We start from the raw sequence: 72089 nt of genomic DNA on the forward strand, positions 1-72089 counted from the left end.
GTTATAATTTTTGCAAGAGATATATTAAAAAAAAAAAAAAAGCCCTAATGGGCCAACTCAAGAGTTTATTCTTAGTACATATCTTACAGGACAAGAAAAAGAATAGGTAACCTCATTGGATTATCTATTAAATACAGATAATCATATTAGATACAGGAAGAGAAGAAAATCTTCTTAAAGGTCATTGAATTCTTGACTGACAATTAGCTAACAGTCAACTGGGTGAGTAAAGTTCCCAGAATAAGGCTTAATCCTGTTAAAGTTCAATGGAAATCACTTAGCATTTGTCAGGAATACTAATTTCTCCCCAGACGGAAGGTTCTGTGAATTACACCACTCACAAAGGTTCTTTCTCTTCACCAAGGATGGCGTTCTTCCTCTTCTAGAGAAACGGTGTCATGACACGTTTCTGTAGTTGTTTCTATTCCCGATAAAGTTGGGACAATTCTTATTTTTATTTATTTATTTATTTATTTATTTATTTATTTATTTTTGCACATAGGTCTACTGAAAATGCTCACAGTGTAAACACGAAGTATGGGTAAAACGTAGGTGGACCCACAGGTCTCAAATACCATGCTTAGAAATTTGTGATTTAATTGTAGCCTATGGAGATCCAAGCCCGCACTCAAAGAAGTATAGGAAACTGAACAAAATATTTTAATAAAGCCAGAGTGGAGATACTGAGATTGCTATCTTGTGTCATCACCCTGGATATCTCCATGACTTCAAGACTTTGGGTTTATACTGAACGAGGACTTTTAAATAAAAATGAATTGAGAAGCACTTGGGTGGCACAGTCTATTAAGTGCCCAACTCTTGATTTTTGGCTTAAGTCATGATCTCAGGGTCATATTCTCTCTCTCCTTCTCCCTCTGCCCCTCCCTAGATCCCTCTACCCTGGTTCAAGGTGCTCATTCTCTCTCTCAAAAAAAAAAAAAAAGTAAATAAAAATTAAATCTGCATATACAAATACAAATTGTGGGCAACTACATTATTTACCAACTTCCCAATATTTTGGGATCTCCTGATAAGAGTTTGCATTTCTCTTAATTCCTTCTTAATCTAACCTGTTGGTTCCACTAATTCTGAACATTTCTCCTATCATTTTTCCTGGGGCTGTTCCCTTTTCTGTACCAAATATTAATCAAAATATAAAACAAACAATACCAACATTTTGACCTTAATTTCCTCAAGGCAGTGCTCGAATAGGGTCATCTTTCCAAGTAGAATTTAACTGAATTTGGGGATTAATGCCATCTAGGTAACAGCAAAGAGCTAATCAACAAATAACTTATAATAATTATTAGGTAGGTTCAAAGAATCCAGCCCAAAGATCTACTTCATCGATGCCTCATCTTACAGAATCTAGGCCTCTTAGCTACCACTTGGCTATTTATCCTTATCACAAACTCTTTCATCTTTTTATTTCTGAGAATCCTTACCTCTTTCTTCTTGGACCACCTGTAGAAAATCTATGTCTTCATGCAAAGCAGTCAAGTTCTTCTTATCTTAAGCCCAGGCCATCTGGATGTTAGCCTGAAGACTCTTTCCACACCAAATGTTCATCAATGAGGTTTGCTCACCAGAGCTATATTCTCCCTGAGGAATTGTGCAGTTGCCTCTTAAAATTATCTCTTTCTCCCAAAATTCCACCCCAAGCAATCTTCTCAACTGTCTCAGAAATAACCCTAGGAAATGTAATGCACAACGTCAACTAAGATAAAGGGATAGACACCCCCCCCAAAAAAAAAAAGATGTAGGACAAATGTAACAGCTGGACACAGCAGGCACTCTTCTTACACCTAAAACCAAAGATACAGAATGAAAAGTCAAAGGTCTTTTCTGCCGGAGCCTGGTGAAATCATTCTAAGTTCTCCCCATACATGCAAATTGTAATGTAAAGTCGCTGCATTTGCTAAAGAATTCTCTGAATGCTTTCTATGTAATGACAGGTTCTGGTTTACTTTCCCTAAAAGACATCTCAAAACCACACCTCCCACTTGAAAACAAATATACTGTATAATTGAATGATTCATTCAAGGGAGTTGCATCTCCAGAGGAGAGGTGTTCTCTGTTATCTGCAGAATAGTCTGGTTGAAGAATTTTTCCGTGGCTATGATGGACCCGGTGGGAGAAAATGCAATTCAGACTGGCAGGTTCATCCAAATGCCATCATTCTGCTTTTGTGTTCACAGTGTGTAGCCACTTCACGATGTGGAGTGAGTCCGCATTGCCTCCACATGGAGGACTGTGGGAGTAAGGGGCTCCTTGGGGCTGTAACCTCTGCTCAGTCACGTGCTCAGTTTAACTTGGCGTGATTAGCATTACAGCACCTTCCCTTTGCAGCTGAGCTTGCTGGGAGCCAAAAAAAAAAATATTGTTTGAACAGCGTTGCATACATTTTGGTTAGCAGTCTTCTTTGTATTTCCTAAAATTAAAAAGAAGGGGAAGAAGAAGAAGGAGGAGGAGGAGGAGAAAACAAGTAAGATCTTCTTTCAACCAATCAATCCACAACATGTCTTTGTAAATTTACACATGCCTAAAATGCTCCTACCCTATTTTATCGTCACCTACAAATATGTAAAATGATGAAAATGTTACAAAAATGTTTTACTTCAAGTTGAGATGTTTTGTTGGAATTAATCAGACAAGGCTAAAGAGTTTTCTGTATTGGAACAAAAGAATGACATGTGTGGAATGTGAATATCACTGAAATGTTTAGCATTTCTGCTTTAAGATGGGTGGCAACTGGCTGCAATGTTTTTGTTTGTTTGTTTGTTTGTTTTGTGATTTTAGAGCACTTACCATTTGTTGAATTAACAAATATTTCATTAGTTAGATGATTCCAAACATTTATTAGTTAGGAAGAGGGCAGAAGGGCAGGGAAAAGATAATTAACATGTGTTATACGTGTATTTTGCCCAGATACTGTAGTAGGCCCTTTACAAGGTTTATCATTTAATTCTCACCAAAAACTCATAATGTAGGGGCTATGTGCCCATTTCACAGATAAGGCAAATAAAGTCTTAAGCTTGCAATTCCACGGAAGTGGTATAGGGAATTTAAACTACATTTTGCCAAGGTGAGGAGTTACTGTGTTCCACTGGCCTTAAATAAGGAGCTTCCACGAGAGAAATAAAAGTAAAAAAGAAGCGTGAACGTGCTGGCCATATTTATATATTATTTTGTGTAGCCAAATTAGTTAATTAAGAAGAGATTTCATGTGCATTTGCTCCAAGCACGTTGTGAACGCTGCGTCTGGCCCTGACTTCAGACACAGGTTAGAAGCCACAGAGAACGATAAAGCTTCATTATGTTATAGTCACACTGAGTCACTGATTCCGAGCGGTGTCCCCAGCTTCTCTGCAAGCCATCTTCATTAGTCTTGGTTCCAAATGCTTTTGGCAGTTTTGAGATGTTCAGTCAACTCTCAAAGGACCAAGATTTTGCCAAGAGTTGTCACTGGTTAGTATAGGGAAGAGTTAGCACCAAAGGCAGCTCTCAAAAAGAACAGTTTCCGAAATATTTTCAGCAACGACACTCCTGTTCATAGGACTGCACAGCCCCCAATAGGGACGGTTAAGGAAGGGATTGCACTCATTCCCATGCAGATGCTAAAAATAGCATATATATTGCTTTCTTAAGTCATACCTGCCTATGTATGAATAAGTGTATCTATATATGTTTATTTCTGGAATTTACTTTTATGTCACTAAAAACAAAATTTAAATATCAGGTAATCATATTCAGTGATAGATAAATACAGGTGTTTCAGATCATATAAAAGTATCTTATGATTTACCATGTGTTAGGCTGAAAACCTGAGGGTGTGTGTGTGTGTGTGTGTGTGTGTGTGTGTGAACCTAGAAACCAAATGGCTGTAATTCATATAATTCCAGCAACGGAGATATATTGTACCTCATATTGATTAATTTGCACCATAGCCCAAGGGACGAGATAAATAGAAGCCACTGAGGAAAAAAAAAATTTTTTTTTTAAGTTCTGTTTAAAAGAGAAAAGTAAGATGATTGGTTTAGGTGCCAGAAGTTCGAGAAGTTAATTGAGATGCAGTCTACGAAGAGCTTTCAATGTCAAAGTAATATATTAATTATAAACCTAATGCGACTTTCACCTGTTTGATATCTGCTGCCAAGGACAAGCCCTGTATAGTTGCGTCCCGTTACACCATACCAGTTCAGGAATCCGAGGAGTGTGGTATAGCTTAAAGAAGACAACTGTCTATGGACAGCACAAAATTTGGCTATTTGGTTTGTTTCTGAATAGCAATTTTACTGGTCACATACTCTGGTCATTGTTTCATTTCTTAATTCTAATTACTACAAATAGGAACTCAGTATCAATGAAAGAACAGCGAGTCACAGGGCAAAAACATGGAATTAACAAGGGTGAAGATTTGGATGCAGCTGAACAATCAACAGCTATCATCTCATGGGTTCTTTGTGCCTGGTTTGAATGACTAGTATTTAGGTTATATTCACATTCCAACGAAATAAATTGATTTTTTAAAAATTAACTTTATTGAGTAAAATTTACATAAAATCAAATTCACTCATTCTAGTATTCCATAAGTTTGACAGGTGTATATACCTGTGTGATCACTACAGTAACACACACACTACATATATTTAAATACAGACATTACACACATTCAAGTAGACATTATATTATAGACATTATATTATATTATAATATAATATATATTATATTGCCATTATATACATATACATTATATACATATTGTTTATATAATAATGGTTTATATATGTATACGTAAGATTGTTTTGTGTTCAGTTATATAATACGTAATAGAACCTTAGTTTCCAAGTCATGTTGTGATGTCATGTGAAGCGCATTTAACTGGAAGCCTGAATATTAGTGTTTCAGAGATCCTTGTAATTAGACCCTTCCTGTATAACCAGGTTCTGCAGCCATTGAGAAATGAGGTAGAAGTAAGGTGAAAAAGGGATAGTGCCAAGCTGCTTCCATCTGGTGCCAGTTTACGAGGGTCGATTACGTATCTATTCCCAACTCCTCAGTGATGTCCATGGTGGTAGCTTAAAATAATCCCAGGTGGGGTTATTTATGCCATGGGACTCTGCAGAAGCTGCAGATCTCTTCCTTTGTTTGTTTGTTTGTTTGTTTGTTTGTTTGTTTTCCTTGGAGGATTAGTTGGTGACCATTTACCAACACTGTTAACTGTTTGATGTCTGTGGAGAAACAAAAGCATTGCTGTTATTACAAATGCAGACAGTACTGGGAAATGGACTTCCTAATACTTAACTTTACATGTGGACTTCCCATTGCTAGCTAGGAGCACTGGAAGACGGAGTCCATCCCCATGGTGGCTGGGCCTTCTAATGAGCTCACTGTGTAGTCAAGTGCTGTTGAAACTCATACTTTACAAAGCTTAACCTTCTCCAAGGAAGAAAAAATGTGTCTTGGCTATCTATGCTCTGTTCTCGCTTTTACATGCAGCAATCAGATACGCAATCTATCTCCCAAGGATGGAAGGTGAGGGATCAAGGAAGGGACAGAGATTTATGCTAATGGAGCCCGTCCACTTGCCAGAAAATATCACAGGTGGGGAAGATTCCTCCTACCCCGTTGGTGCACCCAATACTGGATCTTGGCCAATTTTGTTTCTTGGTAGTTTTGGGGCCCAGCATCAATGCTTCTAGAAGAGTAGTTTCCACTACTTTAATAATTTTTTAAAAATTGCCTCAGATAATTTCAGAGGACCCTCTGAGCTCTGCATTTCTATTATTTACAAGTCTAGGTTTTGATAGCTATAGTTTGCTGCAACAAAAGCTTGTGTTTCAGGGTCTTTATAAATTCTGAAGATCTGATCTTTTACACTCTGCAACCCCACCTTCCATCAGGTCACTTTTGAAAGCTTTTAACAGAGGGCAAGTGGGAAGAGTGCCTTGACCTTCTTCTATATGGGACTGAAGTCAGAATGAACAAATAAGCAGTTATGCTAATACATATATAAATATATATATATATTAATAACCTGTTGTACCTTCCCTTTAACAGGAAGTAAAGTTCTTTTTTCTCTCCCGAGTTGATGGTTGTATAATTGCCTTTTTCCCAGAAGGAATCTCTAGGTGCAGATTCTTGTTGATCTGATATTATCCAGTAATTGTTAAGGAGGTCAGAGGCCCTCAGGCACATGATCATTCATCTTCTGTGCTTCTACTACTTTCATAACCCTTTTCATTCTCTGATGTACCTTGTTTCTCCTCAACTCACAATTTCCTTGGGGCAGGGGTTGTGTCTTTCATCTATGTCCCTGATGTCTATTTGAGTGGTTGGCATGCAACATTACTAGATGACTCAGGAAATGCATGATGAGTAAAGACTGCTCTGAAGTGTTTGCTTATCCCCTGGTCTATAACACATGTACATACCGAGACTAAGACACCCAGTTTCCATGCCTAGATATCCAGTGGTTTGGGGAGAAAGCCTAACATGAAACCAAACAACAAAGCAATCATTGTGTTTTAACTAAAGGTAACTCTTCGATCTCGACTCAGTTCCCCATTCTAATATACCACCTTGTGTCCTATGAATGGAATTACCTCAAACATCCAGAAAAATCAAGACTCAGATGGGCATGAGTGCAATGACTAATGTGGTAATCATTTTGTTTGATCTTCTAAAGTGTGGGAATTCCCTGCGGCAGGAGGCAGGACCTCATTGCAAGTACGAACTGCTCGTGTTTATAGCTGCTACCAAGTGAGAGAAACTGGAGGCAGCATAATGATTTTCAAAACCAAATTTTAATTATCAAGAGAAACCCACGTTGGAAGAAAAGGCAAACTTACAATTTTGCTACTACTTAACTAGAAGGAGTGTTAAATAATAGCGTAAAAATTGATTTATAAAATTACACAACAAATATTTGTGGATTCCCCCTGTTTATGCTCTTATTATTTAAATCAGAGGGGGAGAAGTACTATACAGATGGCTGGTGTGAAAGAAAAGTTTTGCACCAGTTACATGTTAAAAACAGCAAGACATATTTTATTCAGATTACTGCATAAGACAGAGACCACTTCAGATAAACTGAGCTCAACTCTGATGAAACAAAATCAGGAGGCCTTTTACGTGCTGGGGTGTGCTAATGGAGAAGTACTGAGGGAGGAGGTTGGTCAATGTGATTAGACCACCTGTGTTTGCTAACTGGTGCTTATGAAGTTAAGCTCCTACCTTCCCACAGAGAATGGGAAACAGGGACACCACTTTCCAGATGATTACATTTTAAAAGATGATTGCTAGGACCCTGAGCTTTTTTGATACATTCTAGGAATATTAGATGGATTGGGTGTCTGCTCTGGAGTATTTGGTAAATATTACTTGCATGAAGAGACGAGACAGAAAATAAACGAATTTCAGTGACGTTAGGGAATACTAGAATTATAAATATGACTCAATAAGAAGCTCTACTGTAAAGAACTCATTTGTTATTGAAGTTCTTATGTAATCGGTATGTGCTATTATACAGATTAGTAGAAAGTGTTGTTTTTCTGTTCAGGAGAGTGCTAATTTAAAATAGAAAATCAGGTTAAGCTGCCCTCCAATGCCTCTGATTTTGTGCATGACCTGGTTTTCCTCCTTCCAGAGTTTTCTCTTTTATTCTCAAAGGAAACAGATGTGGACTTTGGATTCACATTCACCCCAGATAACCAAGGGTGGACCTTACTTACCAGGGTGGAAGAAGCATAACAAACTCCTGATTATTTAAAAATATTTATTACTATCTGGCTGGGGTAAAGGTGTGGTGACTTTATCATCCTATTACAGGTTTCCTATGACTAAAGGAGGAAGCATTCTCTACTAAAATTACTGTCAACATTAACTTTTCCCTGTTTTTTTTTTTCCACCCCTTTTAGAAAAAGCTGACCAGACAAATTACTTCTAGTTGGGAGAGGGCACTGTTTGAATTACTATATATTGAGGTCACCACAGTACAAAACCCAGAATCATTGAATAAATATTTACTGAGTATCTTCTATGTTCCAAACACAACATTGTGTTTGAAACAGTAAACTTTGGTGCAATATTTCTTATAATCAAGAAATAGTCAACCTTATGGAATAGACACTACCCATTTATAGAAAACTATAATCAGATTTGACATATGATCCATGTCCAAGAAAGAATAGATAACACAATCTTTAGAAATTTAGAAGAAGCTTTGGTCACTGGGGTTGTGCTCTTCATTGATTAAAGGACAAGATAATGTAGTTGAATGTTAAGCATTAACTTGCAATCTAATGGAGTCAGGGGGTGCCGCATATGATTTTCGTGGAATTGAAATTAAAAGAAAACAATACAAAGATCAATTTAAGCTTAAAGAAACTGTAAAAAAAGAAATAAAAAAGCAAAAATCAATGGAATTGAAACCAGGAAAACAACAGAGAAAAATCAACATAATCAAAAGCTGTTTCTTTCAAAACATCAATAAAATTTATAAACTTCTAGCAAGGCTAACCAAGGAGAGAGGGGAGAAGAGAGAGAAAACACTAATTGCCAATATTAGAAGTGAAAGAAAGGATCATTGCTATTGAGCTCATTAACATAAAAAAAAACCCAGAAAGCTGTGCACAATTCTATATCCACACAAAGTGATAACATGAAATGGATGGATTCCTTGGCATACACGAGCTACTAAAATTCACACAAGAAGAAACAGATCATCTATATGGGACTAAATATCTTAATGGAGTTGAATCAATAATTAATTAACTTCCCAAAAAATGAGAGTGCACCAAAGCCAGATATTTTTATTTCCTAACTCTTTCTCTGAGGCTGGTATTACATTAATATCAAAACCACATAAAGACATTAAAAGAAAGGGAAATTATAGACCGATATTTCTCATGAACATAGATACAAAAATCCACCCCCCCAAATGTTAGCAACTAGAGTCCAAGAATGTTTAACAATAATTATATGATATGACCAAGTAAGCTTTATTCCGGAAATGTGAGGTTGTTTTGACATTTGGAAATCAATTAATGTAATTAATCACATCAATAGACTAAAGAAGAAAAATCAGATGATTATATCAATTGATGCATCAAAAACATTTGACAAGATGAAATACTCATTCATGATCTAAAAAAAAAAAGAAAAACTGTCAGAAACTAATAGACGCGAACATCTTCAACTTAACAAAGAATATCTACAAAAAGTCTACAGATAACATCTTATTTAAGGACAAGAAACTAGATGCTTTCCAAAATCAGAAACAAGGCAAGGATGACTTCTTTCATCATATCTACTCAACATTTTGCCGGAAGTCCTACACAGTACAATACAATTAGAAAACATAAGAAAAAATATAGATTTCAAGGGCAGAAACAAACAAAATATTTATTCACATATATGGTTGTCTATGTAAGAAATTTAAAAAATTGATAAAAATGCTCCTGGAGCTACTAGGTGAATGTAGCAGGTTTATAGGTTATAGAGTTAATATAGACAATTCTGTCGATTGCTTATACATCAGGAAAGAATGATTTTGAAATTAAATTAAATTTGAACTTGAAATCAAAAGAAACTAACACCAATGCCCCAAACTAGAATAATTTGAGCAACAAAATAAAGTAATATTGAATTATTGTCCAAAGTATAAAATAAACGTCTGTGAGTCAACACTGATATAAAAAAATGACTGAATAAATGTACAGGGGAGGAGAGAAAAATTTCCCAAGCAGAATTCCAAGTAACTTATGCAGATAGTCCATGCTTAGGAGGTAGAGCATAACTCCCAGGTCAAGTGTGGGCTGCTCTCTTTCTTCCAAAGAACACAGTGTAGAAAGAGGGTAGAAATAACCTTACAGTAGAGAAATCGAAAAATTCTACCTCAGGCAGATGATGAAGGAACATCAACAGTGATAAATCATGTTGAAGCCTAAGAAAGTATCATAGTCAAGAGGAGTCTTATAAGACTAAATATAATATGGCATCCTGGAACAGAAAAATCACATTAAGTAAGAAGTAAGGAGGGGCGCCTGGGTGGCTCAGTTGGGTAAGCATCTGCCCTCGGCTCAGGTCATGATCTCAGGGTCCTGGGATGGAGCTCTGAGTCAGGCTCCCTGTTCAGCAGAGAGCCTGCTTCTCCTTCTCCCTTTGCCCCTCCCCCTGCTCGCTCTCTCTCAAATAAATAAATAAAATCTTAAAAAAAAAAAAAAAGTAGGAAGGAAGGAATTCTGAATAAAGTACGGACTTCAGTTAATCATAACATATCAACATTCGTCCATTAGTTGCAACAAATTTCCACCCTAATGTAAGAAGTTAATAATAGGAAAAACTGTGCTGGGTTTGCATAGGAACGTTTTGTATTATCTTCCCAGTTTTTCTGCAAATTTAAAGCTGGTCTAAATATAAAGTAAAGCTTATCTGATGGTTCCAAGACAGTCATGACTTAATGCTATGAATGAAGCTCAAAAACAGAATCCTGCATTTTGCAATCAAAGTATTTAGCTTCTTTTTTCCTTTTCTGTTCCTTAGAAGCCTGATGACCTTGGAAAAGTTACTTAATATTTTCAAGCATCACTTTCCTCCTCTCAGGAATAATAACTACTGTATTTTCCCACGTTGCAGGACTGTCGCAAGGATTAATTTATATACTGAATAGGAAAAGTCAGACGTGGTCATGTGGAGACAGAGAGCTCCAACAGAATACAAAGCTCTTGAGGAGAATTGACACAGAAGAATGTAACACTAGCACAGACAGTGAGAGTGAGTTAAGTAGAAAGGACCCCTAGCCTAAAAAAAGAAACCTAAAGAAAGTTCCAGGCTATTGGTGATGTTTTAAAATAATTGAACTGCTGTGTGAGTGAACTTGTTCTAATTTAATAGAATAGAATAGTTTTATGAACTTCAGCAAATCAATTACCTTCTTTTGCTTTTCTTTTCTCATCTGTAAACTGAACATGGAAATATTTTCTTTCTTTTTTTTTTTTTTTAAAGATTTTATTTATTCATTCGACAGAGATAGAGACAGCCAGTGAGAGAGGGAACACAAGCAGGGGGAGTGGGAGAGGAAGAAGCAGGCTCATAGCGGAGGAGCCTGATGTGGGGTTCGATCCCAGAATGCCGGGATCACGCCCTGAGCCGAAGGCAGACGCTTAACCGCTGTGCCACCCAGGCGCCCCATGGAAATATTTTCTCCTTCTTTGTCGTCAAAGGGCTGATCACTTAGTGTTTAAGTAGCAATGGTGTATCTTCTCTGGATGGTAAGATCTGCCCCCACTCTTCAAATGAAAACCTTATCAACTCAATTCCCTTAATTTCTGAGAAATCATGCTCATTTCCTTACGGTATCCCAGCTGTCCTTCAGTCAGTGGGCTTTGTTTATGACCAGAGTTTGATAACGAATAGTTTTTTTGACCCATAAATTTTTTTAAAAATTATGTCTTTATTTCATTCAGTTGAGCAATCTGCTTTTTAAAAAATGAATTATTAAATTTAAAACCTTAAAAAAAAGATGATTTTACAACCCATTGCCTAGCGTGTAAGATCATTAGCCTAGAATACTCTCCTATTTCTCCAGTGAATGAAATTCAACTTATTCTTCTATGTTAAGCTTAAATTTTAGCTTGTTCAGGAAACGTTTCTCATCTATCCCAGTATATTAAGATCTTATTCAGCACCTGTTGTAACCACACTTAATTTTCTAAACTCTTGCCATAAACTGCCATGTATTGTGTCTATTCTCCCCACTAGGGGGCAATTCTGTAACAGTGGGTTACAATGGTTCTATACTCTCCCTAACCTTTTTTTCTCACAAGAAAAATGCCTAGCACCTAGCGTGCTTTCTACATGCTGGTGTTGCATTCCCGGCCTAAGTGCTTGTTGAGTTTTGTAATCTCTTGCTAGTAGACTTCTGGCTCCCCAACATGCTCACAATGATAGGAATCATGCTTTCATTTATTTGTTTGTTTGTTTGTTTGTATTTATCCAGTGCCCTTTAGGGTACTTGGCATGCAGCAATCATTCACTATACATCTAAGGGATAGATGGCGATAAAAGGAAGTAAGGGAGTGAGGAAGAGAAAGTTAAAAGCCAGGAAAGGAAATTGCACTGGAAATGACCCATCTTGTTAAACGTGATTCTGCAGCACCAAGAATCCAGTGAAGAGGACTGCTTGGCTGAAGGCTGGGAAACACTTTCTAAATGGGAAGCTGGAGTGAAGAGGTGAATGTAAGAGGGAACAATTGGGAAACAAATTAAATAAGCAGGGCTGACCGTCAAAACAACCACACAAGAAAAACCGACATAGAAAGAGCTACACATAAAACCAAGCTGGAAGCTAGGGAAGCCAGAAAAGACTGAAAATTCTGAACAGACCATGTGCTGGGGCCAGTGACAACCCTGAGCTGGCCTACACAGCCCTGCAGGGACACTTATCCCAGAAACCTGGGACGAGCTACCTTAAATTTAGTGATACTAGTTGAGAAACAACAGGGACATGGACAAGAAAGAATATCAAGAAATGAATGAGCATGAAATGGACAGAGTAGTGGTTCAGTTAATTAGGGATGGGCAACGAGCCTCCAGAGCAGGGTGGAGGACCCCACAAACCTACATGGAGCCACTAAGGATTAGAATGAAAGGAACCATCCAACAAATGATAAGAAAATGTTCAGGAGATAGATCCTTTCATACTTCGGGAAACAGAGCCTGAGGACATACGCAGCCTATTGAAAACTGAAATAATTGTCCTTTCTATCAGTTCTGGAAAGTTGGGCAAACTGTACCTTTCAGAGGGGTCCAAAATCGAATCAGCACTCTTCTCTAAAGCAGGAGGGAGGAAAGTGTGAAGAAGCCAGAGAACTTCCAGGGTCCAGCGGTTGGGTGTGGGTGCCCTCCCCTGTACTCTTTAAGGGTGGGTGGGGGTTGGTGTAGTGCCTGGATGGACCTGGTGAAGCTCCCCCACAGCCATGGACACATCTCACTACGGAAGACAGAAGCCAATAGATGGAAGCTGAGCTTTGAGTCCTTAGTGGTTTTGAGACAAATCGTTTCTTCATAAAACACTTACAGAACTTGCCATGGAAAGCAGAGAAAACAGGAATGGTCTTGGGCCAGAAGAGTTACCATCTGAGCATATTCATTCTGCTAATTAAATACTCATCACCAAAGTCTATGGAGATTCTACTTGGCAAGGCCATTCAAATATGCAAATCATCATTCATCCATAGTTAAAATGTTTACCCCATCCCAGCTGCAGCCGTGGGACCCTGGAAAAAGAGATCTAGGACACTCTCCTATCCTTTTCTCTATTTTTACCATGCAACAAATGAACAAAGTATTTTGAAACATAATCCATCGTTCTTGTCAGATGTCTGAAATGTGAGTCTTGGCTTTTCTACAGGTGCTAAGAAAAGCTTTATTTTACCCTTTTAATTTTTTTTTTCTCAAAATTTCAGCTTGAGGAACACCTGTTCCCTGAGTCCTGAATCAGTAAATCATGAGTCAGTCCCATTCGCTTCTAAAGTTTAAGCTTCACATTCAAACCAGAAGAGAAACATTGACAAATAGACCCTTAGACCCAAGGTACAGAAAGATTATTAATTATTTTTCTATGTCTCAAGTGAATTACCATGCACAGTTTTAACCATTAAGAAAAATGTTATTTATTGCAAGACAACTGTGAAATGAAGTATTTTTGTAAGAACTTAAATATTATGGCTATTTTTCTTCTTTACTAATAGCCTTACATTCCCGAGAAATCTTTTGGTGCTGCAAGAATACTAGGAACATATAAAACTAACAGGAAAAATACAAATGATTTTTTTTTTTCCACCGGGCTCAGTTTAAATAACAAATCAGTCACAGAATAAGAGCAGCATGTTGTAACTCTCCTATTGTTATATGTGCCGCTGTGAAATCTTGCTTGTATAATTCAGAACACATGACACATAATTGACAGAGAGACATAAAACAGGCTCATAACAGGGGGAATCACTAACAATAACAGGAAATATGGAATTCTCTCTCTCAAGCCTGTCAAGGCACTTCTTGACTTAGTATTAAGAGCCTCCCTCAGAGCTAACACCAAAGACTTTTGAAGAAAACAAGCTTCAAATCATCAAGTACTAGGTGGTGGGTGAACTAGTGAAGTGTGCAGGCTCATGAAAGAGAGAGAAAAATGTATTTTAAGTCAATCCTAGAAATTGTTTTTCTGGATATACTCATGTTCTTTTCAATTAAAAATAATTATTTGGGAAATATTTATTGACTGCTATATTATAAGCACCAGGCACCAAAAGGAAGCACGTAACGTTTATTCCAAGAATATTTGCAGAACACCTGCTATATGCCAGGGGTCTCTCTAGACTCTGACAATGCAATGTTGAAAAGTTAAATAAAAACACAAGTAAAATAAGGAGCATATGAAAGTACATTCAACCCAAACCTTCTAGTAACTTCTTCCTCAATCCCTCACCATCTTTTTTTTAATCCTGTGGAACATTTCACTGAATTGAAAACAGATACTCAAACGAGTACTTGTACACAATTGTTCATAGTAGTCCTGTTCAAAATATTCAAAGGGTAGAAGCAACTCAGATGTCCATTGACAAATAGAGAAATAAAATGTATATCTAGACAATGCATGCTATTCATCTGTAATAAGGAATGAAATACTGGCACATGGTACAACAGAGATGAAGGTTTACAACATTAGAAGTGAAAGAAACCATGCACACAAAAAAATCATATAAATATGAATTCGTTTATATGAAGCATCCAGAATACGTAAATTCCCAGAGACAGAATGTGTATTTGGGGGCTGCCAAGGGCGGGAGGTGGAAATGAGAGGGACGGAGAGTGACTGCCTAGTGAATAGGTAGTTTTTTTGAGGGAACAAAATGTTCTACAGTTTGATAGCTTTGTGAATATACAAAATGCTGCTAAGTTGTACACTTTAAAATGGTTAGTGTTGGGGCGCCTGGGTGGCTCAGTCGTTAAGCGTCTGCCTTCGGCTCAGGTCATGATCCCAGCGTTCTGGGATCGAGCCCCGTGTTGGCAGAAAGCCTGCTTCTCCCTCTCCCACTCCCCCTGCTTGTGTTCCCTCTCTCAATGCCTCTCTCGAAATAAAATCTTTAAAAAATAAATAAATAAAATAAAATAAAATAAAAATGGTTAGTGTTGTTATGTCAATTTTACCTCAATAAAAACCTCTATAAACAATAAGGACGTTATCCTCATGTCTGGATGTGCTGAAAATATAAATTGGTTTCCCAGCTGAAGTAGATCATCACACAATTGATTTGATTGGGGCAATTGTCAAGATGGCAGAAATCATCGAAATAGGCAAGTCCAGTTGGGTCACCATGTCCAGACATAGTCCCAGCCAGGGCTCTTTTTAAAATCATTACCATGCAAGTTGTTTTAGGAGTTTGGACATGGCCCTTGGTTGACTAAATTTGTGTGGTGAGGAGAATGTTCCACAGAAGCCAGGAGACAGCCTTCAATTCTAATTTACTGGAAGACCTCAAAGCTTGACTTAAAACTTGGAAAAGAAGCAGCAATTTCCAAGAAAGAAATAAGCTATAACATAATTTGGGAGGCCTTCAAATCCCTAGTTTGAAGTAAATTAATAAACTATTCATTCTACACACTAAATAAACATGCATAAGAGATAAACAATCTTTAACTGGAAATTAAAAAGTCACTGCTAAAGTTGTCTTTATCCATATAAATCATATCATCAATTATTATTTCTTCCCACTGTGTAGACTCTTAGTATCTGTAAAGCGGAGATAGTCACCTTCCTCACAGGGTTTAGAAGCATATTGGAAATGACTAAGTTCTTGGAAAGGACAGACTTTATTAAGTCCATAAAATGATACTTAAAATCCAGGTTTCTAAAGAGATAGCAAGACAGGGGAGAAACTGTAGAAGTGAGACACAATTTGGGAAACGAAAGAGAAATAGGCCCCATCCTATTGATTCCTACATCTGATCTATGTTAGTTTTGCCGTAATTAGCTAGGAAATTGTATTTGAAATTCATTTTTCTAGGCACCTATGATCGAAACATAACCATTCTCTTCAGGCTTCTCTTTTTCTTCAATACCCCTTTCCACCTCTAAATCAGTGATTCTAAAATCTGAATTTTAAGTTTTTCTGAAATGGATCTATTATCCATTCTCTTTTTTTTTTCTTATTTCTATTGTTGTCATGGTAGGTGTATTATTCAAGATTCTTCAGAGAAATGGAATCAATAGGAGATTCTATATATATGCATTATAGGAATTGGCTCACATGATGCTAGGGGCTGAGAAGTTCTGCAATCTGTCAATCTGTCATCTGCAAGCTGGAGAACAAGGAAAGCTTGTGGTGTATTTCAGTCTGAGTCCAAAGACTGGAAAACCGGAGAGCTAATGTGGGAGGGCAGCAGAAACTGGGTATCCCGGTTCAAACAGAAAGAGTGAGTTGGCCTCTCCTCCACCCTTTTGTTCCATTTAGGCTCTTGGTGGAGTGGGTGACGATGTCCACATTGGTGAAGGCATCAATCTGTACTCAGCCTACCAATTCAAATACTAATGTCTTCTTGAAGCACCCTCCTAGACACACTCAGAAGTGATGATTTACCAACTATCTGGGCATCCTTAGCCCAGTCCAGGTGAAACATAAAATCAGCCATCACAGTAGGTAAATTGTCTTTACTTGGAAATTAAAAAGTCAGTGCTAAAACATGTCATGATTTATATAAATCATACCATCTATTGCTATATTTTGTAAGTGTTAATTCATTTTGTCTGTAAGCTGGTGGTAAGTGCTTCCTTCATAAGGATTTTTTATATTTTATAATGATGAAGTTCTTAAAAAATGACACATATTATTTTTTTAATTCAAATAGACAATATATAATGCATCATTAATTTCAGATGTAGAGTTCAGTTATTCATCAGTTGCATATAACACCCTGTGCTCATTACATCATGTGTCCTCCTTATTGCCCATCACCTAGTTACCCCAGCCCCAACCAACTCCCCTCCAGCAACCCTCAGTTTGTTTCCTGTAGTTAAGTCTCTCATGGTCTGTCTCCCTCTCTGATGACTTTCCGTTCAGTTTTCCTTCCCTTCCCCTATGATCCTTTGCGCTATTTCTCATATTCCACATATGGGTAAAAACATATGGCAACTGTCTTTGTCTGATTTACTTATTTCGCTCAGCATAATACCCTCCAGTTCCTTCCGTCAGTGTAAATGGTAAGTATTCAACCTTTCTGATGGCAGAGTAATATTGCATTATATATACACCACATCTTCTTTATCCATTCTTCGACCGATGGACATCTTGGCTCTTTCCACAGTTTGGCTACTGGGGACATTGCTGCTGTGAACATTGGGGTACAGGTTCTCCTCCAGATCACTGGATACACTGCATTTGTATCTTTGAGGTAAATACCTAGTAGTACAGTTGCTGGGTCATATGGCACCTCTATTTTTAACTTCTTGAGGAACCTCTATACTGTTTTCCGGAGTGGCTGCACCAGCTTGTATTCCCACTAAGAGTGCAAGAGGGTTCCCCTTTTTCTGCATCCTCACCAACATCTGTTGTTTCATGACTTGTTCATTTTAGCCATTCTGACTGGTGTGAGGTGGTATCTCATTGTGGTATTGATTTGTATTTCCCTGATGCCAACTGATCTTGAGCATTTTTTCATGTGTCTAAAAATGACACATACTATTAGTTCCACTGCAATGCTACTGAAAAAACTAGGTTGGCTTCTTGAGTGATGTTGAATGTTGTATTAGTTATCTATGGCTGTTCCAAATCACCCCAAACCCAGCCACCGAGAATGATAAAGATTTCTTATTTCAAGGTCTCTATGGATCATGAATTTGATAGTAGCCTAACTGGGTGGCTCTGGTTCAGGTTGTCTAATGAACCTGCAAACAAGATACCAGCTATGGGTGGTTATTTCAAGTCTTGACTGGAAGATTCTGTTTTTCTGGATGTTGGGAGATCCTTCCAGTTCACTCAGATGGTAGGAGGTCTCAGAAGAACTTCAGGGTTCACTCATGGGGGCCTCTCTACGGAGCTCCTTCATGGCAGGGCGTCCCCCAGACCAAGTAACTTAAGAGAAAGCAAGAAAGAACACCCAACATGAAAGCCACCATCTTTTACAATCTAATCTTTGAGGTGGGAATCCATCATTTGTGCCACATTCTTTTCATGAGAAATGAGTCGCTAAGTCCAGGCAACATTCAAGTGGCGATAATTACACAAGGGTGTCAATATTAGGAGGCAGGTGTCCCTGGGACTCTCTTGAAGGCTGCCTCACAGAAATAGAAAATATACGCTATTGATTCTAACAGTTTGTTGTGAAAAGAGCCTGGATTTTGAATCCAGAACTGGTCACTAATTATCTTGTGAAAACTTGGATAATTTTGTTAAACTCTTAGAACTTCTGTTTTCTTCTCTTGTAAATTAGTATAATCGTACATATCTCACAAGGTTGATGGAAAAACTGAATGATGATCATCATGGCAGATGCCATAAAGTGATGGCAGAGACTGTCATCACCACCAAACAGAAGAGAGGCATCTGCTTATTGAAATTCCTTAAATGTTTGCAATATATACACACCAGCATTCTCAGGAGAAGGGAGACACAAAGCTGCCCTGACCCTCTGAAACTGGCTGCTGACTTATATAAGCCTTAAGAGGCTTCATTCCTCATCTTTCCCTTGATCCTGTCTCAATGGCTGCCTTCAATCTCCATCTCATTTAGCTGCTGAGGCATTTCAGATGGGTCACTGATTGGTGGGAAGACATACATTCACGCATACACATAAATTTCCAAATTTTAAAGCAAGTGTATTGCTAGTAGATTCTCTGTGTAAGAATCATCCTTAAAGATTGGGAAAAACTGAATTTTTACTCTGTCCTTTCAAGCTCAGAGCTTGTACCGCTGTCCCAGGAGACCTGACAATCTAATTATTTCTGTTAAGGGAATGTTTACCAGCTCAAAGTCTACAAAAACCTGTGTTCACCGAGGTGAAGACATGCGGAGGGAGTGTGTAAATGTGTTAGAAACATATCAATGTTTTTATATAACAATGACGTGGATTTAGCAATATCTCTGAAATATCTCTGCCTCTAACCTTCCCGATCATTGAGAGGATCAGGCTTGGAATCCCTCTTCGTTCCTATATTCTTACCTCCATTTAGTTTGATGAACCAGTTTCTAAAGAGCAGCCTTGCACTTCATTGAGCTGCTTCTCCTATGAACGATGCTTCTTTTTCACGAACTTCAAGGATTGTCATGAGGTGGCCCAGTCCATGCCTTGCCCAGTCTTTTGCAAAAACACTTTGTCCGGATGCATAGCACCTATAATCTTCACTTACCTGAACAAAGAATCTCTGGGGCTACATTTCCAGTAAATTTGCTGATGGGACTTGAGTTGGGGAGAGTTTTCTGCTCTCACTGTTGCACTGATCCCACTGTACCCACAGGCAGGTGCAAGCTAAGGAATCTTGAGTTATGTTGTTTGTGTGTCTGTCTCACCATTTATTCAAGTCCTCCTGCTTCAGACTCTGTGTTAATTCATCTCTACCTTCCTCATGCTGTGCATTTAAGAAATGCTCAGTAAATGTTTTATTGAATGTAAATATGTATTGACTATAAAACATAGCAGATGTATACAAGAAGTATACAGAGCTTTATGAAAGAAGGAAGACCATGGTAGAAGCTAGAAATAATGCACAAAAAGACTTCCATGGGGACCAAACAGAAAATAATCACCACCCATGTGTTTACCACGCAGAGTTTTGTGAAGATCAATAAAAGAATGAGGAGACAGGTGATTTTAAACTAAAAAAGTCAGTGCCATTTCTTGTTTTTGAATATTGAAAATGACCAGAGCTTCTCAGCTAAAATTTCCCAGTTTATCCACAGACAACAACTAGTATTAAGTAATATTTAAAAGCTATATTGATTTTACTAATTGTTTCCTGTTAATCGACACACAAATATTTGTAAGCATATTGTATGTTTATAACCATAAATTCTAGTAAAGCATTAGACACAGGGTATCCATACAATGCCATCTCTGTCTTTAAGAAACATTGATATTATGGTCAGAAAGAGCCATGATTTTACCTCTACTTCAAAAATTAATAATAACAGGAGGAAGAAGAAGAAGAGGACGAGGAGGAAGAGGAGGGGGAGGGGGAAAGGAGAGTGGGAAGGGGGGAAGGGGAGGTGGGGGAGGGGGAGGGGAGGGGGAGGGGAATCTCAGAGTATATTATAATCACTTTACAGATTATTCTTAATTTCATTTTGTGGCTGAGCAGACTGAAGCTCAACACAATTGCTCAAGTTCAAAAGAGCCAGGACGTGGAAGAGGAAGCAATGGACATGGTTCCCTGGGACTCCTGAGATAGAGCGCCTAACCTAGAGTGATGCAGAATCTTCTGTCAGGACTGCCTTCTTTATTTTGCCAGTGATCTGGTCATAGGGTCAGTGTTGACTACCCCTTTCCAACAACTGGTGCCTTTACGATTTAAATGACCACATGCCAAAAAAAAAAAAAAAAAAAAAAGAGTTTAATTTGAAGCAGTAAAAGTATAGGCTTTGGAACCAAAATTTAGTTCAAATTTTGTTTAAACTTGTTTGAGAGCTTTGCAAGCTTGAACAAGTTTTTCAGACATTCTGTGCTTCCGCTGGCTCCGTTCATTCCTTCGACCATATTGACCTGGTGCCGATTCTGTCCCAGCATCTTTCCAGACCCCAGAGAGCTAGCAGTAAACAAAACTAGGCCCTAACCTCAGGGAATAGATAGGCTCATGGTACACATAAATAACAAAATACACATTGAAATTGTAAAGATAAAAATTATAAATTTAAAAATAAAGAGAAGCAGAGAATAAGTGAAGAGATGTAACTTAACAAAAAGGTGGCCATAAAAACTGGTAATCCAGGCACTATTATTTTACCTCATGTTGAAATGAAATGTCAATAAATCATGGATTATGCATTTCCCTCTGTTTCCAAACTTAGAGCCGCCCTGTAGAGAGGATAGCTAAGGTCTTTCCAGAAAAATAACAGTTGGGAGAGCTTTGAATGAACAGAGACTGTGAACCACATGATAATATGGGCGGAGAAGGGAGAAAAAAACAGTAAATGGTAGATACTGTAGTTTGTGCAAAAACACATGAGGTCCCATTGCCAGAAAGTGGGGAGCTGGGATGGTGGGAGGGGTGGGGCCTAAAGTCAGGCAAGTGAGCAGGCCCCAGTGGCCATGGTTGGGACTTGGGGTTTTAGTCTGCAGATGATGGAAAGTCACCTAATGGTTTTGAACAGAGGCCTGGCATGCTCTCATTTCCTGTTTAAAATATGACATTTTACGCAGGAGATGATCGTTACCTAATTTTTAGGCTGCATGCAACCATTATTTGAGATAAACTATGAAAAATGGGCCCCTCCCCCTCCTGGCACAAAGCAGATTTCCACAAATACTAGTTCTCGCCTGTCTCCTTCCATTATTTATTCCTTAGGCTTAGAAGTCCGCAGAAAGGAGGTGGCATTCTCTAGAAGGGGGACACTCCGTGGTGCTGTTTCCTTGGAACGGAGCTCGCTCTTCTTTGTTCTTTGGCTGCCAGTTGGGCCTGGGTCTGAAAGAGTGGTCTTTCAACACTGGCTTTTGCAAAATCCCTGGGGAGACTAGCAAATGCAAGGCCAGGTTGAGGACAAAAGTCGGAGGGGATTTGATCCAAGTGGGAGGCAGATAATGAGAGGATTAATTCAGGTGGAGGGAAGAAAGAAGAGGGAGAGCTATACAGGCAGTGGATGGATATTGGAATGACTAGTGACTGAATGTCACCTTTCCTGCTGCAGAGGTTCGGCCCACTAACAGAGCACTCCGCAGAGGGACGGAGAGCCTACTGGAAAGGCCTATCTCTCCGGAGGAGGCAGGAGGGGTTCCAACACCGAGCACAGAGAGGTGGGCTCAGCCCTCCTGCAAACAGCTGATGAATGGCAAAACCGGCTTTCAGCGTTGATAAAAGCGCCTTTGAGGGAGCCGATGGCTTATACAATTGCTTCCAAAAGGAAACTCTTTCCCTCAGATGATTGCAAACTGGATCAAACCGAACTCCACCAGCCGACCACATTTTCTAAAGTAGTTGGCTCAGGTAAGAATGTTGCTTAGATCAGGGTTTGCAAAATCACGAATCCTTCATTTATTTTTGAGAAACTTCTATGTGTCCAGGACTCCCTAAAGGGGGCTGCAACTGAATGCCTAACAAAATCCCTGCTTTCTTAGAATGGAATTTATATACTTTGGGGGTCAGGGGACAGATAAAAAACAGAGACTGTTAAATATAAGACATTACTGGTGGTAAATGCTGGGGTTAAGAGGACTAGCAGGTGTGAGGAGTTAGTAGGGAGGGTCTGGTGGAAGCTCTGTCTGAGAAGGTGGCAACCCAGCCCTCAGGGAGAGGGTTAATCTTGAGCTCTGGGGGGTGGGGGGCGCTTCCCTGGCAGAGGGAAGAGCAGGAAAGGCCGGCACAAATGAATGAGGTGAGCGAGGAAGGGAAGCTCAGCTGAGGTCAGAAGGGTAGAGCCACAGGTCTTGCAGGCTTTTATGGAAGTGGTGAGATGCGATCCTGAGTCATGTGAGCAGAGGAGTGAAGTGAGGCGGTCTGAACTTGCTTTAAAGGGTCATTCGGACTGCTGTGCTGAGAAGACTCCTGGGGGCTTCAGAGTAGAAATGGGGAGACTGGTTACAGCAATCCGAACCAGGGATGATGAAGACCCAGACCCAGGCGTTGTGCTGTGGGCAATAGAAAAGGGGGAAGATTATGGGCCTGTTGTGAATTTAGAGCCAGCAGGGTAGGTTGATCTATTAGGTTGGGTGTACGAGGAAAAGCTAGGGGGCCTTCGCTGAAGAGTAGAAGGACCTTGGAAGCAAGCTGGATGCTGGCATTGAAGGGGGAGCAGGAGCTCATTTGGAGGGCTACTGAGCTGGACATGGCTAGTATGTATTACGGTAGAGGTCTTCTGAAGGCCGAGCAGTATTCAGGGGAGTTTCCTTCTCCCACGCTGACTCTGATGGCAGGTAGGGGCCAATCAGAGTGCTGGGCGTTCAGAATTCCGAAGACCCATGATGGCTCAGAAGGAGAAAGACACGATTGAAGACCATGCCTGTGGCAGTACAGAATACTTGGAATGGACATCCCTTTTTTTAAGTAACAGTGAGTCTTCTCCATAGATGAGGACACTCGAGTAGTTTAAATTGTAGAAGTGTCATTTTGAGCTCCAGTGGCTCCAGGTCAGACCATCTTTTCCAGTTAGCTTTATTACCCCTCAGAGCTGGATTTAAAAGAGAGCTCTTTCTGTTCCGCAAGCAGATTGGGTGGTGGATACAGAAATCCCCTCTGACTCTGATAAAGAGGGTGCCCCACCCCTATCTCTCACAACAGCAGAGGCCTCAGCTGAGACACCTGACCCCCAAGGAAGCTGTGATTAGAACTGATGATCTGCCTTTTGGACAAGCCCCATCAAGACTATATCTTTGTTTACCTCCTGGTCTCCTAATCTCTTTTTACACACCCTTTCCTCTAAGGCTACGTAGAGGGGTCCTTCTCAGATTCAATTTGGGTTCTCCCAAATTCTTTACAGTCTCACACGCTCTTCCAAGGCGACCTCAGAAAGCATTGCCTCTCACTCACAAACCAGAAGAGAGCCCTATAATTATTCTGTGCACCCCCAAATTCATCCATCTCTCTATTTCTACACCTGTATATCCCCTTTCCTACCTATTCTAAGCTCCTTCCCTACTGCGATAGATTAACGTCCTCCCTCCTGTGAAGGTAAATCCTGGATTTATGCAGCAAATCCTATAAGCAATTACTTACTCAGGTTTTTCACTTCTGTGATTATCCCTTTCCTCCTGCAGTATCAAGATTTCTTTGCTCAATCACCTCTAATATACCCTGTTGTATAGTACAGAACATTCTGTAATAGCTCCCCCCATCCCGTCACTGTAGCTACCTGCCTCCTTCTCTAGCTCACTTTGAGCAGAAGCTAAGGAAACCTGACCCTACTCACTGTCTCCCTATCCACACTGACCCTTCTTTCTGAGCTCAATCCCAACTGCTCTTTCCCTCTGCCTTACCACTGGGACGCTTTGGCCAAGATTACTGCTGACTTCAACCTGGCTAACCCAGTGGTCTATTCAAGTTCTCACGTGGTTGACCTGTTGCCGGTGTTGGGAGAACAAAACCCTTCTTATCTCACACATTTTAATTGTTTAATTTTCCGTGATTTTCCTCATATTTTACCAGCTGCACTTCCTCAGTCATCTTTGTGGGGTTTCCTATCTTTTATAGAAAATTTGTTCTTATGAAAATTAAGTGATGTCTCTAAACTACCTAAAAAATGTACAACACGGTCAGTTCTCTCCCTCCACCCCATCCGTGTGTGTGTGTGTGTGTGTGTGTGTGTGTGTGTGTGTGTATCGGTTTTCTTTGTCTTTCAGTGTGATTCAGTTTATTTCAAGGCACTCCACTAAGCACATTTGCAATAGTTTAGAGCTCATGTTTTGAAACAGCTTTCTCTCCTGCCTCACTGAGGTTCATGGCTTTCTAAAACAACTGTACACTTAACATTCACAGATTAAATTTCAGCCCACCGTTTTTTACTTGAGCTCCACACTCAATGCCTCACTAGCAAGTCCAAGAAATTCCTCACAATTCATACGTCCAAAGGAGAACTGTCAATTAGAACCCTGCACACAACATATTTTCTAGCTCAGTAAAGGGCACCCAGCTGCCTGGGTCAAAGATCTAGTGGTCATCTTCAAATTCCTTCTTTCTTTCAAAATCTTTATGCAATATCTCACCATGTCTCATGAGCTACACCTTTCTGAAGTAGACCGCATTCGACCATTTTTTACCATTACCAGGGTTAGATTATTTCATCCCTGGGCTATCACAATATTCTTACTGATCTCTCCACTTCTATGCTTGCTTTCCTGCAGATTCATAACATAGTACTTTGTTTTTGAGTTTGCTGTCCTTTATTTATTATTTATTTATTTTAACTAAGATGTAAGCTCTATTGATGAAAATGACTTGCCTTTTGTTTTCCAATATATGCTCTGTGCCCTGAAGTCTAGTCTGGCACACAGCAAGTACATAATATATGTGTTGAATAGATGCACAGGGAGTGAGCGAATGCATATGGTTTGAAGATGGATCATGAAAACTTATTTGAAGAATAAAAACATTCAACAGCATTAAGGTAAGTGTTATTTTTCTGACATTGCTTAATTTTATTCAGTTGAGCTACTGATAACAGTAAACAAAGAACCACCCAGATATCTAAAAATTATAGTCTTGACTATGGTGTAAACTTGCCATTTAATTATAGGCAAAAGCAGTCATCTATCTGGTACACAATATGCTTTTCTCTAAAATAAAAAGGTTGTTTTGACTTCTCAGTTCTCATTCAGCTTTCATAACCTAATTTTGTATCTAATTTAAAGCACCAAATTATTGATTCTGAGCAGCTTATATGTGTACAATTGTTCTTCTGTTTTACACCAAATAAATAAAACCAGTTTTAATCTATAGCTTGGAAAAAATTCTCACCACCCCTTTTGTATAAGGAACTGCAAATTCTGCCCTCAAGAAGTATCCTTATTGGCTGAGGTGTTTTATTTAATAAATGTAGTTAAATAAATTATATACACCATATATATTTAATATTTAATGTATGTACTAAATATATATTATGTGTATTACATATACATATGTACTGTGTGTAAAATATCCCAAAACTTCCAGTGGTCTACTGCAGCCTGCTTGTTGTAGGTCATGAGAGTTCATTGTTAACCATTCAGGAATTTGGGGAGTCAGATATCAAATATTACTAGCTTGAAAGTAGCCAAGGAAGAAGTCACAGGAGTCAGAGAAGCCTAAAAATCAGGGGGGTTTGTTTAATTTTGTTTTGTTTTCCCTGGAAGGCTGGTTTACCAGCAGACTACCGCCAGTGACCTTTTTTTTTTCTTTTTTTGTCAGCAGAGCAATTAAGGATATCTATCTTCCCTTTCTTTAGGGCAAGAAACACACACACAAGCACACACACATGCACATGACTGAAAGAGAAAATTACTAGCAATGTCTTAATGAGGTACTTTATAAAGTCCAAATTTCTTGATTTTCAGAAAAGCATTGTATATTTCATGTGCTCATTCTGTACATGTGGAAATTGAAGGCAGGGCCATGAATCATCCCCTCCATTGTTTTCTATTTGCTTTCTTTTCTTTTTTCCTTCCTCCCCTCCCTTCTTCCCTTACCCCCACTTCTTTCTTTTAACAAAGACATTGTTTAGAGAGGAGATTGACTGGAGTTTTGGGAGTAGTACTTTGAATTGCTATATAAACTTAAAACATTAAAATACACACACACACACACACACACACAAATATATTTGTGTGTGTGTGTGTGTGTGTGTGTGTGTTTAAAACCAGAGCTAAAAGTAGAAATGGTAAAGGAGACGGTAAGAGGAGCTATTGAAAATAAAGTATGTGAGACACCAAAATTAAGGTCCAGGAGGAAAGGTGTGGAGAAGGAGGTAGGACAACTCCATTACTGTGGTGTGAACTAAGAAGAGTAAGAGTGGGATAGTAAAGAGGGGACTTACTTAACAATCTTCATTCGTGCATTCAACAATTAAATATCGCATATCTGTAATGAATCACATGGAGGGCTTCTTGCCAATTGGGACATTTTGAGGGGTTTTAGACTTGGAAAATTTTCTTAATTAAATACATATATCTAGGTAATATAATCTGTATGAGACAGGCAATGTAAGATTTAAGCATGTTCTGTTGATCGAGGACAGTATAGTCGTCAGAATTCCCCAGAGAACAGAAAATAGAACCAGTAGCTTTATTGTAGGGGACAGGTTCACATGATCTGGAGGCTAAGTCTCACAGTCTATTGTCTGCAAACTGAAAAACCAGGAAAACCAATGGTATAGATTCCAGTCCAGGTCTGAAGACCCGAGAACCAGGAGTGCCAAGGGCAGAAGATCACTGACCCAGCTCAACAGTTGGACACAATTCGTTCAACCTTCCTGTGCCTTGCCTTTTTGTTCTATTCAGGTCCTCAATGGATTGGATGGGGCCCACTCGCACTGGAGAAAACTATTTGCTTTACTCAGTCCACTAATTCAAATGCTAATATCTTTGAGAAACACCCTCACAGACACATTCAGAAATAATGTTTAACCAGCTATCTGGGCATTGTATGACCCAGTCAAGTTTCCAAATACAATTAACCATCGTGAGTGGGTAAGATTCTGGCATGAGAGTATCATAATATTGAGGATGCTTTTTACAAAAATAATAGGACTTTCCTGGAATTGGAAACTTGAAATCACCTCTCAGAACAAAGGCACCAAGAACTCCATGTTGTAGGTTCAGTGAAGTGCCGACTGGGAATCCAGGTCACATACAACTATTCAGTAAGTGCCATTTTAGTGGAACCAATGGGACCACAATATCTCTCCCTGTGGAAGGCGTCACACTAAAATAATGTATTCGTTTTCTATTGCTGCTATAGCAAATTGAGCAGCTCAGACCAGCACAGATTCATTATCTTACAATGTGGCTGGTCAGAAGTCTCAGCTGCTAAAATCAAGGTGTTAGGAGAATCATGATGGTCCTTTCTGGAGTTTTTAGGGGTAGCGTATAAGTCCAAAAGACAGAAAAAAAATCCTAAATTGAGATTGGATTGTTAGAGAGCCACAACATTTGCTCACCTGCTCTGTAACTACAGGAGATGGAGAAAATGAGAAAGTAGAGATGGTATGATGACCTGACCCTCTGTGATTTTTGAGATGAAGGGAAAGTGTGCTTTGCCAGTTCTCAGGCACCACAGATGTATTTGCTCAGATGAACAGGTGAACCTGGGGCTGCAGGTGTGCTGGAGACCACTGCAAACGAGGGAGAAGCAAGCAGTCTAACCTCACAGAGCACCACTGGCAAAAATACTCCCATTGACCAAACTCTTTTCAGCTTTTTTTTTTTTTTAAGATTTATTTTATTTATTTGAGCAAAAGAGAGTAAGGGGGGGGGCAGAGGGAGAGGGAGAGGGAAACACAAGCCAACCCTGCACTTCAATATGGGGCTCAGTCTCAGGACCCTGAGATCAGGACCCGAGCCGAAATCAAGAGTTGAACGCTTAACTGATCCAGGTACCCTTTCTTAGATTCTTCTAAGTTTGTTCAGATAGGCCCAACTTTTGCAGTTCTGTGTTCATCTGTGTATCTTCCAATGTTATCAAGAACCCTACTAAGTCAGTTTAGTCAGAATTCCCCATCCTCTGTATCTGACTATCTTGATACGAAATTGAATTCTTCACCCTCGATCATCCCCTGGGTCCAAGTTCTGCCCGATCACCCCAGCCTGCTTTCAAGAATAATCCTGGTAGGTCATTTTAATCAGAATTCTGTCTTACTCCTGATGTTTCCTCTTAGTGATTTTTTTTTTCCTTAAGTAGGCTCCATACCCAGTGTGGAGCCCAACACCAGCCGAACTCACCACCCTGAGATCAAGACCTGAGCCAAGATCAAAAATCAGATGCTTAATCAACTGAGCTACCCAGGTGCCCCCCTCTTAGTGATTTTCCATCCACCAACTCCCTCTTCCCTGCTCCTTGGCTATAAACATTAATGTTCATTTTTCCTTATTGTGTTGGAGTTGAACCCAGTCTCTCTTCCTCACTTCGAAACCCATTGCAGTGGTCCCTCCTGCTATTGCAATGCCCCCTCTTGAATAAAGTCTGCATTACCTTTCTTTAACAAGTGTCACAAATAGGGTTTGGCACCAGCGATATCTAAAGAAAAGCAAATCTTAAATCTCTCACCAACGGGACTCCCACTCATCTATGGTGAACCAACAGGCTCTGAGCTGGAGAAGGAGGCAGAGCTCATCACCTCCACCACGCGGTTGAACTTCAGCATCACCATGTCATTGACTTCAGTCTCCTTTACAAAACTGGAGCAAGCGCAGAGAAAAGGGAGGTGATAGTAAAAGAGTGGCTCATGCCTCATACTATATTCCAGGCTGTAGGAAGTTCGAGGGAAGCTTGTGCTGGAAAGAAGAGAGCTTAGCGTGATTAGCCTCGACTGACAAAATAAAGCTATGTTTCTATTACAGAGTTCAGTCTCTTCGATGAAACTCATTAAAATAGGAAAGAGTAGATGGCAAAGATGCACAAATAAGAGTGGATTAATAGGACATTAGAAAGTCAGATTAAAACCAGCTCACAGAGGACCCCGCCTCTCTGGTTTAAGGAGTGTGATTTTGATGCTGGAGCTACAGAACTGCAGATGGAAATAATTGGAGGAGCAAGTTTAGAAGCAAACAATCAACTTCCAGGAGACCTGCACTCTTTTTGGAGCTCTACCATTGTTGAACTAAGGAACTCAGACGAAGTCATGGTGTAATGCTTAAATCATCTCAGTTGTGAAAGAAGGAATATTGCTTTTGAAAAAAGAAGGGCGTCTTGAGTACAGACTTGATGTCAGTTGCTGGCACAGAGGCTTAAAGAGGTAGGTGATGAAGTCAGAGGTGGGTTAGGAATGTGTCTGCTCTTGTAATTTGGAGGAAACAGGCACCCACATCAGCAGAAGTGACAGCAAGGGAAAGGGGAGCCCCAGTACAGAGGCTTGGATCATGGTAGATAGGAAAGCGCACCATGACTTTGAGATCCAAGTTTTGGGTGCTTCCTTATAGGACAATGGAAATTGAACAGCTAGATTTGCCCCTGAAGCGTCTTCACTCTCACTTTGCCAGCCAGCTCATGTGCTGTTGGAGAGACCAAGGAATTATATTGGGAAGGAACTTTGCACGTTCTCAAACAGACTATTTTTGGGAGCATGAATAATTACTCCAGATGGCTGCTTAAATCTGTTGGCATTGTTTCTACTGTACATTCATTGTTTAGAGACCCATTTTGTTAGATCTCGAAGAGAAGTACAAAGTTGCAATAGTCGTCATATTTAGCATTGATCTCTTTTGTAAGCTTTTAAAAAAACTTCCACTGAAAGAAGGTTAACAGAGATGCTGATATGAAGATTTTTAATGAATTATGTTGGCAGCGGAGCCAGAGGAGCTCCCTCTATAAGAACACAGTTTTAAATACCAGTGGTTGTTCTGTGTGTGTGTGTGTGTGTGTGTGTGTGTGTGTGTGTGTTTGCAGAGATATATAACGCCTTGTATGGTTTCCTTGATTTAATTTTTTATGAATTCAAAATTATTTAGGATAATTTCATCAGGGCAATTCAGTAGAATCACCGGCCTTCTTATTTTCTTTTTCTTTTTCTTTTTTTTTTTTTTAAAGATTTTATTTATTTATTTGACAGAGATAGAGACAGCCAGCGAGAGAGGGAACACAAGCAGGGGGAGTGGGAGAGGAAGAAGCAGGTTCATAGCAGAGGAGACTGATGTGGGGCTCGATCCCATAACGCCGGGATCATGCCCTGAGCTGAAGGCAGATGCTTAACCGCTGTGCCACCCAGGTGCCCCCGGCCTTCTTATTTTCTGCATCAAATGAAAATATGATGTTTTCCTCTCTGTTTTCTTCCTTCTTTCTTCCCTTTGTTCTTTTCTCCCCTCCTCTTTCTTTCTTCATTAGTTCATTGGCTCATCCTTTTCTTCATTGATTTGTTCATTCTTTACAAGCTTCTCTTTCCCACACACTCTAATGGGTAAACCACCCATGAAAGTTCATTTTTAGTAAACTATTAAATATATAACAGAAAACAAAATGGGCAGAATAAATAGTTATTTCTTCTGGTAGAGCAGATGCAGGGCCAGGTTGTCATCGGATAGGATGAATCTAGATACTAGACCTGCCTTTAAGATTTTATTTATTTATTTATTTATTTATTTATTTATTTACCCTGTGTGTGGGTGGGGGAATGGTCTGAGCGAGATGGAGAATCCCAAGCAGACTCCCCACTGAGCATGGAGCCCAACATGGGGCTCGATCTCACATCCCCGAGATCATGACCTGAGCTAAATCAAGAGTCAAACACTTAACAGACTGAGTCACCCAAGCACCCCTAGATCTGCCTTTAAAGCAATGTTTCTCAACCCGGATCTACGTGGGTCCTCCATTTGCCTGTTGGTTACATCCAAGAAACATAACCAGCAAGAACACAGTAGCAGATGGAGTTTATTTTTAAAAATTTGTATAAGCAGTAAATACTTTTCAATTGCTCATGTACTTGGCTCTACATTAAAGGGGAGCCATCTTTACCTAGAGAAGTATTTGAAAGGGTTTAGAAGCAGCATGACAAAATCACAGCAGGACTGTGACAGATGAAAGCTACCATGCTCTAAAAGAAGGGGGGGTAATAACTACAAACTTACAAACTTGGTGACATTTAGTGCGAGCGAAAAGAGCTCTATAGTAGTCAAAAAAGTCTGCAGATTTTAATAAATTGTGTTTATAACCAGGAACTTGAATACATAAGAAAGTGTTTCTGCATAATTCTTATCAGAAACAATTTTTAAAAAATGAGACAGTATAAGACATAAGACTAAAACAACAAAAGAAAGGAAGGCACCCATCACCTATGTTATTCATGTTACTCAACACTTTTTTCCTAGAAATTTTAGGCCAAGTGGCAGAAAAAGGTAATAAAGCATAATTATTGAAGATTAAAAACAAACAAACAAAAAAGGTCATCTTTGCCATTTAGAAATAATTGAATGCTTATTAGGAAAATCCAATAGATTCAGCAGTGAAATGGTTAATTTTCAAGGCAAAACAGTTTCCTTTATTATTTATATGTTCCTTTATTTTTATAACCACTCCAAAATATAAGACCCTAGACATGGTGGAAACAAAAATGTAAATAACTGAAAATAAATTGATCAAGAAATCTTCAGGGACTACCTAAGCATATTTTTTAATATAAAGAGGCATTAAATTAGGGATATTTGAGGTACATTAAGAAATATAGATAGAATTAAAATTACGGATTTATGTGAGAAGAATTAAATGACAAAGTTTTTAAATCTATCTAAATTAAGAATACATTTTTGAAAAACAAAATATTAACTTAAATGTCAATGGGGATTTGGGACATATTTGACAAAAACATCTCCAAGCTTCTCCAGAAAAGCAAACATAGCAGTAATGCAAAGAAATATTATAGGATACCTTGTCTTACTATTATTAAAGCTTATAAAATTAGGATAATTAAACTGTTATGATAACAGTACAGAAATTAATAGGTAATTTAGAATGTGATGAAGGTCACCATTCGAATGATTGGGAAAGAATGGATTTTTTAAAATACGTAGTGGAACAATAAGTTTCCTCTGAAAAAATAGTATTTGATCAGTAACTCACTATCTATACTGAAATAACTTACACATGCATTAATATGTTAATGAAAAATGTATATAACAATTCTAGGAGAAAATACAGACCTGTATGCATATTAATTTGTAAGGAAGAACTTCACAAGTGAGCTCCAAAGTAAGAAAGGAAAAAATAAATAAAAATGCTAATACATTTGAGAAGTAAAAATTTAAGAAATAGTGTATCACAGAAATCTTTAAGAAGTTATAAAGTAAATGATTACTTAGGGAATATTTAAAAGAAATGTCAGGAGATGAATTAACATGACGATATGCCAGAGAATTCTTACAAGGGGGTAAAAGATGAAGATCCAATAGAAAAATGGGCTATAGTCACAAATAGACAATTTATTATAGAAAGAACAAAAATAGAACATTTAACCCATTCAATCATTCAACAGGTACTTATTAATTGTCTAAGACATGGCAGGAGCAATCAAGGTGCTAAGGGTAACACAGAATGGAGGACACGGACGATGTCCCAGGTATCTGTTTACGAAAGGGAATCAAATAAAAACAGAAGATACTTTCAGATAACAGTAGGGGCTGTTAATGCAACAGAACAGCATAATCTCACTTGGTCACTGGAATTGGCACAGGGGCACCCTTGGTTAGGGTCCTGGGGGACAAGCTCTCTGAGGTGGTGATATGTGAGTTGAGTCCCGAATCAGGAGAATGCCCCAGGCTACAGCTATTTCAGGAAATGTTCCAGGAGGGGAGGAGCAGAACCGTACCTTAAGGAACAGAAGAGCAATGTCAATAAAGCTTAAGAGCTTGGGAGTGGGTCACGGGGGTGGGGGGTGGGGGGTGGGGTCATGGTAGGGAGTTAATAGGCAGAGCGCGAAATTAGATCAGGCAGGTAGGAAAGGACTTTATCTAATAGGACCAATTAGGTTTTATTCTAATTCTAATTTATTCTAGGGTGAGGCTCCTGTGGGAAGAAAGGAGAAAACACACGTGAATGGAGGGGAAATTTTAACTTCCGAATTCAGCATCATCGTAAAACAAAGCCAGATCTCTTTAGTGCTTAACAACCCAGAAGGGAGGGCTGTCCAACTCTGCCTCCCCATTCCAGGAGACAGAAGAAGTTAACAAGACCTTACGGAAGGATTTTGAGTGAGGAAAGTGATAGGATAGATTTGCTTTGTGAAGAGGTCCCTTGGCTGCTCTGTAGAGAAGGTGTTGCCAGTGACCAGAACTGAAGCGAGGCGGAATTAGGAGACAGAACTTTGGACCAGGCAAGAGATGACCAGGACAAAATAAAACAACCCTGACATATGTTCTGTCTTTGATATTGATAAACATTTAAATAAATAATACAAGGAGTGTGAAAATGAATGTTCATATATGTATACACTTATATCTACATATATGTAGATATTTATATGTATACATATGTGCATTATTGTCATATTTTTAGACTTATTTATTTAGCAATATTTATCAAAGCCCTACGAAATAGGTGCATCCACTTTGACCCAGAAACTTAACCTCATAAAGAAGTATCCTAGTTAAATAATTGAATTGGTTCCCAAAGATTTAATACCATAATTTCATCTCAGATCTATTTATAATATGGAAAAGTGGAGGTGCCTGAACTAACCTTCAAAGGAGAATAGGTGAATAAATCATGCTTTGTTCATTTCACTGATTGATTACTCAGAAGCCATTAAAAACGATGTTACAAACCTCCATTTAATGAAGTGAAAGAGCATTCAGTGATCAATGTTCTTAATACAAATGTCTATACATACATAGTGAAAACATGAAATATTATAAACCAGAATATTAATTACCATAATTTATGAATGAGATCATTACCTAATTTTTAAAATATATTTGCATCTTGTTATGCTTCCATCATGTAATAGAAATTTTTTAAACTTGTTTTATGAGTCAAGTTGTATTTAATATGATGGTATCATATTACTAAAACTGCATGGCATTGCCATCAAAACTCTTTGTATTTTATGGATATTAAGAACTTTTATAATGACCACTCTTAATAAGTAAATAAGCTTACATTATTGGGAAACTCACTTAGATATGGATATTACTTTCAGAGCCAAATGACCATCACTGTTCTTTATATCACTGAAATCTTCTTACTACTGGCCTATGTTGTCCCCTCTGTCATTATCCCTCTTGAGGGTTTGCCATGGCAATACTGCTGAGCTTACTTCTCCCCGTAAGACCCCAGGCTGGATGACCCAGCTCTCCACCCCGCTGTCACCAGCTGGTAAACTCTTCTACCTTATTATAACTCAGTTCTAGGATTCCTTACTTCACAAAGTTCTCTGATTCCATTAAGGAGGAGTATCACTCCTTGGGGCTCTCATGGCCCCCATATTTCCCTTTATCACAGCTCAGCTTATACGCCGTCTGTGTTAGACCATGACATCATGGAAAGAGAGAAGGTGCTGTCAGAATCACCTGTTTCTTTAGTGCCTGGTCTAGACACTAGAGCACAATAGGTACTAAATATTCTGGGTGAACTAAAAGAATAGAGCATCATCATAGTTTTATATATATATATATATATATATATATATATATATATATATATAAACATATATAAATATATATGGTAATGCTCTATTCTTTATATGTATAACTGTGTATATATACACATATATATGCAATATTGTATGTATATATACACACACTAGATGTATCTGTATATATATGCATATATATGTATACATATGATATTATCATAAGGATAAGTAATTTATACATTACTCTTTAAGAACAAATGAATCAAGAAATATTCAACATTGTACATCATTAGGGAGTTGCAAATTAAAACAATTAGATATCACTACACATCTACTGGAAAGGTTAAAATCCAAAAAACCTTGAAAATGCCAAATGCTGGTGAGAATGTGGAGCAACAGGAGTTTTCAGTCATTACTAGCAGGCATGCAACGCGGTACAGTCCCTGTGTAAGACAGTTTGGCAATTCTTTATGAAGCTAAGCATATGCTTAGCATACAATCTGGGAATCACGCTCCTTGATATTTATGCAACCGTGTTGGAAATTTGTGCTCTCATAAACACTGCACACAAATATTTATAGCACCTTTGTTCATAATCGCCAAGACACTAAGCAACCGAGATGTACTTCAAAAGATGAATGAATAAACACGTTGTGGTACATCCATACACTGGAATATGTCTCCAGTGATACAAAAGTAATGAATATCAAACCATGAAAAGACATAAAGGAACCTTTAATGCACGTTACTTAGAGAAGCTGGTCTGAAAATGCTACGTATAATTCCAATTGTGTGAGAAAACGATAGTGATGGTAGCAAGATTAGAGGTTGCCAGGGATTTGGGGACAAGGGAGAAGATGTGGAGCACAGGGGATTTTTAGGGTGGTGAACTGTTCTGTATGATACCGTAATGGTGGATAAATGGCAGTGCGTGCCAAAACTTATAGTACAGAACAACGTAGGAACATTAACGTGAACTCTGGACTTCAGTTAGTAATTATGTGTCAATATTGGTTCATTGGTTTTAACAAACATACAATTCTAATGCAAGATGTTGATATTAAGGGAAATATGAGGGGAAAAGAGGGTATATGAGGACTCTTAGCACTATTTGCTCAATTCTGTAAACCTAAACTGCTCAAAACAATAGTCTATTTATTAAAAGAAAAAAAATGGGTTGGTTGTTTAACTGTGGTTTCCTTTAAAGCTTTCTCAACCTTACCATTAATACAAATAGAAACCTGAATGATACTGTAATTGAATACAACATTGGGTAAGAGTTGGGGCACCTGGGTGGCTTAGTTGTTAAGCGTCTGCCTTCGGCTCAGGTCATGATCCCAGGGTCCTGGGACCCAGCCCTGCATCGGGCTCCCTGCTCAGCGGGAGGCCTGCTTCTCCCTCTCCCACTCCCCCTACTTGTGTTCCTTCTCTCACTGTGTCTCTCTGTGTCAAATAAATAACATCTTAAAAAAAAAAAAAAGAAGAAGAAGATTGGGTCAGAGTTGCACTCTATAGCGTGTGCTCCTAGAGTGCTCTGTAGCCCGAAAAACCGCATGTCCTGGGATAGACTGCGTGCGGTTAGGTGCTTAACAATCGGAGTCTATTGCTCCTTTGCGTAAACCCCTCCAGTGATTTCCCATCACACTTGGAACAAAATCGAACTCACCAGGCCTTGAATGAGCGGGCCACCCTCTACACTGTTCAGCGTGCTGCAGCCAGCCTCTTTTCCTCCTCCTCTCCAAGCTCATGTGAACCTCACACTTGCCATTTCTACTTTTGAAAAGCATCTTTAGCGTGCCTGATGGCTCAGTTGGTTAAGCGTCTGCCTTCAGCTCAGGTCATGATCTCAGGGTCCTGGGACCAAGCCCCACATCGGGCTCCCTGCTCAGCAGGGAGTCTGCTTTTCCTTCCTTCTCTGCCCCTCTGCCTGCTGTGCTCTCTCTCTCTTGATCTCAAATAAATAAATAAGATCTTATGTGTGTGTGTGTGTGTGTATATATATATATATATATATATAAAATAAATAAATAAATAAATAAATAAATAAATAAATGCATCATTAATCACTCCATTGGCTCCTTTTGGTAGTTATGAATATGAACAGGATTGGCACATCCTTCTCTACCCTACCTCTACTCTACTCTACTATCCTACTGCATTTTCTTCTTTGCACTTGTCTTTGGTCACATGCATTGCACTTATGTCTGACGCTGGCCCCTCCAAGGTAGCTCCCTCAAAAGCAGGGATCTTGCTTGTCTTTCCACCAGTTTGTCCAATGCCTAGGATATCATACAGTGGGTACTCAGTGCTTCACTGTTAAGTGAAAAATGGAAGAAAATATGAACATGTAATTAAGGTCACAGAGCAGAGAAGTCTGGTTAGGTAGTCTTGGGGTCTAGAATCAGTTACCAATGCTGCCACATATAGATTAAGAAAGTCATGCAACATACTTTACCTCTCGGAGCCTTTGCTACCTCTCGTATCAAATGAGACTTCCAGACTACCTAGGATCTATAGTATTTTAACTCTAAAATCCTGCATTCTTTATGATTCCAAATGATTGAGGTCTCACTAGAGAGCCGCTAATTCGATATATTCTATTAGCAGTGCAATTTCTGTGATGATATATGCCAGTTCAGCATACTGGAACCACCTTTCAGAGTGACATTGTCACACATCTGGTCAAATAAATTAACGTTCCCATCGGGATCGATGCTTTTGGCAGGGACACTGAGTACTAATGCCACATGACCCCTCCATCATAAAACAGAAAATGTGTTATGATTTTGCACCATCAGGCAGTGAAACTGTTGACTTTCCATTTTCCTGTTTTTTTCAGGGAATCATCCATTAACCTACACCTGGCACTCCACTTCATGTAAAAGGTTACAAAATCTCCCATGTCTTCATGGAGCTGTGTGAATATTTGCTCTAGCCTGCTTCTGTAGAAAACATCTGCATGTGCTAGATCAATGATTATTTTAGGTGAATGTGTTGCAATATTTAAAAAGGCAATGCCTGACTTGAAACCCTGGTAGAAGTCTCAGTGGGTTAAGTGTCTACCTTTGGCTCAGGTCATGATCCCGAGTTCTGGAATAGAGCCCTGCATTGGGCCCCCTGCTCAGCAGGGTGTCTGCTTCTCCACACATGCCCCCCCGGCCCCCGCTGCCTGCTCCTGCTCTCTCAAATAAATAAAATCTTAAAAAAAAAAAAAAAGATGAAACCCTAGCAGATATTCTTGTTGAAAGGAGGCCGGATCCTGGAAAGACCTCATATAATTCCAAGTTATTGCCGTGCCAGGAAAAGGCAGACGTCCTGCAGTTCTGCTTTCTGGGGCACATGCAGACTGTCCTCCAGGAGGATCACGGATGCATCTGTCTTTCCCTCACAAAGGCAGGTGCTGCTGGTAATGAGAGAACAACCGGTTGTTTCCGTCAATCCCCTGCCTTGTGTGAAATCTACTTCTTGCTTTGAATTTCATGAAGATGAATCGAATTTCATTAGATGATCACAGGACACCTGAGCCAGCACCTAAACCCCATCACATCCTGAAGACTGTACCCTTCACTCTCTTGCTGGAGGTAAAACAATTTGCAGCAGTTGAGTCACTGGTAGCAAAGTAGTGGACGCTTCGTAAAGACAGGGCTGTCTGCTGAAAGCCCCGGAAAACCCACACATCAGGGCTTTCTAACAATGCTGTGAGATCATACTGTTCTCTCTCAACCACAGCCTCGTCAGGATGATACCAACGGTGAAAAAAAAAAAAAATGGGAGAAGGGAATTGAAGAAAAAGGATTAACTATTAACCCTAGTCAACTTAAATGCCAAGAGAATCACTTATATTTCCCAAATATATATAAGGAGAAGCAACTCCTGCAGGGAATAAATAATATATTTTACAATGCCTGACACATATATTTGCTCAGTAAACATTAGTTTTCTTTTTTTATTAAAAAATAAACTTCATATTCTATTTGCTTAACTCCAAGAGCAGCCGTGGTTTTTGAGAGTTTCCCACGTGCATAACACCTGGGGCGGACGGGGCACTGTCTCTCACTTTACAGAACTTCCAGTCTCTGGGGGAGGCACACAGGCAAACATGCTTGAAGATGAAGTGAAATGAGTTCTGAGGACCGGTTTGGCAGGACAACGTTAAAAGCCTGGGTATGTGTGATTAATGTGAATCAGAAAATTGGACATGGGCCATGGAGAGATATGGCGTGGGCTGAGCTCGCAGAACAGAAAGGTTGAGAGGGCAATAAGAGTGAAGACCGGATGGTGGAAACATTCCGATTATTACATTTAGGGTACCTGGAGCAGAGAAGGCTGTTGGAATACCTGACCAAAAAAGAGGAAAGGAGAATACTGATAGTACTAGGTAAGCCGGAGCAGTAAGGGAGAGCTGGATCATGGACGATGATTCATGCTGAGCTATGAAGTTCCAGTTTTATTCTAGAACGAAGGAAGAAATGAATGTAAGAGGTTTTGCTGTTTGCATTTGCTTACTGACTTAATGAAGGAAGTGACTTCAGTTTGAGAGAGAAAACTTTGTTCTCAAATTGGCTGCAGAAAAGCATGTGCACACATGTACTCACACTCACACACCACATCACAGACTCATAAGCAAAGTAGCTAAGTGTGTCTATGACATGAATTCAGTGTGCTACTATTTACTAGTATCATGAGATGCATGTGTTTACTGTCACAATCTGAGCTCCCCTAGCTACATGTTTCCAGTTTGAGACTTCCAAACCATGGCAAGCTGTCCATAATGAAAGCTCGCTCGGTGCACTGAAGAACAGAATTCGTAGCAGACACTAGCTCTGTGGGCAGGAAGAGAGAGTTCTCTGGGATGAGTTGACAAAGCACACTTCTGTATTAGTAGGAAGCCACCATGGGAAGTAGAAATCAGGGCCAGGGCAGGGGTAGGTCATGTGACTGAGCGACCCCTGTGACAGGCCTAACATAGAAAGGTGGCAGCTCAGTGGACACTTGGCGCCTAAAATTTTCTGCATCTGTTCTCAGGGACATGGGCATGAACAACTTCACAGTCTTCTCAGACCATTCACTAATGAGAATGAAGCTCCTCGAATCTTGCAAGGTATGATCTTGGTGGCTTCAGAGACTGAAGCAAACCCATGAGAAACATCTTTATTCTATCTGCTGACACTATGCTGGAGGTGAGGGTAGAACTCGGGATAACAAAGAGCTGCAGGAGGTAAGACGTATGCTGGGAACTCTTCACACATACTTTGACACAAGCTTTCTCCACTACAAGCTCAAGGTAACTTTTGAATATACGCAACTCAAGTTCTTCTCCTTCGTGAAATTTTACTTCTTTCACATCCACCCCAACACTTTCCCCCACTTTTCCACAATGCCCTGTCATTTATTTATAATTTACTCCATTTTCACATAATTAAAAAATGTTGTAAGTACAGACAGATGCAGCTCCTATTGCTAGGGAAGGAGGACGGTGAACTATTCCAAGAAGGGCGAGTTGAGCGACTATAATACACGAGAGAGCTCATAGTGTGGAAAAGCAAAAATGAGTGTTTTTTATAATTCAAGAAAGTGGTGGAGAGGAATGGCTGCAGAAGAGGCTGGAGACTCAGGCAGAGACCAGAAAATAAAGAACACATGTGTTGACTCCATGTGTTTGACTTTATCCTATAGGTCCAGAAGATCTGTTATTTTAAACTGATGAGTGACATAATCAGAGTTTGGTATTGAAAGGATTACTTTTTTTAGCAAGTAGACACATAAGTTGTCAAGGTCTCTTTTATTGAGATATAATTCATATATCATTAAATTTACCCTTTCAAAGTGTACAATCCAGTGGGTTTTCGTATATCTACATGTTCCCTTCTATGGGTATATCATATCGTGGTTATCAGTTATCTGTCAACTGATGGAAATTTGACTTGTTTCCACTCATTGGCTATGAATGTTGGTGTTAGGAACATTTGCATACACATTTTTGAGTGAACAAATGTTTTCAATTATTTTGAGTGTGTATCCAGGAGTGGAATTGCTAGGCTATATGGTGAGTCTATGTTTAACTTTTTTATATGGCCTGCTGCTGAGTTGGGTCACACTCATTCTTTAATTATCCCACTGAGTATTTGCACCTCAGTGTGGAACATGACATTAATCCCAGTATTAAAGAAATTCCCTCATCATCTCTCTCTCTATCCCAACATTCTCTTTGAGCATTTATCATTATCTACTCTTTTCATTCTTATTTTCCCCAACTAGAATGCAAGATTCTGAAGGGTAGGTTACTATTTATTATTATTGTTGCTGTTGTTGTAGTTATTGTTGTTACTTGGATTCAACATGATATTAAGAGCACCTCTTCCAGTGCCTGACACATAACGCATAATGAATACTTGTTGAATAAAAAACTTAAGCACTGTTATTATTCATTTTATTAGTTTCACCATACTGTTTTACCCGTTACATATATTTAAAAATTGTGCTGTTGCTATCCAAGATAATAGCATTTTTTAAAAATGGTCTGCTATTAAGGGACATGGATTATCCATCTCTCTAATGTTGATTCCCTTTCTTTGCCCACCTCAGTGAAATTTCTAATGACACGGAAGAGGGCAAAAGTCAGACATCAAGAGGGAGAAGAGGCTGTGGAAGATGGAATTATTCACAGCATGGATAGTCAAGGCCTGAATACTGTAGGTGACTATGTGTAAAGTCAAGAGAAAGGAAAAGGAGTTATTTATAATAACCATTTGAATGGTTTTATTTTAGGTATCTCCGATGCTATCCTCTGGAGATCAGCCGACAGTATGGAGTTCTCAGACATTGGGGCACATGATTCTTACAGAGCATAGTAGCCGACTGTGGATTTCCATCCCTGGCTCAGCCTTCAGTATGGCTGAAATACAAATCCTCTCTGCTGGTGGCATAAGTAGCTATTCTGCAACCAGAAACACTGTTACAATTCACAGACTATGGCTGTTTCCCTAAAAGAAATATTCCACTTTAAAAGTCTGAAAGAACTCAGAGATGAACATAATAGTTGAATCCTGAAGATGGGTATAGGTACCCTTTCCCTGTTTTTCCTGCAAATGCTCCATCATTTATAACTCCATGTTGTAAATGTCTGTTGAAATATGATTCACCGTCAATACATTGTTGCTCTGTATTCATGCTTTTTTTTTCTCTTTTTTTTTAATGTGTGACTAACATTCTAGTTTGGATTGAGGAAACAGCTATTTTTTAAAAAATTCAATTTAATTAACATATAGTGTATTATTAGTTTCAGGGGTAGAATTTAGTGAGTCATCAGTTGCATATAACACCCAGTGCTCATTACATCAAGTGCCTGCCTTAATTCCCATCACTCAGTTACCCCAACCCCCACCTATCTCCGCTCCAGCAACCCTCAGTTTATTCCCTACAGTTAAGAGTCTCTATGGTTTGCCTCCCTGTCTGTTTTTATCTTATTTTATTTTCCATATTAATTAGATCAAAAAGGAAAATAGAGTATGCATCGTTCTATCCAGACCCATCAGAGTGTACAACTGACATCTATATCCAATCCATGTTTGCTGAGGTAGGGATATGTTAAGATGGCTACATCTCCTGGAAAATGTAAGGGGAAAGAATCAAAAAAGAAAAGAGCAGCATTAGAAGGATTCAGGATTCAGAGTCAAAGCTAAGTGCTCCCATTTAACCTCCATTTGGCAAATACAAACTGTGTCTGTTATATGTATGGTAATGTACAAATACCGTACCTGTCTAAACGGAATGAAAGAGTTAAACAACAAGATCTCAGCAAGAGAGAAACAGACAGCTTTAATTCCTGCTGCTGAAGTGTCAGTGAGCAACAGACGGTTGTAACACAAGTAATTGTAATTTGGGTACAAGTAGTGGGAGAATCCCATTTAGGTGGCATCCACCATGAAAAGGAGGAATTACCTTTTATAGTAGCTTAGTAAGAAAGAAGAACTTGGGTAGCCGACAACTGTATTGAGCGAGTTTTTTGGGGGATGAGAGAAAAACTGGAGAAAACCCTGCATTTCAGCAAAATATTAGATAATGCACGAGAAAGCAAATAGGCAAAGCTGTGGGAACACAATTAATGACAGCTTTCCTTCTAAGCACAAGACTTGGAAAGAGGAGGAAATGGTTTCTTAATGGCTAAGGGCAGAGGCATATTCACTATGTAAACTGGGATGTCTCCTGTGTCCTAATGGGAATGCAAGTATAGTATAGCAATGCTTCCCTGCACTTCTAAGAAGTAGGATTATATCTAAAAGGAAAGAAGGGGTGAATAAATGCATTGGATTCAGAGAAGAGGGAAGAAAGAGGCTGGCACACAGAGCTCCAAAACTGCGGTCTTCCAGAGGATCTTTGCATCAGGCCATTCTGACTGGCGGAAGGGAAGGAAAGTGAGTGTTTCTGGATTTGAACAGAAGGAACTGAGAAGTCAAGTGCTGGATGTGTTATATATCTCACAGTTCACGACATCCGGCCTTTGTAGAAATAAATGTTATAGTTGTTCGAGATTTTCACACTGTTTAATGTGACAGCGTGGATATTGACATCCTAAGCACCCTCACTCAGATTTATTTACTTATTTAGCAAAATTTGTCAAGCATATACTCTACCCTCGGAAATTTTCTGACCACTACAAATGCAAATACAGTGAATAAAGCAAAGTCTCTGCCTTCAGGAATTTGACATCTTCACTATGAATGAAGACAACAAACAAAGGGGCAAATGCACTTAAATCAGATACATGGATACTGATAGGTCTAAAAAAAGAAAAAAGGCCAGAGGTGACTAACAAAGGCAGTGTGTCACAAGGGAATTGGTGAAGTTATTTCCTGCTCCCCCTCCCCACCAGATACGTTGTTTACTTCTTAAGGAACTGGTTTAGAACTAGTATTCTGAGCAGGGAGACCCTGGCTAAAGTTGGTAATGAGTTTGATGGATCAGGTCATCTTCTTAATCTGAAGGATATAATAATTTATGGTAGTATATGTGTTTTTGTGGTATTTTTAAATCTACCTTCCATATTCAACTGAAGTTTTGTGAGAACCATGACTGTCTATCCATTATTATACTTACACTCTTTAGTAAGCTATCAATAAATCACTGGAGGAATGAATGAATGAATGAATGAATGAATGAATGAATGAAACAAACTGAGTTTTGCTGTCATTGGTTATTCCATGATAGCCATGGTGCAATAAATTCCACATTTTTAAAAATTATAATATAATAAAATTCAATTTTCCTGATGTCCTCACTACCCAAGGATGAGAAGTCCATAATCAGATATTTTAAGGGCCTCCCCCATCCCTAGACTTCTGTTGTCCAGATAAATGAGGAAGGATGATTGCTTGTACTGTGATAATACATTCCTTGGGGCTCAGGGCTGGGTATCTGCAAATCCTTTTTCCTTAGCTTGGCTGTAGGGACTTCCACTTGGGTTCTCATGGCCTCAGTGCCAGAGGGTCCAGGGTTCAGAATCATCCATGTGCTCTTGTCAGCTCGATGTGGGTCAAGGTTGTTTGATCGCAGTTAGTTTATTGTCATTCCTCAGAAATTTCCCAGGTGTTCCTATATTTGAATTGAGTCTACTTTTTTAAACTGCATGCAATTTTTCCTTTTCTGAGACAACACAGTCTAATCCTATCAAAAGCTCTGTTACCCCACCAACATGCATAATGTGATCCTGAAACAAGGGACATAAGAAAAATGAGGGATGGGGCTAAGCAAAAATGGGGAGGATTGTCCTTCTTTGTGGGAGAGTCCAGGCTATTGCTAGAGAGTCCAGGCCATTGCTGGAGAAAAGACACGCCCACTGGCCAATTTATAGCAGCCTTGCTTTTAGGTGCCCATAGCCAAACTTGAGTTAATTGGTACTTTGATAGTTAACTTTATTATAGCAAAGATGCATTACTTTTGCAACTCAAAGTAAATTTAATAAAGTTGAGAGAAGCAAGATAGAGCTAAAATATCAGTTTAATATTATCTTAAATTAATACTGATTTTAAAAAGTGTGACATGAAGAGAAATGGAGATATGACTCTTCGTTTGTCTAAATAAACAATGATAGGAAATTAGAAAGTTTTAGAATGATACATTTGGGGTGAAACAGGAAGGGATTTAGCTTGGTTCCCCTTTTTTGGCGGGAGACAATCATATCACTTCAGAAAAAGATGAGCATATAATTTCAAACAGAAAAGGAAAATAAATCATGTGAAATGTGGTGCCCATTGTTTCTGCAGAGCTACTGCACTTTAAGAAACTTTTCTCCTAAGGCAGTAATTTAGCAGTACTACAAAGACGAATGTACAAGGATATTCATCTCAGTTTTGTTAATCAAGGCAACGGAAACAAGCTAAATGCACATCAATATTGGATAGGTTATATAAATGATGGTTATTCAAGTAATGGGATACTCGGCAGCCTGTACAAAATTTGATGCATATATTTTTTTTTACGCTGAGTTGGAAAGAATCCCATAACACATTTTTGAGTGAAAAAGCAATGGGATAATCTTCTTCATATAAAATTAACTGTGCATGTAAGAGGGGGGAAAAAGGAAGTATGAACAAGAGCCTGTTCCAGAAAGAGAATTCAAGCAGATTCTGGAACATGCTTGTGTTTGATATCCCAGGTATCTCGAAATATGCCATCTATGATTTTGTGGCTTTGGAAGAGCTTCTGCAGTTAATGTCACTGCTTACATAAATGAGGGTGGTGCCCCCAAAATGGAAGAAACATGCTTCTTTTCTCGTCTACCATACAGGGTCTCAAGACGGAAGTGACCATCTGCAAGCCAAGAAGAGAGCCCTCACTGGGCACCCAGTAGGCTAACACCTTGATCTTGGACTTGTCATCCTTTAGAACTATGAGAAATAAATTCTTACTGCTTAAGCCACCCAGTCTATGGTATTTTGTATGTCTGCCTGAGCTAAGACATATATTAAGTAATGCATTAGTTATCCATTGCCATGCAACAAATAACTCCAAACTCAATGGCTAAAAAAAAAACCCCTTCATCTAACAGTTTTGTTGTTGTTGTCATTGTTGTTTGTTTGTTTGTTTGTTTTTGGTTCAGGCATTCAGAACCAATTTACTGGGGTGGTTCTGTCTCAGGTTGAAGTCTAGTCAACTGGTCAACTGACAGGCAGCCATGTCAAACCCTGACTGAGGCCGATGGATCAATTTCTAATGTTACTTGTGTGTCTATTTACCAGAACCCTCCATTCTCTGCCGGCTATTGGCTGAGGGCCTTGGTTACTCACCAAATAAACATCTCTTCACACAGGACAGCTTGCTTCCCCCAGACTCAGTGATCCAAAAGAGAGAAACAGAACCAACAATACCATCACTTCTGCTACATTCTATGGCTCATCAGCCTCATATAACATGGGAAGGGACAGCACAATGTGTAACTATTAGGAGTCGGAGATCATCGGGAGCCATCTCAGAGCCCAGCTACCACAAAAAAGATCATCGTCCTATTTCACCTGCTTTCTGTGTTACATTTGTGTTATAGTATACATATTGTGTTATATCACTATATGAGAATGCATTGTCTATATAAACAAGACCTACATTTAAAAATGATTTCACAAAGCCTTGAGTATGTTAACAATAGCCTAATAATTCTAAGAATCCATCTTCATTTATTGGGTATACCAAGGAACATTGTTTTCTCTCAGAACTCGGACAATATTAGTGTATACACCCCGGTTCCTGTTGCCCAGCTTAATTTTCATTCTTAAGTATGTGGTAAATTTGTACCTTCATAGATACTTTTAACACTTTTTCATGATCTTTAGTGTTCTCAGGTTTCATTTCAAGGCACCACGATATAAACTATTTCTGTATTTGTCATTCTTTGTACACAAAATCACATCTTTAATCACATGCCTCAGTCTATCTCCACAAGTATTTTGTCTCAATTTCCGAAACTTTAAATAAAGGCATGCCACACCTCCTCAGTCTATCCTCTCTGTCCTTAACCTTTATTTCATATTACCTACGTACTTGTTTCTCAGTGCTGTACTCTGAATTAAAAATATAAATAGATAAATAACAGGATCCTTTTTATTTAGTTATGTCTCACCTATTGCTGCAAATACATTGAATTTGTCATTTCAGCAATTTTATTTTATTGTATTTAATTTTCAGATATTCCATTTGGATCTTTTCTATATCTGCCATGCATTTTTGATGTGGTATTTTTTTTATCCTTTAGTCCAGTTTTTGCTCCCAGCTTATTTATTCAACCTTTAACATGATGGTTATTCCATATTTTATATTTGATAAACCCAATATCTGAATTCCTCAGGGAGGATTAAACATGGTTTATTATTTTTTGCTCATTGTCACTCATTATAACCAATTCCTTTATGTATTTGGAAATTTTTAATTGTGAACTCATAGTTTATTGAAGGTAATCAGTAGAAAAATAGAAATGTCTTAATAAATACGAATTTTAAGGTACAAAAATACATAGAAATTTAAGGATAGCAGACAAATATTATAATTATTAAAGTAACCAACATACAGACCTTCCAAATATCAGGGAAGCACCAAATTAAAAAAAGAAAGAAAAAAAAGAAAGTCTTTATAATGAAATACTTTTTAAAGAACATACAAACAGAATATATGATAAACTCACAAAACTAAGCCTTAGCACATATGTATGTCCATAAATATAAATGCACTAAACTCAATTTTAAGGAAAATTCATATTTTATAATGAAGCAAAAGCCAACATTATGATTATAACAGATACACATAAATTAAATATTTATAGATGTTTGAATATAAATGCATGGATACTCTGATTTCTAAGAATATATATTAAGCCGGATTCTCTGAAGAAGTTTCCTTCTAAAATATACCCAGTAATGCAAAACTGACAAATTTGTGACTTCTAGGGTACTCTTTGGCTTATTAGAAATTAAAGAAAATCTCTAAGGGTAAAATTTTTAAAAATAATAATAAAATAACAATGACAACAACAACAATCCTGGAAGAAAAACGAGAACGTGGGGAGGTAAGTGAACGTTAAGGCAGGATCATCATGAATGCAACACTGCTATGCACATCTGGTCTACCCTGGGCAAATTTGGAAGATGAACTTGAGATTCTTCAGCTAAGCTGGGGACCCTCAAGAGGGATAAAGCTCATATCAGCATGAGACCCAACAGAAGCAAATCAAATCTTCTGATAAAAGAAAAATAAAGACTAAATATATAAATAATCCTTTGGTGAGAATAAATAAAAATGTCAGGCATAAATAAGCAATACTAGGGATAAAAAGAAAACTATAAGTAGAGAGCTGGCAAATTAAAACAAGAAAAAAAAATGTATGAATTACCATACGCCAATATGTTTAAAACTCAGAGGAAATTCTAGAAATTATAAATTTTAAAAAAAACTGATATGAGAAAAAAAATAGAAATCCTGAAAAACACTTAAGCCCTTAAAGAAGTAACCATTACAAAAGTCAAATAAGTAGTTAACTAAAATTGCATGGAAAAGGAAAGACAAATAGCCAATAAACATAAGTAGTCAAGGAAAGCATATGAAATATGTTCCAGTTCATTAGTAAGCAGGGAAATTTAAATTAGGACCACAATAAAATCATTTTGCACCATGAGATTGGCAAAAAAGTAATGTCTGATAATATCAAATATTAGCTGTGAATATTCATTAAATTGAACCTTGGCAAACTGCTGGTGGGATTGTAAATTAATACAAGCATTTTGACAAACAATTGGCAGTTATAGATTTGAACACATGCATAATACACACCGGCAGCCCCATTTATGAAAATAACTTATAAACTCTTGAGTACCAGGAGACGGAGGCAAACATATTTACACGAGTGCAGCTCATACCAGCAAGAAACCGCTAACAAGCCAATGCGGGGACTATCCTACTACAGTGAAAATGAATGAATTACAACAGTCCATATCACAAGAGTGAATTTAGGAAAATATTATTGAACTAAAATATCGTAGATTACCACAAACAGTATGATTCCATTTCCACAGATTACAAAAACAAGAAAAACAAAATGCTATATTGTTCAGTGTGATGTGTGATTTTTACTGCTTTTCTTAAATTAGGTATGGATTGCTTCCAGATGGTTTGCATAGATGGTGATGGATAGGTAGGTAGGTAGATAGATAGTTAGATAGATAGAGAGAGAGAGAGAGAGAGAGATAGATAGATAGATGATATAGATAGATGATAGATAGATAGATAGATAGATAGATGATAGATAGATAATGATAGATAATGATAGATAGATGATAGATAGATAGATAATAGATGGATAGATAAGTAGATAGTGTTCCTTATTACATAGGAATTAAAAAACTATATATAAAAATATCAAATAACTTGTGTTTAGGTAGAAATGTTTCCAATGTTAAATGCAACTAAATATTTTTTTAACCTAGCCATGAAAAGATTTCTAAGTGCTGCATAACCACATTTAGAATTCCAAGGTAAGCCTTCCAACAGATTTAAACTAATTATAACTTTAAAGCAGAGATAATTCCAATGCTATTTAAATTGTTTCCAAGCTTTTTATGAAGTGCATATAAGGTGACACTGAAATTGAACAAAAGAGGTAAAACAGAAAAATCTCAATTTATTAAGTGAATAAATACTAACTTATTTTTGATAAATTACTATGTGCCAGCCATAGTTTTAGGTGCTAGGTTTCTGGCAGAAAACAAGACATAAAACCTGTCTTTTTATTATAATGGGGGGAAAGGAGAATAAATAACAAAAAATTAATGAAATAAATGATTTGATGCAAAAATCCAAAATTTGGTTTCAGCAAGTAGGTTTTAGCAGCATATTAAAAAATTAGTAAATCATTATTACATAATATTAAGGAAAATAAGAATCATCAAAATTAAGATATGTTTTAATATATCAATCATACTATTATATATTAGAAAAAATTACATCTATCAATGTTGAAGAAAACTTTGAAAAAATTAAATGTATCATTGATTTTAGAAAAAAATAACAATAAAATAAGAATATAAGAATTTGTCAGGGCGCCTGGGTGGCTCAGCCATTAAGCGTCTGCCTTTGGCTCAGGTCATGATCCCAGGGTCCTGGGATCGAGCCCTGCATCGGGCTCCCTGCTAAAGTCCATATGTAGAGTTTAATTTAATAAATCCTGGTGTATCCATAAGATACAAAGAAAAATAAGCTTTTATGTATTTAATGGAAAGATTGCCATTTACAGGTAAGGGAACTGTCAGGGGCAGGGAAATGTCTATAGTGAGGTAATATATATTTATTTATTACATTTGTAATGGTATTTATTTATTTATTCACTTATTTATTTGTTATTTTGTCTTTTTGAAAAATAAATATATTACCTAGAAAATAAAATTAAATAATATAAAGACTTCAATTATAATAATAACAATACCTTCAAAGAACATGAGAAAACCCACGCATGGAAGGAGGCCTAAATTTTCTGATGTCACCTGTCAAGATCCAACCAAGCTCTGTCTGATTTACTGAATCTACAGCTGTGCCTTTTATGATACTGGGGGTCAAAGGATCACAGTGGGTGCTCCTGGGACTGTGGGATCCCCGGGCACTTCCCAGCTCTCCTGTTCTATTAATTGTGCTTTTGAAAGGGATTCTCTACTGAGCAGTAAGCTGCTTATTTAGTAAGTGTGATTTTTTTCTAGCAATACACAGTAAACTAAAATGACTTTTTAATAAGATAGTCCCTGTTGCCAGAAAATTAGGTATTTAGGGGATTTTGCAGCACATGCATTTGCTATAACCGATAGAGCAGAACAGTTCTTATAATATGCATTCTCTGTATGGAAAAATATGCATTTGTACAAATGAGTGTTTACTAGCCCAGGGTTGAAAATGGGTCTCAGGTACGTATTATTCATTAAAATGTTCTCTCCACATCCCAAATCTGGCTAGGAGAGAAAAAAAATAGCTTTAACCTGGTCCACATTGAATTTGAAATCAGTAACATAAAGTTTTTCCTCTTTAAAACATGTTTTACTTGCCAAATGCAGTGTGAAAAGTTACAGCAGAGAGGGTTTTTACTTTTACTTTACAGAAAGATACTTCAATAATTGATGTTAAGGATTTTCACAAAACAGTTTCAGAAAAAAAAAAAGGAATCATAAGAATTTTGTTCACAAGAACAAAATTCTGTTTCATAAGAATTAAAGAATAAGTGAATGGTACCATAACTCCACTTGGAAGTACAGGGGTATTTTGGACAAATGAGGAAAAGTAATATATTTTGGTGAAATCATAGAGCTGGAAGAAATGTATAACTATCCCTTCTGTTAGCCTTTCTCCCAATTTCAGAGAATAGAAACAATTATTAATGCCAGGACAGTCCCTAGGCTCAAGTGGATCCAAGTTCACATACATGGGTTTGAAATTAGTCTCTGTAGAAATGTGATGTTCTTGCCAATTTGGTATCCTTCAAATCAGGATAGGAAGAAATATCCAAAAGTAATCTATACAACAATAAGACATATTCAGGTACAGGACACTGTGTTCTTCCAATCATGGGGCTTGCTCTAAAGATCACAACATTTTGAAGCTGAAAATTACCCTAGAAGTCAACTGAGCAATGTTTTTCATTTTATACACAAGAAACAGAAACTTGGAATAAGGAATTGTTCAGGTGACTCAGTCACTGAGCAGAACACAGAGGTCTAGGGTCCAGGATTCTTCATCTCTAGCTCCTACTCCCAGTCCCCATTGCCATAGTCTTCCAGACGAGATTCACCAAAAATTGCACCATGATGACTTAGGAGTATGACAAAACACAAATGGCTCTGGTTCCCAGATTTCACAGTCACCCATCTTCCTTTTTACCTATTTTATATAATGGATTTGTGAGGAAAAATGTATTGGAAGGTAAAATACTAGGGTTATTTTTTATAAAATGAAATTCCTAATGACACAAAAAATTGCTAATATATGACCAGTTAACCTACAAAATAACAAAACAAACAAACAAAAAAACATGGTGGAAGGAAGGAAGGAAGGAAGGAAGGAAGGAAGGAAGGAAGGAAGGAAGGAAGGAAAAGAAAGAAGGAAGGAAAGAAAGAAAGAAAGAAAGAAAGAAAGAAAGAAAGAAAGAAAAGAAAAGAAAAGAAAAGAAAAGAAAAGAAAAGAAAAGAAAAGAAAAGAAAAGAAAAGAAAGGAAGGAAGATGCAGTGCAATATGATTCAATTTAAAATGAATCTGGGAGTCTTGAAACATTAGGTGAAAGATGCCTGAAGCTCTCAAATCTTAACTTCAATTCCTTTCTTTAGTGATTTAATTTTACCTTAATTTCCTTACTAACTGGATTCCATATTAATTTACTGACTCTTTCCTTCTGTAGGGGAGCAAAATTTGCCAACCCAAAATGTGTCTTTTCACATGAGGATTATTTCAAGCTGATTATTTTTAAGAATCGGAAAACTCAAAATTTTTTTCTTTTTGCCTTCCCACTAACTTCCTAGAAGAATTTAGAGGACTTGCTTCAGGAAGGGAGCTATCACCGTAGAAAACTACATTATAATGTGAACTAGGAGTGGTAGACAGGGAGGAACTTAGCAAAGTCTGCTTGTTAAATTCCTCCCTTTGACCCATGTTTCTGTATGTCCTAGCAAACATTTGTTTACAGAGCACTTACTCTTCATCTTCCTGTGAATTATCTTCCTTCCTTTTGAAGTCCAAGGCCCTACCGCCCACCCCTTTCTTAGCTCAGAATGGCATAAAAATCACAATTGCCTGACTACCTGGGGACTTCATATTCTTATGGTGCCTCTGTATGTATGTAATTAAATTTAATTTTTCTCCCGTTAATCTGCTTCATATCAATTTTAATCTTACACCAGCTAGAAGAACTTTGAGAGTAAAGGAAAATGTTTCCTTCCCCACACTTGTTCCTCAAATCCCTATAAATCAGAATGTGACATCACTTGTTGTATACATAATCCTGCTCAGCAACTCACCTCACACCCATCTATCTCAACTACACCCCTCAATTCTCTCACATATGTGCATTGGGATTTAATGGTCTTTATCTCAAAGGAGATCGATCCCTTCTTAAATGTTAATAAATTACATAGCCTTCCTTTGGTCTGGCATGCTGCAAACCCTGAGCTGCTATGGAGTTTCATTCTTTCCTGATTATTAAATCTTTCAAAAGCACAGTTTCTGTCCACGTCCCTACACTGAGACTGCCCTCCATGTGAGCCAGTGCTCCTCAAGGTGGAGAGTTGAACACCACATCCAAAGTCCTTACATGACTGTGTTGCTCTCAAGCGCTATTTGGGTTAAGGCACTGGGGCAGAGTGGTGGGAAATATGTAGACCAGGAATCCAACTGTATAAGTCCAAACCCCAAATGTCAATGATCAGTATGTAATCTTTGGCAGATTTCTTAGCTATTCTGCGCCTGTTTCCTCTTATGTAAACTGTGGGCCATAATACCTACACAATAGGGTATGGTTGTGAAAATTGTCATATCTAAGAGATTTGAAACAACATTATCTCCACCTTCCTCTTGTTTAATGTAAGATAAATGGCACTGGATGTGATAAGGATAGCTTTTATTCACAATAACTACTGCAAGGGGAAGAAGGTCCAGCAGGAATTGAGTTCAACTTCACTGAAAGCAAACAAATGAACAAACAAAACAAAAACAAAACAAGTAACTGGAAACTTTTTCAAGGCCAGGGTGTTCTGAGGAACAGCACCCCACCATAGACCAAATTGTTCTTCAAGTGCCCCAGTGGACACAGAACTTAGGTTTCAGGGGACAAAAAGAGCACTGGCTTTGAGGTCACACAGATTTAACTGCAAAGTGCAGTTTATCAATTTCTTACTACTTGTGTGTTTGGGACTAAGCCATTTAAATTTTCTGAACTTGTATTTTTATCTGTGTTCATTGTATTTTATTTAAAATACCAAAAATGATATTGCTATTTCAAAGGGTCATTATGAGAATTAAGAGACATGATGCATTTATTTGGTAAGTTTGGCAAATGATGAAGATTTAATTTCTATTATTCATCAATTTATTAAATAATTATTTGTATACTATTTAATATAAATAATAAATTATATTAAGCATATCTTTATTGTTTAATTACATTCATATTTCCATTTTTATTTTACTATTTATGTTTATAAATAATATAGAATACATATTACCTTCTCAGAGATATGTCTTAATGTCTTTCACTTACCCATCCATCATGTCTCTAGAATCTGGGACTTTCAGATTTGCAGATTCCCATGACACAACTGCCCCTTTCACATTAAGTAAGTGAGAAAATACCTTTCTCTCTCTTTCTATATCTCTCTCTCTCTCTCTCAATCTCTCTGACAGTTCACTTCAAGTGTACTATTCAATGTTTTTTTCTCTTTTAGTGGATTTCCCCAGACTAATTCAGGGAGGTAGGGAAACTTTATGACTACACTTTTCACCCCAATCACTATAATTGCGTTTTACCCAGCATCAGAAGAAAAGAAGAAATATTGTCCAGTCACTTGTGTAGTGGGATACCACTGAGAAGTAGTAACCATCATTTTGTTCCCTACCCTTTACTTCCTTTTACTGTATCCATTGTCTCAGGGGAATTTGTTCTCCATAGAACAAAATAGTTTAATTACTTGGTTTTGCATTTCTAAAGCAGACATTCTGGCTCATGCAATAGAATTGGAATATTTCCTGAGCCAGCTTTTCTTCTCTTGCCCAAGAAGAAATAAAGCCTTTCCAGAAAAAGGATCATGATACAGTCAGATTGGGGAGCTCTCAGGTCACACTTTCATGAGCAGTGTGCAGATGGGACTCCTGTTCCTCCTTACTTGATTCCTACCCCAGAGCACAGCTGGGAGAGGGTAATGGGATCTCCCGATGAGGTGGGAATCTGCAAGTAGAAATCACCAGTGCCATCTTGTCATCTGAAGCTCTTCCAGAAGTCCTCAACCTAGGAGCACACCAGGCTAATGCAGGGACACAGCTAGACTCAATAGTCTGCATTTCCAGAAAGTGCAAACCCACAGTTGGCTTTTCCAGGTCTTTGGGGGAGGTGCAAAACATAGCTGAGAGAGGTAGTTTGTGGCCTTTCAGGGGCTCTGTGATTAGGACAAGGTGATCCTTCTGAGGATGTCAACATGCAACTTGAAATAGGAAAACAGATGGGACACAGTAGTCTCAGGTGATGCCTGCATAAATAGCTGAAGGAGAGAGAGCACCACTCATGACAGCAGGTGCCAGGTGAGCAATATGGTAGCCGTCTGCCAGAGGCACTGCCCTCCTCCATGCCATGATACTACTTGAGGATGTAGATTAAATGTTATATTAAGTCCTCCCTCTCATCTACTCGGGAATTTAGATGCAATCATGCCTACGACAGGGAAGGAAGAATATCCAGGATTGAGTTTTTCTTGAAGTAAGTCTCTGACCTGAAAAAGAGGATAAACTGAAATCTAAAATAATGAAGTTATGATCTGACACCACTGAGTTTGATAATCTTGGGCAATTTTACCTCTTCATTTATTTGGGATTTAGTGATTATTGGTGGTAACAGTCTGGAAGACCAGCTCTGTCTCTACCTGCATGCTCTTATGCAAGCTATGTCTGCCAGGGATGTTTTCAGATAATAACTAAAGGGTTAGAAATTTCAGAGAACCGAGGCAAGGCTTTTCACCTGTGTATACCTTTATAAAGGGACTGGCACCTATTTTAGTGATTTTCAGACAGAGTTTTCAGTTCCTCTTTCAGTGAGAATTTCCACCTTGCTGTAAGATTCAGATAATAGCTGAGATTGCCAAATAAATGAATTTTGTATGAAGACATCTAGAAAGTAAACCTAAAAAATAAAAACAAATAAACAAAATCAAAAACACAAAAGCCACAAAGAAGCAGTACACACACACACACACACACACACACACACAATCTGAAATCGAAGAATGTCAGAGCGCTACATGAACTTAGAAATGAAGTCCAACTTTTTCATTTTATAAAGAATGAAATCCCAATCCAACAAAGGGTTTGAATTGCTGGCGAATACTGAGCAGATCTGTCTCAGGGTCCAACTCAAATGCCCCCATCATTTGATCTGTGGCTCACTTTACCCTACAAGGTGGATAGCATCCAGGGAAGGCTCTCACTCAGGATCTTGGCAGGGAAGAATGATTTTTTTCCTGCTACAGTAAGACAGACATGTGGGAGATAACAACCTCCTCCATATACTAGATACATTTAAACTACATTTGCATAAGCTTAAAAATGCTGTGGGTGTTATGTGCTCTATATAAATTATAAACAGTAAATGAAAAGTTTGGAAGAATGCCAATGCATCCAAATCAGCACTCAGCCCATTAGATTCCACGCTCTGTACCTCTGCTTTTTAAAAAATGTAAACGATAAGAATTATGAGATTTGTCCCTGGCTAACAATGGACACACCCATGCGTGGTCTCTTAGTTACTGAGTACAAAGAAGCGATTAACATTCTCATTTTATACATATAGAAACTGAGGCTCAGGGAAATTGTCATAAGCTAATGAATGGCGGAGCAGGGACTCGAGTCTAACTTTAGAATTTTTATGGGATCATTGAACCTGGCCCTACAGCAGTTTTCTTCTGTCTAACAAGCATTGTGTAGGCTTTCGAAGAATCGTATGAATGTAATTAATGACTTTTCTCTGCTATAATTGCATGAGCATAGGGTTCGATTCTGAAATCTTGGTTCTACCACTTTCTTGCTCTGACCATGGTAAGATACCCAGCCTCCCAGAATTTAATTCACAGATTCATAAATTCATTAAGCTTTTATTACGTGCGTCTGTGCTAGACACCACCAGGTGTTAAATCTATGGCCCCAGGGAGGGAGCATAACAACATGGCCCCACCTAAAGGTCCTTGTTTTCTAATGGGAAGAATGTGTTGTAACTGCTGCCATGCTCCCATGCTTACCTCAGAGGTCTGTCGCATGAACTGAATGAGATATTATAAATGCTTCATAAAACATAATATGATATATAAATCCAGGGGCATTACGAGTGTACTTTACGCAAGGGCAAAGAGGAGTATCCTGCATGTTTTTCTTTATTTTTTTAACGCTTGTTGTTTTTTGTGTTTTCTCTTTCTAAGAAGACCTAAAGTTCTGAGTCAAGTTAAATAGGAAGAGAATTGATTTTTCTTTTTTTAATGCAAAGTAGGTTGTCGCTTCTCCATGGACTCAGTTATTAGCTTTCCTTTTTGTCTGAAATGCATTAAAGCATTGCCTCCAGAGGTCCTGGCAGAAATGGAGATCTCTTACCTGAATTTGTATATGATTTCAGGGCAGGAAAGAGAGACCACTAAAGTGTTTATCAGAAAGGGATTCAACACAGGGAATTAGGTGCTCACAAAACTAGAAAGCCCGGAGAAGCAAGTTTGGAGCGACACCAAACTTATCCCCTAGAGGAGATATTGCCTCCAGGAGAGCCAGGAAGGCTGCTTCAAAAGGAGTTCCCAGCAGTAAATAGGGTCCCTGGAACTGAGTCCTGGGATCAGGAGTTCACATGAGGAAAATCCCAGGGCTTCAGTTTCTCAATGCTGAGCGAGCTGGAGAAGGAACACTGAAAAGCTGCTGTGAGAAGACCTCATGTGTCCAACTGTCCTGGGCTACAGGGTGATGGCCGCTGACCCGGTCCTACCTCCCAGGTATCCCCGAGTCCTCCTCTACCCCTCACAGCAAGGGAGGCTATGCAGATGGAGTTCATAGCTTCCCAGCCTTTCCAACATGACAGAAGATAGAAAGGTTTCAGTTTTGCCATCTAGAATGTATGAGGTCTTAGACAAAGACACAGCCTCTATTTCCCCCCTTGTGAATAGGAAAAGGCACAACTTTCTCATTCTACCAGATTGTCATTTAAGGTCCAAGAAATTAACAAATGCGAGTATCTTTTGAAAAAGACCACACAAAAGAAAAGTTGTCTGTTTTTTTGGTCACTCGTTATTTTGTGTTTGTATATGCATTGTCATTGTTTTTCTACTTGGATTTAGGTGAATGCTTGCATCTTTATTTTTCTCTTTGTTCAATATAGATTAAAACAGAGCTCAGAGATCAAAGGTTGCCTGAGGAGCACTGGTAAGGAGAAATGGGGAATCTCACATTAATGAAAAGAGAAGTTTCTCAAACTTAATAAAGGAAGACTGCCTGCCCAGCTTTGTGTCCACCATAACACCCATCACACTCCCTAGTATCAAGAAGGCAAAGACAATCCTGGAGCCATTTTGGTATGGAGGATGCTATGCAAAATTGGATAAACAGATTAAAACTCTGGACTACCTCTCCTTAGGGTCTGGTTTTGTAAGTAGCTCACGCAGTAGGGTCAGATTTCTTATTGACACACGAGGTGGCAATGTTTTCCTCCACAGGATTTCTGGGAAGCTCACATTTCTTGGGTTGCATGGGTCCATTTGAGACCGCTCGAATAATAATAATAATAATAATAATAATAATAATAATAATAGGAGCAAGGTGAAGGGGAAAGTACACTCGTGAGACCTCTTCTTACCTGGCACTGTGATTTTATCATTCATCTTTTATTCTTGAAATAGGTTTTTGAGGTAGGTATAATTATCTTTGGGGTTTTTTTTTGTTTTTTTTTTTTTTTTTTTTGGTTGCAGAAACCGAGGCTTTGAAATGCTAAGTGGCGCAAGGTCACTTAGGCAGTGAGGGGTGGAGTCAGAGTCAATCAAGGATTTATCTGACCTCAAAGCCTGGGTCCTTTATACTCCACAACACTGCCTCTGAGCAATAAAATGGTATCATTTAGAAGAGCCAAAATATCTTAGCAAATGCTCCAAAAGTATTTTCCGAAGGAAGATGCTAAATTTTCCCCCAAAGTAGAAAAAGTGTAGTGGGTGGTTGGGAGAGCTGGCTTTGAGGCAGCCAGACCACCCGGCTCTGGATGCTGGCTCTGTGATTTGTGGGTGATGTGGCCTTGGGAAGCTAGTCAGTCACTCTGTGCTTCCGTCTCTTTATTTCCAAAGCAGGGGTTTACATTTGTAAGAATCCCGTAGGGTTATTTTGAGGATTAAATAAATTAACATAGAAAGACTTGAGCTCAGGGCTTGCCATCATATGAACCCTCAATAAATGTTTGATACTATTATGAAAATAATAATGAGAATAAAACAAAATATAGCTAAGAAGTAGCTCCAGAGTTAACAACACGGAACAGGATGAAAGTCCTGATTTATCACAATTATGAAGGGATCATTACAACACTGACCCATCGCCTTCACCAAGACCTGTATTGATATCTCTGGGAGTAGAGGATTCTATCCAAAAGAAAACTGGAGCTCGGTGAACGTTTTTATTTATCTCAATTTCTCTTGCAAATTTGCTAACTAGAGATAAACCAAACTGATGGGTTAAGATGACTTTGTTCTGATTAATTTTACGGTAATTCTGAGGGCTTCAGTTTTAAATGAATTGTTTGAATACTAAATTATGCAGCTTTATGATCCAGGAGATAAGCAGCAGCTCTAAAGATGCCTCTGAGACTTGGAAGAGACGGCATGAAGCTCATTATTGCCGGCACATTTAACATGGTTAAAGTAGGGGAAAATAGCCATTAAGTTAATGTAATAGTTAAACTGCATTAATTTGAAAAACTGCCCAGTGAAAAGCTTACAGCAGAGGATCTATTTTTTTTTCTCCTTACGCAGAGATGTGGAGACTCCTTAAAAAATAAAATAAAAGGCATTTCCAGATTTGTCCTTCCCTCCTCAAGGTACTCTGCAGTTTGAAGTTCTAGACTTTCTCCATCATAGGTGTGCTCTCAGTTCTGCCAGACAAGAAGGAACAGAGGACCATCCGGTCACGTTTGTGATGGGTGTTCCCGGCCAGTCCATGTTAACTGAGTGGTCAGTCCCAAGAAAGGAAAAGCATCCCCAGGGTTCTCATGGGAAAACTGCAGGGAGCATGGGAATTTATACCACGGGAAACGGCCGAAGCTCTTTAATCCCTTGCAATCCGGATATTTTCTTGAGACTTTAATAAAATGTGGGTTAAAAACCTCGCTGACAGTTCTTAAAGACCACACAGCATGGGCTTTTACCAGTTCTCTCTCTCCTTGAAAGCATCACGCCTTGGTTGCTTGAGGTCTTGCTCTCCAGCAGCCTAAATGTCAGTGCCTTTTCCTGTCTTTCGCACATTCCTAGTTTTTTATTATCTGTTTGTTTTGTTTTGTGGCACCAAACAGCGTGGCTTCTCAGGACAGAGGCATCCAAAGACTATGGAAAATGCTAATTCCCTACTCCCTCCCCCCCCATTCTGATCCTGTGTATCTGGAGTGTGTCTTCCAAATCTGGAATCCTATCGCTTTGCACATAATTCAGATGTTGGACAGAAGGGGTTTACGGACTGATGCCTTAAGAAACAGTAATTGAGCAAAAGATAAATCTTGTATCAATACAGAGAAGAGCAACATGAATGCATGCGTGATAGGCGGGGAGAATCTCCAGTTTTTCATCAATGGAAGACCATTTGCCCATCCCTGAGTGGACAGTGAAAAGAATTAAATGTGGTGACTAAAACTGCATGATTCATGTTCAAAATGAGTCACTTTGAGGTAGTGAATGAAAAATGTATTTTTCACATGTTTATTGATTGATTAGCAGGTTTTATTATATTGGTGAACTTAGAGTGTTATTTTCAAAATTTGTTTTTAAATGCAAAAATCCTTTCTAAAAATAAAATGACATCTATTTATAAGATTCATATAAACTACATCACAGTAGAAATTATTTTTATATTTGCTATCAGTTAAAAAGAACACAAACAGAATGGTCATTATTAGTACTCATCTACGCCTTGAATCAGTTTCGTGGCCATAGCGGTCTCTAACACCATGTTACTGGTATTTTGTTCTTAAAAATATGCGGGTTTTTTTTTTTTTTCAGTATAATCTTACTTTAACATCTTTCATAAAATCACATGCAGTTATGATCAGAGTTGTATTTTATGGTTAATAAATTTAAAATTGTTGGCACTTCCAATTAATCCTTCTCTTCAAGGCAGATTGTTTCTAATTAAATAAACTACTAAGATGTAAATTGAGAATAACTTTCTTAAGTTGAATATATCCTCATTTCTAACTTTTTATATTTAAATATTTAGCCTAAATATGTCATTCTTGTTCAAAGGTACTGCTCTTTTTCTCCTCAGTAAAAATTCATTTATTTGACAAATATTTTTATAAGAAACTAGTCAGCTGCTTTGTCCAGATGTTATTTGTTTCATCAACTTAAGCTGCAGCAAAATTATAATCCTTCTCAAACTCATTCCATTTGACGGAGAATATCACTTATCCAATAAAATATAGGGGCTCCTTCTAAATATTGTTCCCCAAGTTGAAATACACAAGGTGCAATTATATAATATCAAAATTAAATATCGGACTCATCACCTATTTTGTCGAGTCCTTCCCTCACTGTTGTAAAAATAAATTCAAGGTTTTTTGTTTTCAAGATAACAGTTGACTAAAAGCCTCAAAATCTGAAGTTTTTATTTTTAAGTTCCAACTATTAAACACTGTGATAAAAATTTCTAATTGCTTTGAAAAAACATGAGAAGAAAGTTTAAAGAATTTCTTTTAAACATCTTTATTTTTACCTTGGGATGCTTAGGGTGAATTATAAAGTGAATTCTAACATTTCTAAAGTCATATTGAAAATGAGCCGCAGAGAAACCACATAACTATGTTAAGCATATATTTGTTTTATTCCATACCAGTTTCATAACAACATTTTGTAGTATGATTATTCTAAATGTTTTTTATGTAAATGTATTCGTACTTTTGACAAGTAAGTATAAGCTTTTATTTCAGTCGGTCAAATGTTGCTGCTTGTTTGGACCCAATTATAATTCATAGATGTACCACAAGCAATTCCAACTATATTTCTGCTTTGCAGATGTCCGAATTAAGTCACGACTTTGTTCTACCATGAAGTGGTGTCCTACCAAAATTTATATTAACATTAGCACTATGAAAATATAATATTATTTTTATCACTGCATTTTAACTGAATTTACAGTAGCATTCACAAAACTGTCAAATGCTTGTTCCTAAATATATATATATATATTTCAAAACCTTTTTTTGATTCTGTGATACAGATAAAACCCATTGAACTGGAATTAACTGAATTTCTATTTGAAGTCTTTGGATGCAGTTTTTGTAAAAGAAAAGCTCTTCTTTGACGCAGATGCTGACGTGTCTTCCAGCTTCCATACGAGCAGGGGTGCACCGTGGCTGAAGGTGGATCATATTTCATGAACATGTTGTGCAAATTATTGGTTCATTGGCAAATTTTTGATACATGGAAATTAAGAAATTAATTTTTATTAAAAATGGACATTTTAACTTGAATTTTTCTACTCAGTGCTGCCAGAGCAGCTTATTGAAATAGAAAAGAAGCGCTACCAATTACATCATTAATTGATTACTATTTTTAGATCTGTATCCTATAATAAAGGACTAATACTAGTGCGGCAAGAACATTCAGAACGTGCTTTATATACTTTTATACTCAGGCAATGCTCAGTGTTTATTTTCTGTATGTATATCACAAATAGGAATCCATTTGTTATCCATGGAATTGCAGCCTGACAGCCCTATGCTTCTCATCCACAAAGGGAGGGTGAAACGACCAGTATTTCCTGCTGCATCGAGAGGTTACAGAAGCACCCACCTTGAGCACTTCTTCCACCACCTTAAGCAAGGAGTGAGAATTGTCCTTAGCCATGTCTCCAAGTGCCCTGCAAGCTGTCCTTGAGAGACAGATGTTTATTTGCTTGACCTGGAAAGTCTGAGAAAAGGGAAATGCCTTATCGGTTTAACTGAGTGACAACTGTCCTCGTTCTACACGCATCTCACACACATAGAGAGGAGATCAGGACAGAAGCTAAAAATATAAAGGAGATGTTCATGAAACCAACTCCAGTTTATTTCATGCAAATATTAATACTAATACCTCATTTAAAATAAAAAATCTCAGCCAAATTCTACACGGGACAGGATGCCATGGAACAATAATAAATTGGTCTGAGTAGGCAGAACAGGATTTGCAGTCACTGGGGTTACAAGCAATCACACTCGTGGTCCTGACATGTTTGCAAACATGTATCCAGGATACACAGGAGCGTAAGTGAAAATCAAACAAAACCAAAAATGGAATGGGCACTGTGAAACAGAGACAAATAAATCAAAAGAAGATTTAGTGGGATATCAGGTAAATAGAAAAAGATTTATTACAAGAAACTGATACAAGTAAAAATAAAACAACCATGCACCTGTGGTCATTAATAAAATGCATCAAGGCGGGTTGCCTATTAAAAAACAAACAAACAAACCTCCATATTTATCCTCCGGGGGACTAAAATTGGTGAGTCAGATGATAAGCAGATGTTCGGGTAGAATAACACCGATTCAGATAAAGGTTAGGAAGAAAAATTATATAGTCATAAATAAAGTAAAAATCGCAATGGCATCAACGTGCTGTAGCTACGACACATGTAAAATACATACCGAACCCAAACCAATACTGAACAATACAGACATAGTGACACTAATGAAAAATAGGGACATCTTCCCCCCACATTCAGAAAGCTGGGTAAGGATGGTACTGAGCAAACTCATCCGTACAAAGAACAGAGAACAAAAGTCCAAATTACCCAGAGTAGACATCCCAAAAGTGGGGGTGGTAAAGCGGCAATTGAAACAATAATCCCCCTTACAATAGAAGATGTTTTATTTTCCAGAACAGAAAATAAAATGTGGCTACACACACAGCACGCCGTATTCTAGGGCTCATTCCTGGCAGCTTAACTTCTACTTTACTTTATAGCTTTACTTATAATTATAAATACTATCATACACAATCTATTTTATTATTTTTTTATTTTTTAAAGACTTATTTATTTGAGAGAGAGAGAGAAAGTACATGCATGAGTCGGGGGAGGGGCAGAAAGAGAGAATCTCAAGCTGAGCACGAAGGTCCAAGCTGGGCTCGATCTCATGACCCAGAGATCATGACCTGAGCCAAACCAAGAGTCAGACACTTAACCGCTTAACCAACTGCACCACCTAGGTGCTCCCACAACCTATTTTAAATCTTAACATAATGATCTTAAAGTTGACCCGCTGAGACACGTGGAAGTAGGAAAAATGGACCAATAAGAGAGTGATAGCAGTGCTAACTTTTAAACCTTAGTAAAAAGCCATGAGTATTTAGGTAAGTTTGATTATAGCAGAGGAATAGATATGCAGGTCGATATAGCAAAATGGGTTAAAAATAAAACCTGGCTCAAGGAAAAAAAAGCAATATATAAAAAGAAATTTTAAAAACATGTGGAATGAGACAATTATTCCTAAATAATTTTAGATGATTATGTAGTTATTTGAGGAAAACATTAAAGTTAGGTCTTTCTCCCATACCACACAGTAAACTACATCCCAGATGGCAAAATGGAAAAAATAATAACTTATGAAAATTAGAAAAAATATAAGCAACTAACGATCCAATTTGTGAATGGAGACAAATTTTCTGAGTGATCATCAAGTGAATTAATCACAATAGAAAATATCAGCATATCAGACTCCTTAAAATGAAAAGAAAAACTTCTCTAAATTGCAATGAAGGATGATTTAGAAAGGCTCATACCTTGAAGGCAATAAATCCCATAAATGGATAATATTCCTATATATATAGTATCGAAATGACAAATATATATATATAATCAAAATTACAAGAAAAATCTTAAGAATGAATAGAAAAGGGAACGAGGGTCATGCACAGATAATTCACAGAAGAAGAATGTAAATGTCATATAAAGTTTGCAACATTATTCAAACTCACTCTTCCTTGCTGGTGGGAATGTAGATCACTAACCTATTTTGGAAAAGAGTTTGCATTTTCTTTTTGCATAAAACATTCACATGCCTTAAGACCTAGTAATTCCATCCAACCAAACAGAGGTCTGCACACGTACAGAGGGAGATATGCAAACTGTTGATCATTGCAACGCTACTAATCGCTACCTGGAATCTGGAGGAGAGATGGAATCTTATAAAAGATTTTATACAGAGTTTTACATGAAAAGACACAGAACTCATTGGAAACAAACAAACAAAATTCAAGGCAAGATGTGGAGTGCACAGAACATAGGCTGGGCTTCGAGGAGAGAGTTAAGAAAGAAAGAAATGATTTAGTAGAGTAGCTACCTGTCTTAGTCTGTTCAGGCTGCTATGTAACAGAACAATAACTAAACACTATCAACTTGGTAGCTTACAAGCAACAGACGTTTTGTTTTGTTTTGTTTTGTTCTTCTCACAACTCTGGAGGCTGGAAGTTCAAGTTGAGGGCACCAGCAGAGCCCGTGTCTGGTGAGAACTTTTTGGATAAGAGGCCATCTTTTTCCCATGTTCTCACATGGATGAAGAGAGAAGGAATCCTTTTGTTAGGGATTTCATATTGGAATTCAATTGTGAATTTTGAGTGGACACACACATTTGGTCCATAACACTACCATTTACGCAGAATACAATTAATTGCAAGAAATCAGAAACTCACACAGTGCATTAGACTATACTTTCTTGGTAGGCTGTGTATTCATTTTTCGGGGTTGCTGTAAGGAACTCCCCAAAACTGGGTGGTTTAAAACAGAAAGTGTTTTTACATAGTCTGGAGGCTACAAATCCAAAATTAAGATGTGGAGAGGTTGCTTCATACTAAGGGAGAATCAGTTCCGTGGCACTCTCTTAACCTCTAGAGAAAATTGACTTTGTTCTGGAGGCTGGAAGTCCAAGAACAAGGTGTCAACAGGCTGGATTTCGTCTGAGGACTCTCTCCTTAGTTTGCGGTTGGCTGCCTTCTCCCTGTGTCCTCACACAGCCGTCCCTCTGTACGTGTCTGTGTCATAATCTCCTCTTCCTATAAGGACACCACTCATGATGGATCAGGGCCCATCCATATGACCTCATTTTACTCTAGTTATCTCTTCAAAGCTCCTATAACTAAACACAGTTGCCTTCTGAGGTCCTGGGGTTAGGATTTTAAGAGCCCATAACAGCAGAGAGAAAGGTTGATAGTGGACTATTGACACAAGCTGTAAATGGAAAATCCGTAAGTCGATTTGTAAATATCCTACACTATCTTTAGGTAAACAGTAAAACATACCTTCGAAGTGCTTTTACATATGTGTCCTATGTCTGAAGCTGTACCGGCTTATATAAAATCCTAAAAGAAATGCTCAAAATCAATCATATATCCTAAATGGTAGGAATAAATATTAAGTGAAAGAAAGTTTCAGGTCATCTGCAGAGGCTAGATTAGCCTAATTTTGTTTCATGCCTCCGGTGTTACAAATGCCTTTTCAGTGGAGTGGCTCCCATATCCTGGTTTTGCGCCAGAGTGAATGATTCTGTGGGGAGGCCCTTACCCTCTAAAGAGGCAGTAAATACGCAGTGGTGATTAGCCCTTAACCCTGGGCTTGAGGACCTTAAATATACATCCTATTAATAAGCCAATTTATTTGTAAATAAATCACTGTATTTTTTATTCCATTTGTAGGATTTCCACCTTCACATATGGAAAGTAGCACCGGTGAATCAAAGGAGAATGAGAAACCTGTCAGGTGACCTGGTTCTAATGAATCTATGTCCATTCACACGAACAGTATCACCAGTTAATCAGCAAAAAAAAATCAACCACACAAAAATTAAAGATGCATCTTCGCTAAGAATCAACTTTGAATGAAGTCCATGGCGTAAGGTCATCGTGAGTCAAATTTAGTGCACAAAATCCTTGTGTCACCTGCTTCCCAGACAGTCTATGTGGCTTTAAGTTACTGACCCAGGGCACTTGGGGGATGTTTCTATGCCCTCACCAAAATCCTTGAGTCTTAAGAACAAAAGTTCCATCTACTCTTAATTACAAGGATGCTCTGAGGATTGGACATTGAATGGACCATTTATTGCAGTTGACTTTGAATCTAAGTCCTTTATTTTAGGAGTAACGAGACTCAAGCTGAGAAAGAGAAAATGATTTTCCCAAGATCACACAGTTCTCTCAGTGGCAGATCTGAACTATGCTCTGTAAGAAATCTAACTTCAAAATTCTCCTGGGAAGATCAACTGTTAGATTTTCCCTAGCAGGTCTCAAGTAGACTCCAAGTTAGAAAATGGTTTCCCCGATTCCCTTTGATGAATGACTAAAATACATTTAGCGAGTGATTAAAAGAAAAGCTACATAAGTGATTTAATGACCCGACTCTCTCTTTCCTACCAGATAAAAAATGAGTTTTGAGCTAAGGTGTAGCACCATTTATATTTCATTTGGAACACTGAGTAAAATTTGGGAAGGGATAAGGAAAAAAACCAAACAAACATAATTAACGTTCATGTCTTCTATTTTCCTCAAGAACACAGCCCATCCTTTGTAACGAGGCACTCATGCACCCTCACGCGCTGGCCTCAACTGACATTTCTTCATAATTTTTCACATTTTTATGTGCTTTACCTTAATTGCACCCAAACTACTTATCATTCCCCAAACATGTCCTATTACCTTCTACTTCTGAAGCTTTACATGTAGTAATCCTTTAATTGATCTCGTTTCTCTCTATAGGAAAAATAATTGGCATGTACTGAGTGCCTATTCTGTACAGGTACTTTACCTTATCTTGATCATTTAAGTTTTAAAAAATAAATTTGGCTAAGACTCTTGAATAATCGAACAGTTTTTTAAAAAAAATGTATTTCTTGCCGTATTTCTATGCCCAATTCTCACCTTGTTTTTCAGTTTCAATAACTAGGCTTCTGTCTTAGTCCCTCAGTAGAAGTCTACCCCTGAGCCATTCATGTTTTCTTTCTGTTCACACCCAGGTTTAAGTGTCACTATCTGCCTTTAGATTCACTGCTCTCTGCTTCATTTCATCTCCTGTGTGTCATATTGTAAGGAACATGACACCAATTAGTAGTCAAAAGGTGTGGGCTAGACTTCTGAATTTACCATTTCCTGGTCATACTAGTTAAGGAAAATCATAGTCTCTCTGAGTATTGACTGTAGAAACTGTTGATGCCTACCCCACTGGTAGATATGTTCTTACATGCAGCGTAGGCTGAGTGTACCATAAACACTAAGATGTTATGCAAAAGTTTGGGGGTGGGTAGGAATTAACATGATATTTCCCTGCTGGGTTGCTTGTTGAAGCTCTCCTTTATCCATCAGACCCTGTGGATCTCTACCACATGCCTGCTACCAGGCATGGCCCATAATCCACCTGCCTGAACTGACTCTCCTCTCATAAGCTCCTGAGACCACCTTGTAAAGCTCCTATTCAGGAAAAGGTCTCACTCATACTTGAAAGTGTCAGAAAGCCAATGCAAACTATGTAAGAAAAAATGGGAAATTTTAGCTCACATACATGAGAACCCCTGCCAGTGGTCTGGTTTCAGACGTTACCATATCCAATGGCTTTAAAAGATTTATTTCTACTTCAACTGTCAGTCATGGTGGTCCAATGTGGTGGCAGAAGAGTAGCTGCTTGCACTGTTAAAAGTGTATCATTCTATACTCGAGATCAACAGAAATGATGATTCTCTATCTCAAGAGTTCTAGAAAAAGCCGTGGAATTGAATCTTTTTGATTGGTTTGTGTCAAGAGTTCTTTCCTTCTTGGCCAAGGGATAGGTATGCTTATTGCCCAGATCAGAGTCCCATGCCTCTCCAGGAGCTTAGTCATGTGGGGAGTAAGTCTGCTGGAACTCCTTTGTCTAGAGAGGTAGAGAAATCTACATAAGGAGTTACAGAGTGATGAAGGTAAAATAAGGATGACTGTGTCCCAGGGAGGCAAAAACAACAGGTATGTATGAGATCAAGTTTATTTAGTCCTGTTCTTGGTCACTTCCGTTCAAATATCCCAAATACCCTGTGCCATGTCATAAACATCTGACAGCTGGCTCCCCCCCCCCACTTCTTCTCTTGAGCTTATTTCAAATGTGTGCTCCTTCAGAATGCTTTTTGATAGAATTAAAGACCATGAAGAGGAGAATCCACTCTAAGTTCATGATTAAAAAGGAGGGTAGGTGACTCTAAAAGTACCTTGGTCTTAAATTATTAAAGAAATGATATTAAAATCCAGACCTTGCAAGTCAATTGATTTTCTAAGAACTAATTTGAGTCTTTGCAAGCTGGCCACTAAAAGGACGCAAAACCAATTCATATTGTTAAGGACTGGCAACTTGCAGTTTGCATCCGTCACTGCTTCTGAATGATTTTTTTAAGGGGACTACATGCTGTGTGATTTGGAATAAGTCACTTTTACTTTCTGGGACTCAGTTTAATTAAATGTAGAAGGATGATTATTCAACAACAACAACAGCAACAGCAGCAAAACTATTAGCCACTTGCTAACTGCCAAACACTGGAAACACGCCAAAAAAGAGTCCCTTGATCTGAGTCTTGAAAGATGAGAATGTATTTGTCAGAATGACAAAGGTGTGGGCAGGGACTGTGTGCTAGGCAAAAGGCGCATTATAAGCAAGCCAAGGATTATAAAACAGCTTGGCAATTTTGAGTACTTCAAAGAAATTCAGGATGTGAAGAAGTGAAGGATGAGATGAACAGATCTTAAATGCAGTGCCAATCCTTTCTGGTCTTGCATTTTGAATTCCCAAACATGAGTTTTGCAAGCTTCCTCTCAAATTCAAATTTAGGGAACGAGGGTTCAAGTTAGCATAAGGATTAGGGCACATTACCTGTGAGAAGACATGATCATGATGTGATTGGCATCGGTGTTTGCTTTGCAGTTGAAGGAGACCCTCATATGGAATTATCTGATTTAGGCTGGATGAGAATTTGGGTTACTGTTCAGCAAGTATTAATTTCTATTCCTCTCCCACTGTGGAAAGAGCAATCTTTTCTACCTATTGATGCAGGAATCTTGGGCTCAGGTAATTGTCCAGGAGATGAATATTCCTTGTTTTTCCAGCTGATCCAAAGAACATAAGGAGTCCTGTGGAGTGGACCTGAACACAACCTTTGGACAGGAATCAAGCCCAGGTGGCCCCCAGTGTAAAGAGCAATCACTCAGCCTAGATCAGCTGGACATGAGAACAACAGCTTGTGATTGAAAGCTGCTGAATTTGGATGGTTTGTTATGCAGTATTATTGTGACTACGGCTGATAGAGTCTTTTCTAAGATGAAAACGAAAAGGGACATCTGTACTTCTCTCTTCAGTCCTTGTCCCTGTCATCCTTCATTTCTTTTCCAAATCAAAATGACCAGGGTATTTTGTGGTAAAACCAGCTGTAATTATGTAAAACTCAATGAAATGACAGCTCTTAAGGAATAATTCTGCAGTTAATTCTTTGCCGATTCACACATGTCCAGATATGTCCATGGGCCCTGCATGGAGGCACCAGGACAAACTTGCTTCTAGAAAACAATTTATATTAATGCCAAGCAAGCTCATATGTTGCTCAGTGACAATGGTCAGATGAAGAGTAAAAGGGGTTATGTTGTTCTCCAGCCCCTGTTCCCTCCCGGCGTGTGGAGGCTGTGACAAAACATGGCGACCCTGTTATTCGAACTCTGGAAGACATTTTGAGTTCATGGCAGCAATGCTTCATGCCCTATAAAATAGGTGATGGTGAATGATATTTTAAACACTTTATTTTATTCTGCCACAAGCTCAGAGCTCTTCTTCAAGGTCTTCATTGTACTACACACACACACACACACACACACACGCACGCACACACGCACACACAAGCACATTTTAAATAAAACACCTTAGTAGTTTGCCAAAGCTCTAACATGGCATAGAAGAGATTTTATAATCTGATCTTTGCCTATTTTTTTATCCTCATCTGAAACCATTTTACCTCTTCTTGCATCTGTCAAACTCCCTTCTGCTTGGGGGCTTTGCAACTGCTGCTTTTGTTGCTTGGAGCTCTTTTCATCCTTCCTGCTCATTTAATTAATGCCTATTCATATTTTTGTTATTAGTTTAAACCTCCTAAGAAAAACTCCCCTGAATACCCAGCCTATATTTGATTTCCTTGGAAAACGTTCCCACTGCTTCCAGTCCATTTCCTTCATAGTCCTCATCAGAGTTTGTAATTACATTTTCATATAAGTGCTTTCTTAACATATTCTCCTCCACTCTGCTGTAAGATCTATGTGAACTTGACCTGATGACTACTGACTATTCTATATGTGATGCTTAGGATGAGACCTGCTATATAAACAGGATAAATGCACGTCCTGGTTTGCTGAGAACAGTCATGTTTTGTGCATATTATATGGCATAATTGATGCTCTCTTTCATAATTAGCACTCTCTTTCATTCTTAAAATTGTCCTGCTGAGTACAATAGATCATGAAGTCATGGCCCATGTAAATGATCCTGGTAACAATTGCTGAATGACCCTCTTTTCCTTTAGTAACAATTTGTTCACCTAAGCCTCTTTGTTCCTTCATGTATAATGATTCTACTCTAGACATGCTTAGATGTGTCTAAATTTGGAACCATCATTCAGCTGATTGTCACCTGGGTCACATAGTACCTTGAAAACAGTTGAGGTCAGTAAACTCTATATTAAAAGGTGTTTCATGTCCTCATTGCCATCATGGTTGAAAATTCTTTCAATGTGCATATCATAGGTCTGGCACTCCTAACAGCATTTATTCATTTATATCTCAAGTCAGTAATCATGCATCCAGAGAGAACTGGGCTATATCACATATTGTTTTAAGAACATAGACCCTAGAACCTTATTCCCATGGAGTACTGACACCAATGAAATAAACACAACTGGTGAAAATTGTGGGGGGAAAAACCCAACTATTTAAAGTATATGGAAACTGTCATAAGATCATATGGAAAATTTTAAAAAATATTCAAGAAAATCTACTAAAACTTGATGAGAAGAACAAGAGACAAAGACAAAAAGGACATTTCAGAACAATATATCTTATGAATATAGACATAAAAATCTCTAATGAAATACTAGCAAGTCTATTCTAGAAGAATATAAGAAACATCATTCAC

Source organism: Ursus arctos, unplaced genomic scaffold, assembly GCF_023065955.2.
Source record: "Ursus arctos isolate Adak ecotype North America unplaced genomic scaffold, UrsArc2.0 scaffold_9, whole genome shotgun sequence".
Classification (NCBI taxonomy): domain Eukaryota; kingdom Metazoa; phylum Chordata; class Mammalia; order Carnivora; family Ursidae; genus Ursus; species Ursus arctos.